This window comes from Acanthopagrus latus, chromosome 4 (genome assembly GCF_904848185.1).
Source record: "Acanthopagrus latus isolate v.2019 chromosome 4, fAcaLat1.1, whole genome shotgun sequence".
Lineage (NCBI taxonomy): Eukaryota > Metazoa > Chordata > Actinopteri > Spariformes > Sparidae > Acanthopagrus > Acanthopagrus latus.
The window spans coordinates 18,757,662-18,818,609 of record NC_051042.1 but is presented as its reverse complement, the minus strand read 5'-3'; the positions used below and the strand labels follow the sequence as shown (position 1 = coordinate 18,818,609).

Genomic DNA, 60,948 nt, shown 5'->3' with positions numbered 1-60,948 from the left:
CGAGGTTCAGCTTATGCTGCCTGTTCATTGTGGGACTACATTTGCAATTGATGGAGGACCAGAAAACCATGCTGCTTTCCTTTTGTATGCCCACAAAGTCTACTGGGTGTAGACAATGGAAAGGAACAGTGGTATGATTTGAACAGTGCAGGGCGAAGGGGGTGGGGAATGAAAATCAGTTAAAAGGTTGCAAGTTTGTTACATGTTTGGGCCAGAAATTATCGACAAAGCAAATGCCATCTTAGACAGCTGTTTACTATTGATGGGCTGAATTAATTGTAGCAAAAGCCGTCTGATAAACTGGTCTCATTAGGATTCATATTGTGTAAATTAAAATGCCATATCTGAGCTTTTTGGAGTCTCTCGATTGTCAGTGTAAAATATTCCATGGGAAGTCCCTGAAAAAGTATGAGGCAGTGGATACATTACACATTTTTATCCTCTGATAAGAACTGGGGTCTAAAACGTAAAGTTAGCTTGTGGAGTTTTCTTGTAAACAAACAAAATTTTGTTTAAATCGTATCCTTGAAGCCAAACAAACATGCACTTTCTGAAAAAGAAAGAGAAGCTTGTAATCCTATCTCGTTTATGTCCATAATTTCGAGCTTGCAAATTTTTTTTCTACAACTGTTTTGGTGCACTGCTATATTTATTGGGGTGTCAGTGTCGATCTGAGTAACAGTTGATTGTATTCAATTGTGTCGCCACAAACTTCTGCACAACTTGGGGAAAAAAAATCCAAATTTATTGGTCTAGTGGGAACAAAAACTCCACATCACCTACTTTATAATAATGTGGCAAAGCAGCAATCTCCAGGAACTGAGAGATGAAGTCGATGCAGAGGTACCGAAAGCTGCAGTTCCTCGAATGGCCACTTGAGGCTTGAAGTCAATACCCATTAAACCCCATGTTAAATAATCTTGGACCTATAACTAGTGGACACAGCCCTCAAGTCCGAGCCCTGTTTATTCCTATAAAAGCTGGTCAGTGGCGCATGAAGCCAAAAATGCTTAACTTCTTTCACAATGTTAGCTTATGGGAAAAAGTGATTTCAGAGGTGCTTTAGTTACACCGTCTGGCCACTATGAAAATTGGCTTCCTGGGGGCTTGGCTAAAATGCACAAAAAAACCAAAAGCACTTTCAGTTGTCAGACAGTTTTGGTTTGCTATACTACCAGACTGGAAGGGAAGGACAGACAGTGGTGCTTTGGATTAAAAAGCGACCCTGCTAACGTTGCAGTGATGTATTCAGGCTGAGGCAATTAAACCTGAGGTCAAATTGACACCAGTAACGTGAGGGGACATTTGCTTCTATTCATGCGTGAAACAGAAGCTTGAAGCTAGCTTAGCTTCTAGCTAGTTGAGCTAAACTCACATCACCTCTTAACCCCCTTAAGATTAGCAAAAATTGTCAGGGACTGCTAAGATGGTGAAGGCCAGTACCACCCACTTTGAGCTTCATTCTGGCTCATCAGAAATCTGAGGGATGTCACGATGGCTTTGTCCATTACTTTTACAGTAAATGGTGTAGACCAGTTTTAACAACCTGATAAAGTAAAATTATCCAATGTCTCAAAAAAATTAAAGCAAAGAGAAGATCTGCTGTTTCTGGTAATTTACTTATGATACCTACTTTCAGGGCCCTAGGTTGGGAATGAGCGGGGTAGACCAAGAAAATACCTCATTAATATTCTTCAACTAAGCTAAGGAAAAGTCAAACATTACATTCTAACATAATCTGATTAAATGCACTGAAAATGTGACATAACAAGAGTCTACAGCTTTGATAGCAGCCCTATGAGGCTGGAGCTACTTAGGCACAGTGGTGCATGCTAAAATGATCACAATGACAACATTAATATGCTAGTGTTACACATATATGGTGTGTTAGCATAATGAATGTCATCAGTTTTGCAGGTATTTGAACACAAACTGAAGTATTGAACAAACTGAAATTTTAGCCTGATGAGGGCAGTGAATAAAAAAAGATCATGTCACAACTGCTACTTCATTCCATAATTAGCAATAATAAATATTCCATGTCCAGTTACACTTAAAAACAAAGACACCAAAACTACTCAGTCATGTTTAGGAAAAGAAAATAGGTTGAGTTAAAATAATAACTCTCTTCAGAAAAAAATCCAGTGACCGACCCAACTGTCCTCCCCATCTTCCTCCAGGCGCAGATCCTCTGGCTCATCAACATGTTCCTCCTGTGCTGTTGCCATTGTCGAACCCTACTTGTGTTGCATCTTTTACACGCCTAGGCGAGGCAAACATCCGACATCCTCTAGTGGGTTGGCCAGTCTATTACACATTCTATCCTAAGACCTGGCTGGAACACGAATGTCTGTACCAAATTGCACAGCGATCCATCTGATCATTGCTGAGACATTTAATTCAAAACCACAAATTAACCTCATAGTAGTGCTGAAGAAAAGGTCAGAGGATCATCTAAGTCAATTAATGTCCGTTCTGAATTTTATTGCAATCCATTCCGTAAATGTAGAGATATTCCAGTCTGGAATAAAATAGTGGAACAATCAGCTGCCCGACAGATCGACATTGCCATCCGTAGACTAGTGGAGCTTGCATGCATATCTAAATTTGTATTGTCTGCCCTCTAAATGGCACAATCAGGGTTCATTCTGGTGGTAAAATCTGTTGCAGTGTTGACACACTGCTGTGCTGCGATGACACATTTGAGCAGTAAAAGCCCTGCCTCTCAGAACCTCACCTGACCTACCGCAAGTGCATTTAATGGTGCACTTGGTGAACCACATCCTAATGTCACTCTGCAGTGACCCTGACATGCATTGCATAACACAACTCCATCTTGTTTCTCAAATCACCCTATTTCCTTTTTTGTCCTTGCAGAGTTAACCCACTCCCTAGTGAGAAGAAAACAAATGATTTTCTATTAGTTCTCAAGATTCAAATGGTGAGTGTGACTCACTGTGGGCTTATACAACACAAACCTTCATAGTTCTCTAAGCTCTTCTCTCCTATCCTCGCTCCTTCTGTCACTCCTCTCATTCTGTCTTTCTCTCTCCATTTTATTCACCATCGTGCAAAGTCTCAAGGGTAGACTGAATGTCCTCTTCCATTTGGCTGCTATTTTGGTCTCCATGTCAACAAGATATGAGTCACCACACCCTCCAAAAACGTGGACACAATCACTAAAACATGTTACTATTAATACAGCAATCAAGTAAATCGTGTCCTGCGCACGCGTTACCATGCGTCAGTCAGGCTCAATTTGAACATCTGGCCTAATGATGTGAAGATGAATAAAAGTACATGAACATTTGAACAAAACATCGCACTGTAAGCACTTTCTTGTAAAGGAGCTGTTTAAAGATTCTGACTCCTCTGAGCCTATTTTTACATGCTGCTGTTAAAGCACTTTTAGCAAACAAAATATAGGATCACAGACTCCATATGTGTGTGTGTGTGTATGTGTGTGTGTGTCTGCGTGTACGTGTGTGAATTCCTGGCACCATAAATATATTGATTGCGTATGCATTACGTATACAGCATTTGCCTAAAAATATCTATCCATCCATCTATCTATCTATCTATCTATCGGTCTGTCTGTATATTTAAGATGATGCTGAATTTCTACTGGCAAGGAAGAGAGGTAATACAGTCCAGCAAATCCAATTTAGTATAATTAAGAGCATTAAAATGTGTTTGAAGTGGCTAATTTGATATTATTCATCTGCTAATAAGGACCCTGTCACTGTATAATAATATTTCTGGGGACTGAAATGGAGTCTGGAATGTCACTTGATTTGCAAATTGTTCTGACTATGCACAATGTGTCAGCTTGGCCACTTAATGCGATTTAACCTTTATGATAAATATGTTAAGTTAATGATGGCATGGTCTCTCAGCAGTTATCCCTGTCGCCCTGCAGAAGGAAGATGGTTCTGTGGGCAGGGTGGGGCCTTTCTGTGTGGCTTTGCCATGTGTGGGCGACATACAGATAATGCCACATGACAACAGTATAGGGCAGATCTACTATGAATAAGGTCAGGAATGCTCATTGCTGATTTTACACCATGTTTTTATATTTTGAGGCAGCGACTACAAAGTCATTAACTCTTCAATTCAAGATTCAAATTGAAGATTCAAGATTCAGTGTTTATTGTCATATGCACAGTAAAGAAACATGTTCTCAGTTATGCAATGAAATTCTTCTTTTGCTGTCGACAGAATGCCAACAATGAAATAAAGAAATTTATACCATGGTCAGGGGGACTACTCGATTCTGATTGGCTGCAGGGTGTCCATTATCCCTGATATATGGACACCTACTAAGTAGTTCCAGTCAAATTGTCTGTTCACCGATCTAAATTAATGCACTAGTTGGCGTATCAAATCTGAATATTTTATTTCCAACACTGAGTGCAGTCCATCAGTCCATTATCCTCTGAACACCACAGGGTGGCGACTGTACACACAAGCTTCAGAAAGTACACTTCTCCTCTAAACCCACTGATACACGAATAATCTCACATCCTGTTTGCTGTTCAACTCTCTACTTCATGCTGCGGCCACAGTCACGTTACACACGGCCGATCATTTGTTTGTGAAAATCTTGATTATTGATTTGGGGGCAATGACACGACTGGTTAGCTAGCTAGTCTTGTTAGCTAGCATACTGTCAAATTATATTTACTGTTTGTCAACCATATGCTGTGTTGACTTTGAATCTTGCTAACATAACATTAGCTTTCTGGCTGACCACTGAGCGGACTAGAATATCCCCCGTTGCCAAGTCGTATCTATGGTCCATATTATTTACTGGCGGAGTGAACGACGTTTCCGTAGCATAAGAACCTTACAGGAGGGGGAGGGCAATGATGGTTCCAGGTATTAGTCAAGCCCTCAGGCGTTACCAGGGAAAATAAGTTATGGCTTGGGAAAAACTTTATATTTTGATTGCATGAAAATATAAATTAATGGTCTGAATTTCTTTTCTTTGGCAAGTGACCATGGTATAAACTGGATAATGCCCTTCGAGGTGTCCATAATCAGGAGCTGCGCGTCGGCTGGATCTTAGGCCTCTGCGTCATCCATTAACTCCTGATTATGGACACCTCGTCGGGCATTATCCCTTACATATACAACCACATTATACAATATACAAAGCAAAGCACTTTTAAAGCACTATTACACATGGCACATGAGATAAATTAGAAAAAGCAGCAACAACAGTAATAATCATAAAACAATGCAAATCAGAAATCTGTACAATTATGTATGTACAAAAATGTAAACAGTCAGGACAGTTCTGAGGTAGATTAAACTTTTATCTACTGTTTAGGAGTCTGATGGCAGTGAGAAAGAAAGGAAAGAAACGGCTGATAAGGACTCCTCTTCCTCCTCATGTCCACCATCATCTCCTTCGTCCTGTCCGCGTTCAGGGTGAGGTTGCTGTCATCACACAGACTGATACGGAACACAGCGACAGACTGGGGACAAGGTACAGAGGTGATTTACAGCAGTGCAGATGAGGACTATGAATTTGGGGACAGGAAGGCATCCCAGAGGGATGAACAAACCAGAAGTGGTTGTGGAAAGACAAATCAAGACTGCTTTGGTGAGTTTTACTGAATTTTGTTCTGAGCTAAACAGGCAGTTACATCTTAGTTTGGTTAGAGAGAAACTAGAATTCAGAAGACGTATATTTATATTTTTCTGTTTAGAAATGAATATATTTGTAAAAATATTTTACTTTCATGACATTTTGTAAGTTTACTTGTTTACTTACTAGACTAAGTAGAATTGTGGGACAGGAGGACGGGCTAGGGCTTGCTGTTTAGCATGCTAACCTCATGGGACAACTTTGTAATATGTGCAAATTCACTCCAGTAACGTGAGGTGAAATTTGCTTGAACCAGAAGCTTGAAGCTTGAAGTGTTTGACTTATCATTAACACTGACTGAAAAACTTCAGCCATCAGTCATCAGTTTGGTTCAGGGAAAGTTTTGGACAAGTTTTGGAAAGTGAAACTTATTTTATTAGCCAGTCAGATACCTCTCTTGACTGTCCTCCCTTGTCTCCTGTCTATCCCTAACGTTAAAAATGAATAACTGCAACTGGTGACAAGATGGGAGACAAGTCAGAGGCAGAGAAGCTACTTGCATTGTAAAATACCCCAATTATTTCACAATCAGTGGCATGTTTTTCATTCTTTAAATGAAACCAAATGCAAAAATCTTAATTAATTCTTTGTGTGTCAGAGCAGGACACCCACACAAAAGCTGTGGATAGAAAACCCTTGTGTATAACCATTGATACATTTGAAAACAACCATTTTATATGTCTATAGGTGATCTTCATCTTGTACTGTATTCAATTTGCAACACAGAAAACTGGGTTGATTTACTTTTCTGTAGGTTTTATTATCTCTCTTCTACCAAATGAATAACATTACTGGAAGCCATCACAGTAATAAAACAGACAGGAATATACAGTTTAAATATAAACACTGCTGTCCACTGAGATAAAAACCAACAGTCTATAGGAGCCAAAGTTTATAGCCTTGAGTATAGCTGATAGTATTTCCAACCTACCACTCTTGTGCAAAACTAATTAATAATTTCTCAGCCAATGTCCTCCATGAGAGACATCAGAGGGTTGAATCACGTCACTGGATCTCTCTTGCGCACACATTTCTGCCAACACAGTTAAGCAAGGCTTTTCCAAAGACCTCTAGGCATTTGTGTGTTTGATGAGACGCTGTTAATAAAGGAATCATGAAGCAAAGAAATGCAGAAGGACTGACAGGGAATAAATGTGCACGGGCCTTGTAAAATAAGGCATGAGGAGGCAAACATTTAGTTGTTTTTGCAACAGTGTGGCATTTATTAGACTTAGACATATGCTTAATTAACTGCACATTTACAATAAGAGAGCGCATTACATGTCTTAGCCGATATTTCATCACTGCAGCTGTGACCCACAAGGACTGCTCCTCTGTTTTCTTTTCACAAGAGTGCTGGAAGCAGCCTCTCGCAATTCATGACCTGCCTCATGCAACACAAATGTATACACCCACATTTACGCAGTGCCTTACTGTAAGCACGGTTATAAAGTGCTGTTTTTGCCAGATGTGTGTTATTTCTCTTAAGCAGTTTTGGATTTTGACAAAGGCAATGATAAACCTTAATAACACACATATGAGTGAACAAATTAATGAATATTACATAGAATATAGAATATATATGTATATTCCTTTGTTATCACTATACACATGTACAACAAAATTGTGAATGGCTTTCTCTTCAGGTCCGTAAAAAAAATAGTGCAAAGTAAGAAAGGGGAAGTATACCAAATAAGATAAACGATATTGCCAAAAGTATTCACTCACCTGCCTTGACTAGCATATGAACGATTCTTAATCCATAGGGTTTAATATGACGTCGGTCCACCCTTTGCAGCTGTAACAGCTTCAACTCTTCTGGGAAGGATTTCCACAAGGTTGAGGAGTATGTTTATGGGAATTTTTGACCATTCTTCCAGAAGTGAATTTGTGAGATCACACACTGATGTTGGACAGGAAGGCCTGGCTCTCAGTCTCCGCTCTAATTCACCCCAAAGGTATTCTATTGGGTTGAGGTCAGGACTCTGTGCAGGCCAGTCAAGTTCATCCACGCCAAACTCTCTCATCCATGTCTTTATGGACCTTGCTCTGTGCACTGGTGCAGAGTCATGTTGGAACAGGAGGGGCCATCCCCAAACTGTTCCCATAACATTGGGAGCACGGAATTGTCCAACATCTCTTGGTATGCTGAAGCATTCAGAGTTCCTTTCACTGGAACTAAGGGGCCAAGCCCTGAAAAACAACCCCACACCATAATCCCCCATCCACTAAACGTTACACTTGGCACAATGCAGTCAGACAAGTACCTTCCTTCTGGCAACCGCCAAACCCAGACTCGTCCATCAGATTGCCAGATGGAGAAGCGCGATTCGTCGCTCCAGAGAATGCATCTCTAGAGTCCAGTGCCGGCGAGCTTTACACCACTGCATCCAACACTTTGCATTGCATTTGCTGATGTATGGCTTGGATGCAGCTGCTTGGCCATGGAACCCTGTTCCATGAAGTTCTCTATGCACTGTTCTTGAGCTAATCTAAAGGCCACATGAAGTTTGGAGGTCTGTAGCATTGATGACCTCTGAGCACTATGAGCCTCAGCGTCCACTGACCCCATTCCTTCATTTTACGTGACCTACCACTTCCTGGCTGAGTTGCTGTCGTACCCAGTTGCTTCCACTTTGTTATAATACCGCTGACAGTTGACTATGGAATATTTAGGAGAGATAGATAAATTTCACGACTTGACTTGTTGCACAGGTGGCATCCTATCACAGCACCACGCTGGAATTCACTGAGCTCCTGAGAGTGACCCGTTCTTTCACAAATGTTTGTAGAAACAGTCTGCATGCCTAGGTGCTTGCTTTTATACACCTGTGGCCATGGAAATGATTGGAACACCTGATTTCAATAATTTGGATGGGTGAGTGAATATTTTTGGCAGTATAGTGTATATGGTAAAACTATACACATGTATACAGTAAAAAACACTGTAATTGTGCACAACAGAGGTAGTGCAGCTCATGGGTAGAGTCAGCGTTTTGTTATCTGAAGGTCACTGGTTTGATTCCCCTGGTTTGCATGTCAAAGTTTTATTGGACAAGATACTGAAGCCCAAACTGCTCCTGATGTGCTAGCCGGCACCTTGCATGGCAGCCACCGCCATCAGTGTATGAATTACTGGAAGTCACTGTGGACAAAAGTGTCGGCCAAGTGCCGTAAATGTAATGTAAGTGCTGCAAGATAGTGCAAGTATGTCAACCGCTCCTGCAGTTTGTGGATGGTATTGTTTCTTATGTGGGGGTAGATGGAGGTGACAGTTCTGGGGTAGAAGCTGTTTTTCAGTCTGTTGGTGGTGGATCTGATTGTCCTGACCCGTCTGCCTGAAGGCAACGCTTTGAGTAGGGAGTGTCTGGGGTGTGTACGGTCCTTACAAATGCTGCTTGATTGTTTTTTTCAGCCTGGCAGCATAAACAGTGTCCAGTGTAGGAAGCTCTGTCCCAGTGATGTGCTGGGCTGCTTTCACCACATGGTGCAGGTCTTTGTGATGCTCTTGATTGTACTCCTGTGAAAGTTGACAGTTCTGTGGGAGCTGACCCGTTTCAGCTTCCTGAGGAAAAACAGTCTCTGCTGGGTCTTTTGGACAAGATGAGATGTGTTAGAGCTCCATGTCAGCTGCCTTGACAGGGTGACACCAAGGAACTTGAGGTCATTGACACATTCCACCTCATTACCATGTATGTAGAGGGGGAGGTAGTCTCTTCCTTTAGTTCTCCTGAAGTCGATAATCAGCTCCTTTGCCTTGGAAGTGTTAAGGACCAGGTTGTTGTCCTCACACCACTTAGCAAGACGGGTCACCTCAAGCCTGTGCACTGTCTCCTCATTGTCTATAATCAGGCCCACCACAGTTTTGTCGTCAGCAAATTTTGATGGAGTTGGAGGTGTAAATGGGGAAGTCAAGTATGAAGAGTGTGAAGAGCATTGGTCTCAGTACACAGCCTTGTGGGGTGCCTGTGTTTAGGATCAGGGTGGCGGAGATGTGTTTCAAATTCTCACTCGCTGTGGATGATGTGAGAGAAAGTCCATGATCCATGAGCACAGGTGTGAACCAAAGCCCAGGGTCTCGAGCTTTATTGACCAGCTTGTGAGGGATGATGGCAGTAAAAGTAGAGCTGAAGTCCACAAATAGCACCCTCACATAGCAGTTCAGTTCTTCAGATGTGTCAGGGTGCTTTGCAGAGCTGTGTTGATAGCGTCTTCAGTGGAGCGGTTTTCCTGGTAGGCAAACTGATGTGGGTCCAGGTCCGGTGGAATGATGCTCCTGATGTGTAAGAGCACCAGGCTCTCGAAGTACTCCATGATTACAGGTGTTAGAGCAACTGGGCGGTAGTCATTCAAGCACTTTGGAGGTGATTTCCTAGGCACAGGAATGATGGTGGAAGATTTCGGGCAGGATGGAACACTGGCATTTTGTAGGGAGAGGTTGAATATTTTTGTAAACACCACTGTCAGCTGCTAAGCGCATGTCCTCAGTACCTGGCCTTGTACACAGTCCAAGCCTGCTGCCTTATTCCCATTTACCTTCTAAAACATTGCACTCACCTGGTGGCGTTGGAGAACCAGGTTAGACTCTCCAGCTGGTGGGCTGCTGAGTGGGACAGTCACCTCTCTCTGCATGTATAAATGAGCAAAGAATTGGTTGAGGATGTGAGACGGGTTGAAGTCTTCAGTGGGCAGCAAAGTGTTCCCTCTGTAGTCCTTCAGTGCCTTGATACCATCCCACATGCTACGGGGGTTGTTGTCATTGGACCATTCTTTGATGTGCTGTTTGTATTTGTGCTTGGCATCCATAATGCCTCTTTTTAACTTTTTAACTGTGCATCACTGTAGGTCTGTCTGTCATGAGACCTGAATGCTGCATCTGTCTACTTGAACAGTGCCCGCACCGTGCTGTTTATCCAGGGCTTCTGGTTGGGGAACACCTTAACTGTCCCCTCTGCAGAAGTTTATGTGCCCCAGCACAGATGCAGTGTGTTCCTCAAGGTTAGCTTCCTGTGCAAACATGTCCCATTCGGTGCTCTCAAAACAGTCCTGCAGCATTGAGGTGGTTTCCTCAGACCTTCTTCAGGGTCTATCAGCTTGGATGGGAGTGAGGAAAATATGGTCAGACTGTCCGAGAAGTGGAGACGGAGCTGCTTTGAATGCTCCTTGGATATCTGTGTAAACCTGGTCTAGGACATTGTTTCCTCTGGTGGGGAAAATTCACATTTTGCGGGATTTGGGCATGATACGTTTTAAATTTGCATTTGGATTGAAGTCCCCTGCTATTATGATCATGCCATCTGGATGAGCCGTCAGCTGCTTATTAATGATGTCATGTAGCATTTTCAGGACTAGCGTGGCCTTAGCTTGTGGGGGGGATGTATACTGACAGGATAGTTATTATTGTAAATTCCCATCAGGAATCTGAACCTCACTGTTAGCAGCTCCAGGTCCACGCAGCAGAGCTTGTAAACCATGTCCACGTGTGTACCAGCTATAAACAGAGCAGCCGGCTACTTCAATCACCGCATGCGCGACGTTGTGATTCAGCCATGTCTCTGTGATGATGGTCATGCACTTTAGAGCAGTTCTCATTCTTAGCTCATCCACTGTTTGTTAGAGACCTGCAGTTTGTGAGGAACTGGCTGGAGAGAGCTGGTCTAGAGGGGTTAGCCAATAGTCGAGCACGAAATCCGGCTCGCTTTGCCCTCTTCTGTTTCCTCTCCCTCCGTCGTCATTTGCAGGGCCAGTGTTTATTCCGGTGGTTGCTGGGGTGCGTAGGATCTCCGGCAGGATAGAAAAAGTGAAGTCAAAATGAACTCCGACATGGTTATAGCCAATGAGAAGTAACTATGCTCCGTCAAATAAATCTGGTCCACTGCAAGACCAAAAGAAATGATGAAGAGACAAACAAAAACTACGACGTAAAGAGAGAGCTGAGACGCTGCATCTGCACGTGCCGCCATCTGAACTTAACAAGTTAAAGCACAAAACACATGAACATATAGTAATACATTAATGAACACATTGTACACCTACAAACAGAGCGTTAGTTAAGTCGGTTTGAATGCGCAATATGTAATTTCTGCCACTAGGAGTCTCTCTATCAAAACAATTAAAAGTTCAACTATTCTACTATCTTGACCTGCTAGTTGTTTTGCTCATTTGGTGCGTAGAGTTTTAAATTTGTTTTTGCTAAGTGCAGCTGCCTCTGAGGCTTTGAGAACAGTGAAGGTAAACTAAAACAGTAAAGTTATGGGACAGACAGTGAATCTCTCTCCAGTATTGCACAGCCAAATCTTTACAGTAGCCCAGAGTGGACAAAAGAAATGGGAGAGTGGAATAAACAAAGGGGTAGGGTGAGGCTGGGCGAAGCAGATGTTTGCAATCTATAAGCTCACCTCTAGATGTCACTAAATACTACACACTGGACCTTTAGGGTAATATAGAAATATTGATCATTGTCTCTTTAAATTGCTTATCGACATGTTATTGCATGGAACAGTAATCAGTCAGGCCTGTGAGCAGATAGTAAGTGGTCATACATGAGCCCTCTTTATGTGGATTAATGTGAGGAGAAAAATACATTTCCTCGGCTGTTAAATTGAAACAGTGAACAGTGAATCTTACAGCAGATTGCTATACCAAAGAATGATCCCCATATGAGCCACTGAGGAAGAGCTGATAATGATTATGTCTGCCTCAGTGCCAGAAACAAACCCCTAAGACATAATCTGCGGCTCCATTGTTCCTTGTTTCTGTTATATCCCCTGCGGCTCCAATCATTTAGTTTTTTACAGCTGCTAATATTCGTTAATTTTATCTTTTTTTTTTTCTTTTAAGACTTTATCCAAATCAACTGGATTCAGTTGAAAATTAAATTAGTTTAAATCTTAAATCACCACATGGCTGACTTTAGAAAGAAAATATAGTGAAGATGAGGAAGATAAAAGTCTCAACACCCAGACAGCAGATGTAACAAGTTCCCTCGTCCCTAGAACAGGCATCAACAATAGACAGCTGGTGAGCTCGATCTGGCCTGCTAATATTTTTTTGTTACCCAAGCTTTACAGGGTTGTTTCAGGTCTTTGGAATGTGGAAAATTACTGTTCACACTTACAGAAGCTCCAGTAAAACATCTTTACAAATACAATCATAGCAGTCACTTAAAGGAAATTGAAAATATAATAAATTATGAATTACTTTTATTTGATTTAATTTCAGTAAACTACAGTGTTTTCTTACCATTTATTAATTTCATGTATTCTTGAGGACATTGATCACATGGTCACATCTAATGTGTGCATTCTCTGAGCTTCATGTGGCAAATTCAAGTGCTTGCTTTCCAATATGACAATCTTATGTAATAAGTATGTGAATGTACAGGCTTAAAGTCAACCTTCCAAGACCCTGCTACACCACTGGACATGTTTCTCAAAAATGGAGAAGTTGAGTTAGATTGATTCAACTGTTATGATGTAAAAGTGTTATCAGTGTTATCAGCCTTAAACGACTGGAAATGTAGTTAACTGGATCATAACTCATGCACTCCTATGCATTTTTAGAGATAAATTAAACATTTTTTTGAGTTATAATCAAACTGTTCAATGAAACAAGGAATAGTTTATAAGCTATTTTGTATAAACTCCTGTGATATTAATACCACACCCCCTTTATACTATATCTACTGAATTTGAAGCTGGAGCCGGGAGATCGTTAGTTTTATAACTTAGCTTAGCCTTGAAACTGGGAGTATAAGGAGCCTGGCTCCATGTAAACCAGGGAACCAGCGATTTCCACGAAAACAGGATGCTTCTCCTCTTTCTCAGAGCGATTGGTGTGGTGTATCATTCATTCATGAAGATCAAGATTGGTGACTTTTTACCAGAACTTGTATTATTGATTAGGCCACTTAGGTAACACTCCCACAGCCTTGAAAGTGCTGCCAGTGCATCAGTTATATGATGACAAGATCTAATATGTTAATTAGTATTCTTTTCAAACTTGTTTTTTTATGAATGGAGATTGTGCCTCAGTAATGAAGGGAAATAGAATCGGGTCCTAAAATGTTTTCTTAAACTCACAGGAAATTCATGCCGAAATTCTTGTCTCTAAGAATTAAGAAAGAGTCCAGCAGAAGTGCTTTGGATTAACTGTTGACAAAAGATTGCCTTCTGGCTGAGCCCTGAATCAAAACAGACATAAAGGACAAGACTGACGCATCTGTGATTTCATTTATTACTAAGGACATGTATTGTACGCTGGGAGGTCGACAGTGATTTATTTATCTATGGGCCAAGAAGAAGCTCCAACTTTGATATATTTGGAAACACTGGCTCTCTCAAAAAGCAAAGCAACATTGATATGATAAAGATATTTGATGTGTTGGATGGTTCATACAAATGAACATAAACTAAACGTATATGAGCAGTGTTCTGCACAGACTTTTTGAAGGGCAGGGGGCAAAAATACAGCATGTTCTTGCCACTGAAGAGTGCACTTTAGTGCGTATTTTTGGCACCCAAGATGGTATCATGTTTTAACCAGCCAAGGAGCAGTTTAGTGTGTTTTGTTAACCAAGAGGCCACTTTAGCACGCGTTTTGGCTCCCAAGAGGGCACTTTAGTGCACGTTTTTCAACAATTGGGCCACGAGGGGGGAGGGGTGACCGCCCCCCCCGGCAGATGTTAAATCCAGGCAGCGACTTCCGATGTGAACCCGACCTGGACATCAATTCTGAATTTCTGTCTGACCCTGGCCTGGCCTATTGGAAGCCAATGTGTCCCAACCATTGACTATACAAAATAGTGGACAGAGCCAACTGTGACGTCAAGTGGATGGCTGTCGCCATCTTGGCAGTGCTTGACTTTGCCAAACTCCTGGCTAATCAAAAATGGGCAGAGACTGAGCATGGGTGGAGTTGAAGCAAACTGAGTTAGTTAAACAAGCTCTCAATGATGGAAGCTACCAAGCCAGTTAACACTAACAAGCCATCTGTGCTCACACATAAGGATTAGCAAATTTCTCCTCTAGCTGCTGTCTGACTGTTAATGTTAACAGAGTAGCTCATTAGTCCGAAACACCGGCCTCTGTCCCTCCAAACTGGTTTTAGTCCATTGAACCACACAGAAAGACACATTATATGTCCCATATTTGAATTAAAACTATTATTATTGACTAAAACCATTAAAGGAACTGTAGTTCCACCTCTCTGTTAGCTTCAATTTTAAGAGATTGCTGCTTTTGTCCAGGCGCTCAGTTTCCCACCTGTGGTCAAAAGATATGTAGGCCCAGTTGGCATCATACAACTCAACTGGTATGAATGAAGAACGACTTCTGGAAGCTCCAATTTTCAATTTTTGTTTTTCGTTCCGCCATAATCCAATACAAAGAGGTGTGTCTCATTCTATGACCATAGAGAATATTCATCTGATGGTATCACTCTTGCAGAGGGGGTGAGGCACTCAGGCATCATCAAGCAGCTTTCAGTCAAGCTGCTGCTTCTTCACATTGAGAAAAGCTACTTGAGGTGATTCTGGCACCTGATCAGAAAGCCTCCTGGACACTTCACTGCATACAATTTGGAGGAATTCCTGAAAGGATTATATGTTCATCTGGCTTGGGAATGCCTCATGATTACCCAGAAAGAACTGGAAGACCTGATGGTGGAGACGGACGTCTGGACTACCTCATTTAGCCTGCAGCCTCAACAATCTCCAACATCTCCAGAAACTAAGCGGATGGAAGTTCACCAGTAAAAGAACTTCTTGAGGCAGACTAAACATGAAAAAAAGAATTGTTTAGTACAAAAAAAAAAGAATTGTTTAGAAATGAAATCTGTATGTTACTTTTATGAATTCAGAATAAAAAGTACAAGTACAAATAAATTATACATTTACGGATACTTCTGTATATGGTGTATACTAGGGGTTGACCAGTTATCAGCTTGGCCATATGTTGAAGTCAGTATTTAAAAAATGTGCTACTTTGGCTCTGACAAGATGCAGTTACGCAACATGCAAAGTTACCAGTAACTAAATGATCAAATGGAGGTAGTGGTGTAAGGAACAGTATTTACCTCCAAGATGTATTGGAGAGGAAGTGTAAAGTAGCAGTAAATGGAGAGCTCAGGTGAAGTACAAACACCTTAAAACTGGATGGTGACAGCACTCGAGTAAATGAACTTCACTCTATCTAACTTACACTCTATCAGTGCAAAAAGCATAGTAAAAGCGAGGTGTTTTTTCTGCAGCCATTACGCTGCGCATTAAGTATTTACTTCAGAATGTTAAGATAAACAAACGTTGTCTTCTGCCAGTTTAAGTTAATTATCTTCACTACAGTTCCCATGTCATAAAAGCTTGGCTGTGCTTGCTGCTGGTTGTGTGTTGACACACTGTGGAGATGAACCTTGACTTCACAAGGTGAGATGAGCTGCCCAAACACACCTGTTCAGCCTCGCCTGCCACTCCTCTCAAGGACACATCTTTGTGGGTCTCCTCCTTCAACATATCAAGGATTTGAAAGCCGTGCACTTGTGTTAGTACGCTGCGCATAAAGTAAATCTCACAATTTTACATGTGTAGATGGGTGCTGTTTTCAGTGATGTGTTTGTTTAAATGAGGGTTAGAAATTAAACAGAATAAACAATTTCTCTCCATCTCCACCTCCTAATTTGTCAGATATTTTCGAACTCCCTCTCTCACACGCACCTACAGAACCTTTCCTCTCACCCTTATTTCTTGGTACCGTCATTCAACACCTTAGCTCATGCGTCATCCACCTGTTTCTTGGGAAGTCAGCTCACAGACAGTCCATGTCACGATGACATTCCATCCACATCTTGAGGCATAATTAAAAATTAACATATTTTCACACTGTTTTCACACCTTAATATATCAGCAACATTTTATCAATGGACAATCTTCACTTGTGTGTGTGCCATTCAGCTTCAAGTTTCTTACTGATTGCAGCCAGATCTCATGTGATTCACAATCAATCGACAAACAGCTGCTACAGCTGCTACATTCAGGTGCCTGTGAACACCGAGGACAGCATGGACGCTGCAGACACCGTAGATACTGTGGACCCTGTGGACCTACTTCAGGGATGAAGTATAGAAAAACCCTACCTGGCTGCTTTGAAATGACTGAGAAACGCCTTTGAGTCTGTGCTTATAACGAGTGAAAGAAATCTAACATCACCTATGGGGGTGGCGATAAGGTGGCCGCTGAGAAGACACCAGGACGAAATGTGCAGGCTGAGTATGAAACAGACTCTCACCTGAACTGTGAACACCAAAAAAAAAGGTTGGAGACTTCATTAAGACAACAACTTTATGTTGTACTTACTTCCATAAGTTGATTATTGTTACTGGAATCCCTCTTTGCTTCAAAGGAAAGACAAGAACAGATTCAATTTAACAGATGTCGAGAGTCAATAATGTTTCCGATTCAGTGGAAAGCATCCGCCTCACACTGAATAGTTGAACCTTATCGGAAATACTGTATGCTTCTGCACTTTCTTGCTAAGAGATAGATGAGAGGATGACAATGATGTCTGCATGCTAAAGACAAAGCTAAAGCCAGCAGCTTCTTAGTTTCACAAAGGGAAACAGCCAACACTGGTCAGAATAAACACTTCACAGCTTGTTTGTTTAATCGATACAAACCTGGACAGGAAAAGATAAGTCACTACACCCGCCAAGAAATTATTGGAAATTGTAATGTTTGTGTATAGATTAAACAGATCAGATACAACTCACAACCGAACCAATACTGGTACCCAGTGGTACCTTTTTTTGGTACTTTAATGTCTCTGTAATAATAAAAATGTCATTTCAGCATATCATTATATAACAAAATACACAAATACATTTTAAAAAAGCAACAGAGGGCAGCAATTCACTGTTGCAGTTTTCAGTCTGTCTGATCCAACGAAGAAGAAACACCGGCATTTTTGTTATGTTGTCACTACAGCAGTGTTTGGATGCTGTACTATTTTCCCATAAACATTATGCGACTATGAATGACTGGATTCATACTAAGGTTTCAGATATACTAAATTACCTCACAAAGGACTTTTGGATGCAGCCAGAGGTTGTGTTTTGGCTAATGCCATTAAAAATGCTAAGATGACATCGACAGTGAAAAAAGCTCAGTTATCTCCATTAACAACTAAGTGATGATTTACATGAAGATGTCAGTGAAAGTGATGGTTGTTCATGTAAGTCTCCTGTAGCTGCTGCTTCATGGGATCTAGCTTTAAGGCTATTTAAAATGACACACTAGTTGGCTTTTTCTATATATTTTATGTTGCCGTGTTCAGCTTTCAGTTTGCATTAGAAATGTTGCAGCGATTGTTGCCCTGACTCACTGTGACTTGTTGCAGGGGTGACATCTCACTGTCTCTCTTTCTTTTCGTAAGTTTAGTCTAAAGATGCACTCTCAAGATTTTTTATTTTAATTGAACTTGAATCGGCATCTCAGCATCCAGACCTACCTGGTTTGCAGAGTCTTTAATCTTTATACAGAGCCTAACACAATGTTTCCCACCATTTCAGGTCTTAATGCTGAGATACGCTTATCGCCTCCTTGTATGAACCCCAAACTCAACTATAATCTTGTCTTCTCAATCTTAGAAGCGCAAGCAGAAAAAGGGCATTCAGAAAAATATCTAATTATTCCTTTAAACCAAAGCCTAGTGTTCCCACCAGGCTCTGAAATACCAGGATTGAATGTGCAGTTACGGAAAAATAACCTTCAGCAATTACTCTGTTACTCAGGTTTTAACTCGTCATTGGCAGGAAGTGCACAGGTAAAACTATTTTCCCATGAAGAGCCCCCTGGACCGTGAGCCAGTGTGAGCAATACCAGGACCTAATTTATGAGAGAGCCGCAAAGTGCACGTATGGAGTAAGTTATTGTGACTGAGTGAGTTTAGTATAGGACTGTCACTCAAGAGACTGAGGTTTGCATCCTCTTTGGAACATTATTGTAGTGTTCAGTTATCATGTTCCATTTATTTTCAGTTTTCTGCCACTGTGTGGTTAGGTTTAGGGAACAAAAATACTGTTTTGGGTTTGGGTTCAAATAGAACATAACATAAGACAACTTTGCATGAGGAGGTTTTTCCATTTCTTTTTCTTCGAGCAGACATTACAAAAACACGATGGTCCTCCTGGAGCAACATAGATTATGATGTTAAAGGAGCAATGCCAACAAAGCGATGTCAGTCGTGCATCGGATCAATGCTTCACAAATACAGACATCACTTTCTAAAAAAGTGTATATAAAAGTTAACATTCTCTATTTTCATGTACCACATCATCATTGTGTATTAAACAAAGTTAACATTTAATTGGCTGATTAATTACACAAACTGTATTCAAGTGTTCCACTTAATGAGGGTTTGTTTTCATTATTTGACAGGGACAATACATGCGGGCAATTGCTACATCTAAATAATATGCAGTTGGAGTTCTAGCTATTGCTATGTTGTGGTAGCAATGGCTACAGCACTTAAGAGCAATGATGAAAATAACAATTAGGAACAGACTGAAAGGGCAGAATTGAATATCTTTTATATGAGATTGAAATATAGAAATAAACCCAAACAGCTTAAGGTTGTCCTCTAACATGTTTTGTTTCTTTGGCTCAATAGCAGGCACAGGAATAGCTTCAGTGTTATAAATGAAAATACCACACTGTCTAAACTGCAGCGTGTCATACCCAAACAATGTCACTAGACGCCTCTGGCAGTGAAAACACAGTCAACTATTAAATGGGTCCATAATTAACATTAGATTTACTGTAATGTTTGAAAACAAAGACCTTAGGCAGCGGACTAAACGCAGGCATGGAAAGCTCTCCTGTCAGAATGGTATTTGGTGGGATATGGAAGGAATGCTACAAGCCTGGCTCATCAATCATGTTGATAGGAGGTATATATGTGTGTTATGAAACATGTCCGACAACATTTACGTCCACGTTCACCTAACCTAAGTGGAGCGCCTCGATAACGCTCAGCAAACATGAGGGCAGGTCCAACCCAGACACCTGATTAAGGACAGGCGTCCTGGGACTGGGATGTGATCTATGCATGGAACAAATCTGCTTGTTTCAAAGGCTAGTAGTCATCCTGATGTCAAACATTTCAAAGTAGACAATTAATACGGTGTTTGGAGAAGTCCTTCTGCATTCCAAAAATTCTTAAGCTCTTCGGCAACATGAGAAAAAAAATGATTCTCTTTCAGAATTCAGTGTTATTAACAATGGTATCCCTCATTCCTTGTCTTCCTTTCTGCTTGTGTTTTCTCTCCGTCCCTGCCTTCCTCCTCCCCTCAGTGTTATTCTCACCTCCAGCTCCCAAAACTGCAGCCTGGCTGACTCATCACTGGCCTTGCCATTAGGCTCCTGCCAACACTCACTGATTAAATCATAAAGGAAGAGAAAAATGAGAGTTATTGAATATACTGTGGCCCAATGTATGTGTCAGTGATAAATAATGTGTATACAGTAAACAGGGTGATAGATCCTGCACAGGCAGCAGCAGTCAACGGTATATTTAAAGCATATTTGAAAAGTTAAATTCTCCCACGTCTGGCTCATATATAACATGAATAATAGATGTATACAGAGTGGACAGCAGAGCACAAATCGTGAGCATGCGGACGTGAGTTTCAGCAATGTTGTTTTAACAGTGACCATGGAGATTATGACCTCTACACTTAAAGCTGCAATAATTGATTTTTTTTGCCACTAGGGGGCAGACGAATTCCAAACATGCTGATTGACACACAGCCCTAAAATATTACCATCTTACAGAGTACTGCAGGGATGCTGTATTGGGCTAACTAAAAAGTTGCACAGAACAACATAATCTTATTGAGGTCAATTCCTGGCAATAAGTTCTTAATATAATCACAATGTGTTTTCTGATTTGATACCAAATATCTGCTTGCTGTTTCCAAAAAAAAGAAAAAAAAAATCAAAAAGTCTGTTTATGTGTCACATTCCTAACTCGTCAAATACAGATGCTTTTGGATTGTAAATTTGTTCGGTTGCCATCCCAAGGTGTCAGTTTTTGACCAGTTGGGAATGAGACACAAAAATCAACTTGTGTTGTTGGTTCAGTTGGTAGAGTGGGTGTCCCATGTACAGAGGCTTTGTCCTCGCTGCAGCAGCCCTGTCGGCCCTTTGCTGCATGTCACTCCCCCTTTCTCTCATCCTGTTTCCAGTCGTCTTGTCCGCTCTTCTATCAATAAAGGCCATATAAAGGCCAAAAAAATACTTAAAAAAACATCAACTTTTCTAACAAATTGAACCGTCAGTGAAAGTGTATCGAGGACAAACATGAAATCCTCATGCTGATGAACCTTTACCCCCAGATTCCACCTGGCACATCTTCGCCACAACATGGCTGTTGTAGACGATGGTCGTAGTTCCACCAGCCACACCAAGGTGCAGTTCAGCAGCATCTCGGAGGCAGCTCTCCAGTCTGCTCTTCTGAGGATACACGGCGAGTCTCTTTCTGATGCAAGTGGACAGAAGCAACATCAAGATCAGATCAGGCCAGACAGGAAGTCAGACACAGGAACAGCATAGAGCAAAATAAAACATTGTGTGCAGTCTCAGGATGTACAGGAGGGTGGAACAACACCATCTTGCACACACTATGTCACAGGGACATGCCCGGTGGAATAAAGTTGTTAGAGAAATATCACCCAACTCTGCAGCTTCCTTCAGTTTCTTTGTTTATCTGTCTCGTCCCAAACGTTACAGTTCTGGTACCCATTCACTTCTCTCAAAACACTGTCTTCAGGCCACTGTTTTCTGTGACAATGCACTAAAATATTACTATACATTAATTGTCAAACAAGCAAGCAGAGACAGTTAGCAACTAGCTAATGAGCACGGTGGAGCGTGTAGTGGATAATGATGGAGATTTTTTTCTCAGAAGCTGTTGATAACCAAAAACAGAAGAAAAAGATTGAACTTAAATTTAACTCCAACTGAAACTTTTTAATCAAACTTCAAGAAATTGTATTTCAACTTTCACACAAAATGCATGTCAGTGTTTAGTCTCAAGTTTTTAGTTGTCATGGTTAAACAAAGGGGACCCAAAACACAGACACACAGACAGGCAGGTAGCCTAACAAGAGGCAAGCTTTGTTAACATCCAAGTGCAATAAATCCACAAAAATGTGGCAACAAAAGGCAGAAAAAAAACAGGATAAAACCAAGAAAAAAAGCAAACAAAGCACAATCCTAAACAGGAAAGTACAAACCAGAAATAACAAGAGGAATCAGGAACTAAAAGCTGTAAACACATGACAGGAAGGTGAGACAGGGAGACAGAGCAGATGAACTGACAAAGAGAAAGCAGAAGATGAGAATTTAAATATACAGGGGCGATCAACCAGCAGCACACAGGTGAGGAGTGAAAATAGCAGAAAAACAGACAAAGGGAGGAAATGAAAATCAAACCATGACACATGATGACAGTACTTCAAAATAAAACAGGAAATAACTGAACCACAAACTCAAACCATGACATTAATTTGAAGCGAAATGGTAAACAGATTCTACAGCATTCATTCAGTCTCTCCAGAACATTTCAAAATAAGACAAAATAAATTACAAGACAAGTAATAACATTTGACATAAAGTTATTACATATTGTGATACACTGTGATGTTAATAGAGGTTGTGTCTCATGTGAGGTTGTGCTTTTATTCTGGGTATTCCTCTGGTGTTGATGTTATTGTATCTTGGTTATCAAACAAATCATACATTTTTTAGGTCATCTGGAACTTTGATTCTACCTCCTGCTTTAGAAACATCATTATTTCTCCCATTATATGATCTACTAAGCATATAGCTGCAGGGATTTTTTTTTTTTTTACATTTTCGGTACATTTCAGTAAATGTACCTCATCATGACATCTGAATCCCTCAGTCGTGTAAATAGACATTCAGAAACAGTTTACAATCAATTTGTCGACCCTCTCTACTTTTTCCATCGGCCTATCCATTTCATTACGAGGTGTGTGCTGTAAACTAATCCTGTCGTCCGACGATAGAGAGTGAGTGCTGCTCCCTGTAATAAGGCAGGGGAGATGAGTCATCAGCAGAAGTGAGGCTTGGAAATAAGGAATGTGGAGACTGTGGCCTCTGGCTGAGATGAAAAACCTTTGGTTCTGAGGAACAGACACACTCCTGCACAACTAAGGTGACCCACAAAGATCGCTGGATCCCTTGTTGTATCAGTGAGACTCCACTCAGTTACCATAAATCAATACTGTTATAATTCTTCCCAGCTCCAGCGGAGTGATTCACTTTACTAATAAATAAAGCTGCAGACACTTCAGTTTTGAACGCAGCCCTTTGAATTTTAACACACGATTGCTAAAATTCACAGTGCACTCATTTCCTTGAATCCAGTGTTATTACATCTTTTTGATTGTACAGCCATATGTCCAGTACGCTGTGCTAACAACAAGCTACCAGCAGGGTTTGCCACTTGCTGAGCATATGTATGGACACTTAAGGAGGAGATTATGCAACAGGGTTGGTATAAAAGGTTTTGGTGAATGTTTTAATTGTTTCTGCTGTAAAGATTTGTCATCACTGCAACATATTTTTAACTGAGCTCAAGCTGATCATAGCCTCTGTCCTCCATCATTACTCAAACCACAACATTTTCACAGCTAACGCAACAGGACATCTGTGTCATGGTCCTCAACACAGTATCACTTTAGTAAAGTTACTTGATTCTGGTGGCCACAAACAAAGCCAAACAAAGTCAACTTCCTTGACTCAAAGTTTGAAAGCAAAAACATTAAATGATAAGTTCACCCCAACATTAAAATGCAGTCATTATCTCCATGACTTCAAGCTGATGGAAAGTCAGGTGAAGTTTCATTCTCCACATAACCTTTCTGGAGCTTCACAGCAAAACAGTGTTGTGACATTCTCCAAAACAACTGAAAGAGACAGGGACTTAATAAAATAAAAATAAAAACCATGAAAAGATGTCATTTACTGCCTTTTTAAAGCACTAATCTTCACTGTAGCTGCTAAAATAAAAGTATGAACAGGAAGTCTGAAGTATCAAACTTCTTCTGTACTGGAGAATGCTGCAACGTGGTTTTACTGTGAAGAGAAAGGGCTGAGTTGATAATGACTGAATTTTTAATTTCATCCTCTCAGAGAACTTAACTTTGCCCTCAAGTGGGATTAATAGGTACAGTATGAACAATGTCATTAAAATCTAACACGAGAGGCTTATTTTATGCTCCATGGTTCATGTAATTCTTAGACCTTATTTCATCAGCTAAACCAGCTTTACGAGTCATACTTGATAAAACACCATGTACTCTTGAAACCGGTGCACAAATTCAACTTTTATCCTGTTATCATTCTTCTCCTCATTTTGTCTTGTTGAAATGTATAAAATATTCAAGAAACCAATAAGGCCTTTCTTTGTAATAAGCACATCAGAGAAAATTCAGGTAAATTGATCTCTAAGGAGACAGATTTTTTTTTTACATTTACACGCACAAATATACCCCAGAATCTCACGTAGCCTAGCTATTTTCTTTGCACAAGCTGTGAATGAGCGTCCCTGTCATCAACACTATACCTGAATAATTACATGTTCCTGTCCAGTTTCAGTGTTTCACCCATAATTTACAAAAGTCCACCCAAATAAAGAGATTTCTGATATCAGTGCAAGCTGCCAATATCCCATTTGACTAATAAGGAAGAAAAAACATCATTGTGATAGGAGTAAAAAAGCCGTAGGTGGAGTTGTAGGCGAGAAGGTGAGCCACCGATGGCTGTCGAGACAAGGTTTAAAAATTTGTAAGTGTGACTTCACCAGATATTTGGAAACCACAGGGCAATTTCCATGGTGTCTTATCTTATTGCATCCAAAACATGCATTTTAAGCCAAAACAAAACGTTCTTCTCACCAAGACCAAGTGGTTTCTGTGTCTAAACCTAAGCAGATCACAAGCACAGCGAAGTTGCAACATACAATTGAAAATTTAACCAAAACATTTAAATATCTATATCTGATGATATCTGTGGCTTGCAGAAATGTAAGTGGCCAACAAGCGACTGGTTCGCCTAATTTAATAGTTCACACCTAAATGACAATATAATTTATGTTGGTTACAGCTTCACTGACGTCAAAGGAATAGGGCCTAATTGCTCACTCCAAGGACATGAGTGTATTTAAGTAATCTATCATCCTTAAATTGATTATTTGTTAGCTGTTTTTTTTGTCAGGGGCCTCGCCAACTGTAGGTCAAGATACTCATTGATGAAAGAGAACATTCACGTTTACACCACCTGAAACAATTGATGATACATGACTGAGCAGAGACATACCAGTTCACTGACAAAGTCACTCCATTGACTATCTCAATGGAGTGACGTCAGTCCTCGAGCAGCTCTGTGCTCTGTCACACAGCCGCGGCAGCGAACACCGCAGCCAGACCGGCGAATCTAAATAAAAGTGAACTGTTTCTTTTTGTACGCCATGCTGGAAGAATTCATAGCATGTGCGGCATTTTTGACGAATGGACACAATTCAAGTCGTGCGTACGTCGTTTATGAGAATAGGGTGAAATGATAAATGATGAGGAGCCGGGGGTTTGCCCTCCAACCTTCCAACATGATGCTTGACGATTAAGGTAATGTAATAAAGGTTTACTATGAGGATAGACGGGCTGGTGAGTCATAGGTCAGTAGTGGGTGTAAGGTGAGAACATCGGAAAGCCTGAAGCGTTTAGGGAGATAATGAGGCCTTGTGCATCTCCCAAGTGTCCAACATTAAGAGTTATTACTTCCTCTCCTGCTGTAGCTACAAGCACCTTGTTTCATCCACAGCCGCAGTGCTACGGCTCTAATTGCATACACATACGAACATACATACGAGCGAGCAGCGTCTCAAACTGCATTTAGTACTCATTTCCTCTAATTTGAGAACAGGATGATAATCTGTACCGTTTCAGTTAATCACTTACATCTCAGATTTACCCCTCAGAGCTTTTCTAAATCCAGCTCGAAGCAAAGCGTGTCCACGTATTTCACAAATGTTAAATTTTACATATATTTCTCAAGGTTTAGGAAGCTGTCGGTCAGCATGATAAATTTTCTACCGCAACTGTTCAATGTGATGTGATCAAAAGAGAGGCAAAACTTTAACCTTTAAACAGATGAGAGTCAAAACAACCTTCTATGATTTTGATATAATTTCAGCAGTGCAGGCAGGAGTTATACAGCTCAGTCATTAGTCTTGTAGTCATTTTTTCTGTGGCACACAGAAAAGGTCTGTCCGAAAGAAGTAAGGAGAGCACCTTGTTGCAGGTGACCAGACATCCCGTACAGTTTGGGACGCTCCTGATTTATGAGCAGTTGTCCTGAATTACGCAGCGGAGACGTGACTTGGTGACACAGTACTAATGGAAGCGCTAAATAAGTATGTTGAGTGATGCCAAATTGTCATGAATATTAAAAAGGAAGAACCCTCTTCATCATGAAATGATCAATAGGTCCAAATAAATTGGTAAATTAGAATTGTATTTTTACTATTTGAATCCATGAAAATGTTGTGATCAAATCACACATGTCAGCTACAATTCCTGCTTTTAGTGAAAGTGACTTGACTGACGATGAAATGATTAATAGCTTACGTTCTGTTCCATGAAGCGCAGTCATCGTGTTTCTGCCTGTGGTCTACATTCGAGTTCAGTGATCTTAATACATTTAGTTTTTATGCAAACATCCATAACAACTCAAGTAGAAGTAAACTCTTGCACTGTGCCCTACATGAACAGGAAAACGTATTCCCTCTATATCAAGTAGTGCATGCCACCAAAATCCAGTCTCGCTTTGCTTTAAGTGAATGCTTTCATGTGAGGGTTTGGATCCCCCCACCCACCGCCACAAAAAAAGGGGCCCTAAAAACATTTAACACAGGGCTGCAGCCAACTATTATTTATCATTGCCATGCAAACTGTTACTTTTACTGATTATTTTCTTGATTAATTGATTAGTTGTTTAGTTAAAAAATGGGTTAAATCAGTGTTTCCCAAAGCCATCCACGATGTCCTGTAGATGTCTGGTTTTGTCAACAACCTGAGATATTCCGCTTACTGTGATCATGGAGTAAAGCAACAAGAAAATATACAATTTAAGAGGCTGGAATTAGAGAATTGTGCTGTGACTGTTTGTTCTGTTAATGTGATGTTTTTATTTTAAAGACATGTTTGTGTTTCATATTGTCATGAGTGAGATCAATTACAATTTTCCTGCTTCGTAGTGATGTTTTAGTAAATGAGTCAGTTCTATGAGTCTGCTCTTTAATTGGTTGTCTGGGAGCTGTTTAAAAAAATAAATGAATACAAATATAAATACAATAATGATGACAATAATAACATGCACCATCATAAAAACATAGATCAATGTAAATAACATGTACATAACACACAATAGTGTTTTTTTTTGTTTTTTTTTACATCATTTAAAATCTTATACCAAATATAAATTATGTCCATAGGTCAAATTATTGCTAAATTTGGCTGAATTGTAAAAGCCAGAGGTGGCACTAAATGAAGAGCCATTTGGGAGCCAAAGGAGCCAGTGCTTGAGGCCGAGCAGAGCCAAATGAGCTGGCTCACTACAAAGAGCCACAATTCCCATTGCTATTGCAACGGCTGGAAAATAAAGTTTCAATTAAACTCCATTTTATCAACTGTTGCAGCTCTAATCTACATCACTGTTCACATTTGCCCGTTCAGTTTCTGCTGCTCCTACAGCATTTCATTAACCCCACCTTCACGCATTTGTTTAATCTCATTCAGAAAACTTTGCTTGGTCATTTGTTGTTACGCAGCCGTTTATGGTGTCGTTGAAAGCTGCTTCTCCTCTTTTTGATTACTTTTTTTGCTGAATCTCTCTGATAAATATTTAGCAGCATTTTCAACTTGTTTAACCATGAATGGCAGATTCTTACTGTTAAAAAAAGAAAAGAATTTGTCAACATTAAATTTGCATGGTTAGGTTAATTGTGGCATTAAAGGAAGGTGAACAAATGTCGATAAGCCTCACAAATGTAATAATTATACATTTGATTGCTTGCATAGTTGCAGTCAGCTTGAATGGTTCGCCATGAACGGAAAGGTTCCCCGAATCAGCTTCACAGCATGTCATACAAATGCAGCAGAACAAATTAAGAGCAGCTGACAAAAACATCACAGAAAATAAGAGCAGCATTGAATATGAAGGAGGGAAATGTTCCAGGTCTTACAGGATGTTTTGAACTTGTAGGACGAGCTTACAGTACCAGGAGGGATGTGCGTAAACCTGCCATTCATCCTGGCTTTCTTGTAAAACAAGCTTGCAGGAAAAGTTAACAAGACTTACTGAAACAAGTCAGGCTCACTGCTTTATTGTAGTCAGTTCGATATTTTATTGAAGATGCATCCTTTGGCCAAGCTGATGTGCAATATTTATGCAAGACTCATTCAGAAATGTTGCTCACAACTAAAATATGTAAACTGCCATTTGCTTCGACTCTCGCTCCCACTGCGGTTCCTGACAACTTTCAATATTTACATTTTTCTGTGGCATCAAAATGCAGCAGACTTAACAAAAGAAGAATGAATATGGAGAAGAGATGGTGCTTTGGTCTTCAAAAGGAAACAGTTCCTCATCCTTAAAATATCTTAAGTGCTGTCACTTGGAGTCCCTCCATGGAATCTGAACCATTTACAGGCTCTGGCTTGTAATCGTCAAAATGCTACGTGTTGAGGTCAGTGCTGTTTCACAGGTTTGGAATACCTGTCGTGCCATCACTATTTCTTTTTATTGTGTTTTGTGGAGTTACTGTATACGTTACTGTCAGGCTAAAACTAATTTTCAGATGTTCAGTTCATAAAATGTCAGAAAAAAGGAGATTAATTTCCCAGAGCCATCTTGTTATAACCACTCTGCTATTCTGAGTTACCCTTTTTTAACAGAAATAATTCTTTCATAGTCTTTCCATATCCCTCCAGTTGTTTCTTCTTTCCCATGATCCTGATTAATTAATAGTTGCCCTCAATAACACTCAACACCACCAGATGTTTTATCACATGAAAAGCCTACTTTTAAAGGTAAGGGAGCAGGACTTTACGTGTGAAAATTCTGAAGGAAGTGCTATGATTCACTCACGATAGATTAACACGGTGGAAAATACCAAGTAGAATGTCTGACATGACTATCGCTGTATTGATAGACATTATTCTAAATTTAGAACAGGAAGTTAAGAGTTTGTTTTGACTAGGGAACAGGGTAATTATTTGCTCTACTCTGTCTCTGAAAGGCTTGCGTCTGTCATTTGTCCATACAAAAACTGTTCATAATTCTGCATGACGAAAGCCTTGACGGCTTCGCAGTCCTGCCACTCCATGTTAAATTAATCTATCACAGTTATCCAGGAAAGAAGGCAAAAAGAGCTGTAAAGTTCAACTGACAAACAAGAAAAATCTTCCAGATTTTCTTGGCTCTGATAGTCTGTTGGACAAAAAGGGGATGAGGGAGGACAGTGGGCCACAATGAATCAACTTTTTGTTCGGACCACATAAGAATTAACTAGCTAGAGAGCTATTTTTTAACTGTGTATTAAGTGGGTGTCTGGTAATGGGTTGTGTCCTGTTTGTATGTGGTTGGTTTGTTAAACACAAGCCATCAGTGGAGTTAATACAAAAGATTGTGAACTTGGGAAAGTGGCAGCCCGCCCCAGCAGCAGACCAGACAGGAGGCCAAAGAGGTTGGTGTGTTTACTGAGGAGACTACAACTCAATGGCCCATCCGCTATGTGCAACTCAAGCTTTTTTGATCATAGTTGTGCCAAAGGCGACCAGGAGTGGGGCAGGTTGTGCAAGAGACGCAGTTTGATCCGTTATAACGCATAATAGTAATGAACACTTTTTACAGGTACAGGTACAAGGACAGAGTTGTGTTAATGTACTCAAACTTAAAGGAGGTCCAATCTATCGTGCTGCAGCATGAGCTCTCATTGGCAAGTTCATGAGAAGGATTACTGAGTATTTTATATTTCTTTAAAGGTAAGACCAACTTTTATAAGATAATTTATAGTCTTCACTTGTGTTTCTTTCCATCAAACAAAGGTGTCTTTATAAATGTGGACAAAATAAAAATATAGATATTACAATTTAGGTACATTTAACATAAATTATTTAAGAACTAAGTGTTGATGATTTAAAATATAACAAAAAGAGAATTTTGAATCTGAACATTTAGTGATTATGTTTAATGCACTATTAACTTGCCACTAAAAGACGTTTGTAAATATCAGATTGTCAGATTTTGTCCTCTGTAGGAAAACTAAATTTCATGTCAAAATGATGAATGAGTTACTGAGTGGATTTCTGTCTGCACATATGTGACATGAATCACATGTGTCATTGATCCGAGGCATCTTTCAAATCAAGTCCAGCCACTTTTCCTGTGCGCATGGTTTAATATTTTATACCATGTACCACATGTGTAGACACACCCTAATATTGCTTTAATTAGTCAGTTCCTAATCATTGCTCCATCGTCATTCATCCAGTCATTGAAGACATTTGTTTTCGGCTGAGTGGTAATAAAAAGTCAGTCTGTTAATGTGCCCTCCTACCATTCTAGACTATGACTCATATCTAAGCCTCACTGCAGAGAGTTATATGTGATGTGAATACTTATCAAGGCAACAATCCTAAACTTGTTTCCACACGTCAGCCTGGTAGCAACATATCTGTCCTCTATGAGTAAATCAGTGGGACAGGAGCATGTAAACGTTTGCCTCTGATATGTATATTAATAGTTTGTATGATGCTGCGTCACACCACAGCAGCAGAGAGGATGAAGGTTGAGGAAACCTATGTTTTCCTGAATCGCTCTGTGATTTTCCACCTTACTTTTGACAGTCCTGCGAATGTACATGAAGATAACTAGCTGCATTATAGGATCATTAACACAAAGCACACATTCATCCTATGTGGTACTTGTTTACAAAGCAACATTTTCATACTTTTGTGTTTTTGAAACCTGAAAGTTGCTCCGTTATTGAGTGGGTTCTAAGAGGGGAGGGGTGAACGCTAGCTGACCAACTGAAATAACTGTTGTTTGACGTCATGACTTTATTTTTAGAAGGTAATATATGGGTGTGGAAGTGCCTTTTCATGTTAGAATCAAAATACAAACAGATAACATACACACACTGATGCATCCATGTGCACATGGGCAGACAATCACGTGTGCGTGCGTGTGCGAGAGCGAGCAAGAGTGTGTGCGTGCGTGTGTGTGTGTATGCGCTTTTCCTCCAAATACCAGGAAAATGTATATTCACACCTACTGATGAGCTATATTTGTTTGCACGTGTGCTGCAGTGACTCAGAGGGGTTACTATGTTCCTGTGCGCTAGCCGTATAGGAACACATATAAGAGTTAAAATCCGGGCACATTTCGAGTTGCATCAGATGCTGAAAGACTTCTGTCTCTCACCTGTAATATCCTCACAGTGGGTGAGAGTATTAACTGGGATTATCCTGTTGACTGCTGGTTTGTCACTGACATCTAGATCTTCACCAGAGCTCACATGGACATGTGCAATCCAACATGGCAAGAAAAAAACAATGTAATGTCATACACATCATATATCGATATGTTTAACTTCTTTTGTTTAAAAAAATATTACTAAGAATTGCAAGTGGGAGGTTTTATAAATGTTGAAGTAAAAAATGTCATTATTCCATTCTAAATGTATTTCTTTGTGTTCTGCATGCGAGTATCAGTGTTGAGCACCAGTTTTGTAGCAAACATTAAATTTATGATGGTAAAGTCCTTTCTCTTTGGTTATCATGTTTTTATTGCTCAATTAAAATGTGAAATAATGTAAGAATTTTTCAGAACACCAGAATGCACATTTAACAGAGATAACCTAAGATTTTTTCTTGTTTGTGATTACAACAGATTCAATATTGGGTAAAACGGTTTGACATGCACTCTGTTAACATATGCTTCCGATATTAAGCACCATTAATAATTGTGAATCTTTGTTCATTCTTGTGGACTTGTTTGATCAAATAAGACATATGAATGTTTTTATACATTTATTGAAACCAAGTAATTTAATTCTTAGCCCATATGTGAGCCGACATGTAGATTTGATTAAATGTTATTAATGTTATTTTATTTCAGAGGAAGTGTTTTATCGACAAGTTTTTGTGGTCTATGGAAGCCCAGAATACCAATATCAATGAAATTGGAAATGTAATTTGTGTTTTGAATGATGTGTAATAATAACTTCACCTTTTAACATCATATCCATTTTAAAATTATCTATAACATATATTTATATCTTATCTAATCTGAAGCCAATAACAAATTTATTATGGATTTTATAATCCTTTTTGATTACTTTATCAAATCCAACATGTCACTATGTAGGTCACAAAGTAAATCAAATTCAGACATTTAGCTGAGATCTGTAGTCACGCTGTAGTCAGCTCCGGGCTCTGGACAGTTATAAGTGCTCAAATTTGCCAAGCTGCGACGCTAACAAATCTTTAGCACTTTCTTATTTTTCATAAGGCAAAAGATAAACTTGGTGAAAATTCTCTGGTAAGTATTCTCTCCACATGCCTTGTCTGTCCTTGGGCCAAGATCCTTGTTAGAGAAGCAAGCCCTGCTCTCTGACACACCACATCGCAGGTTGACTGTGAAGAGCGACAGAAGAGTGATGAGTCTTCTCTGGTCAAACAGCCTCGCAGATCTTGTCATGTCAGTATGTCCATATTCAATTAGACACCTGCATGCAGAGAGAGTGTTGTCATTACACTGCAATTGATCATGTGGATGTAACTGAATGATAAAAAATACTAAATCAGACTTTTAGAGCTCTTTTCTAGGTTCTCAAAGAGACGTTACAAAGGAAACAACACAACAGAAAAAGAACAGTCATCCATTAGTAAAATGAACAGAAACGCACCAGTCACATATTCCCAGGCGTGAGAGGACGCTGACGTTGTCTGTTCGGCACTTCTCTGAAGACTGAGACTGAAAATAAATCCGTTTGAATTCAATCATCAAATTACTTTTGACCGAGTTCTTAAAATTGTGTATCTGGACATCCCACACAATATCAGTCGCCAGTTTAACAACTTTTCTAAATGGCTTGTGTAATATAATGTCTAATGTATAATGAACTTAAAGACAGAAATGGCAAAATGTTCATGCCTCATGTTATATTAGTAGTCGACTCATTGGTGAGACTAACAAAGGCATTAGGGTTGCTTAGTTTTCTGTTTTGTTGGTTCTTTTGTGAGTTAGGTAAATGTAAATAAATAATAATACTGATCCACAATGTAGTTTCTATATTGACGCAGCAGGACAACAAGTTGGACATTTTTACTAACTTAATGACTCTTTTTGGTATAATTTTCACATTTGTGCTTGTACATTTCTTTGTTTCGCCTGTGGTTATTCTTTGTCTCTCTTTTCTTTACATTAAACACTACAAAAAAATGTATTAAAGCTGCACTTTGCAGATTTGGGGAACACATAAGAAAAGACTGTCTTTGTTTTCATGTCTGAATTGCTATGGAAAAAAAAAAACAATTGTCTGAGTTCATATTGTTACCTAACAGAGTCTGATTATTTTTTCTCCAAAAGTACATAGTGCCCTTTTGATGTCAAATAAACGTCAAGGCTTTATACTGCCGTTAAAACCACTACATGCTTTGGAAAGGCAAGAACACAATTTTTCCATAGACATTTGAGGGTAGATTAATCTTGAAATAAAGCTTCAACATGAAAAAAACAAACAAACAAACAAAAAAACCCCAAAGGATAGATATGAATCAACAAATGAATGAATGAATGAATGAATAAATGAATGAATGAATGGTGGTCTGCGTCTACACATGCATCCGTGTAAAATTTCCACTGAAAATACCAGACAGCGTTTCAGTCAGTAGGGGGAGAAAACACTTCATCCCACTCTCTGTGTCAGAGCTCTCGGTCTTCTCTCTCTGCCTCCTGAGTTTCCCTCCCCCACTGTAGGCAACACCATGAGTCAGAGAATGGCACATTGACATGAGTGGCATGGCCAGCCTAACACAGAGTCAAAGATACAGCCTGGACTTCATTTTCACTGTCCACATTTTTGTGAATATATATTCTTCCTGAGGAGCCTAAATCATCGATTGAACAAACCTTCCAAGCACAACGTAAACTCAGCAACAGATTTACTCTGTGCAGGTACAACCTGGAAACTGCCACTGTCTTCAATCAGAGCCTTGGGGAGTTGGTCAAGGGCACACAATTGAAAGATTTGGAGGACAGGTGAGTGATGTTAGTGGTGATTCTTCCAGTCAGTTCTGAGAATCAAACCAGCATCCGTCTCGGTCACAGAGCTAACACATTAATCATTCAGTCTGCTTCCTGTCTGCCGTCTCTGTGCGTCTGTCAGGAATTAGGGAAGTTGTCAAAGTGCACACATTATTGATTAACGCTAACATTGTAAGAGCAGGTAAACATCTCCTTTAATGAGTGGAATCAAAGTGGACTTGTCAGATACATTTTATAGTACAGAGATATTAATCGAAGGCAAAGTGAGTCAAAAAGTGTAAGTGAATTTAATTCAGTTACAGTATATGTGCCAAATGCCAATCAAAATACAACTCCATCTCCTATAATTATATTTCTATACTACTAATTTGAGAGGGCAAACATATTTTGAGTAACTGGCTGAAACATCTACTATAATCATATCAGAACAAGTTGCATGAATACTGTTAAGGTGCTTAATATACTGTATAAACATTGACATGCTTTTGCACAGTACCATTCCACACCATCCTCCATTTCGTTATTTCTCTTGTCTTATTCATTTTGTGCGCTTGTCACATTTTTGCTGTCCTCATTTCGAGCTGTATGTCTGTTTCTGTGTATGAGCAACGTAAAACTGGAGCCAAATTCCTTGTGCGTGTAAACACACCTGGCTAATGAAGCTTAATCTGATTCTTATCTGCGCAGTTGTAAAAAAGGCAATGCAGAACATACCAGCCGCTTGTGCGATACAACATCCACACAAAGTCTTTTGACTTCAAATCATGAGTTGTATCAATATAGTGTGTGGAGTTCAGTCAACTCGTTAAAATACATTTCTAGACAAACATGGTCACCACGCATTGTTTGAAGGTTTGAAAAGTAAAGCAACATTATGTCATTTTTTTCTCTTCAAATAGCTTCAGAATCATGATGATGGTACGGTGTCTTGTAAAATGGTGAATGGTGTCACTGTCACTTGTCTCTGCACTATGTAACTTGAAACAGAGAGAGGGTCGGATCACAGCGTTATGTTTCCTGCAACATACATGCAAGTTTTCAACACATAACACTGTCATGACGTAGTGAGTAAAGTACTAAAGTAAGATGTGTTTTTATGGTTATGGTTTTTATGGTATTGGTTTTAGATGTTCAAAGTGCTCGGCTAAGTTTGTTTACTTAAACACATGATCTCAACTTACTTAACTTCAACCAGGCACTGTGCCAGGATTTCAGTTTTCGACAGTCTATTTGTCCTCAAGGCAACGTAAAGACAATCATTTTGGCAATAGAAATTAATAGTACATAAACATAAATCTTGGCAGTCTGTAGTACAGTCATCACGTATTTGTAATGCTTGCATGAAATGTGTTTTAAGAGCCATGAAGAGGATGGATGTGCTGAAAAACAGCCAAAAGTAGCCAAAGTTCAACAGTAGTCAGAGTACTCAGATGGTACATATTTCAGATATAAACATCGTATTAATCACCTTATAGAGTTGGCATGCTGGTTGTGTTCACATAGAACCCGTCACTCAACTCTTTGTACCTTACAGTAGTTTCTTTGATGTGTACTCTTGTCTTTAACTTTTGACTCAGCTCAGAGGTGACAGTGATAGTGTTCTCTCCTAAACATAGCTTACCACCAGATTCTGACTATAATAACAACATGCTCTTAACCCCAAGAAAGTGCATCCCAGAGTGTCTCAGGAGTAACAGAGGGCAATGGCCTGGATGCAGCAACTGGAAAAGACAGAGCGTAGGTCAGGTTAGGTCAGGGGCAGGCCGGCATTTAGGCCAAAGACGGTCAGAAAGGGAAAACTGCGGACACCCTCAGCAAGTTAATGCATTCTACATCCATATTTGTTTTGCACTTTTTAGAGAAGTCAAACATCTATGAAATCTTGAATCCTTTATCAACTTAAATGAGACTGGCCGGAGTTCCAAGCAGTAAAAGGTTGAAGACAAAGAAAATGTTTGTAGCATTTAAAGCAATGCAACTTACTTAAAGCTGTATGAAAGGAATAGTTTGTCAATTTGCTAAATACACACATTTGCTTTCTTACCAAGAACCGGTTAAGCTTAGCTTTCACGAAGACCAGAAAGAGCTAGCCTGGCTAACAATCCTCCTACTCCAAGGCTCTCTAATGCATACATTGTACATATGTATGTATGTATATTTGACAAATTTGTACAAGAACCATAGTGTCTTTTGTCAAAAGTCACCGCATGATGGGATCTGACCTGCTGCGACAACCATGAACATGTCCACGGTCTGACCCATGGCTACTCAGTGGTCATTCTGTCATGACTACATAAATGCTCAACAATCATATAATAATTTTTTATCTCAACTACACACCTGTGCAGGCTTTGGACCGTATTTTGCGCAGTTGTGATGCTATCACAGACAGACAAATAAACACCTGGAAATGTATCCAAAATGATTCCATATTAATTCACGTTGCAGTAGGTGTTCCACAAATATGTGCCAGGGGTGTGAAGTATTGATACCAACCCCCAATTTCAATCAACCTCGCTCATACCGGGACCAAGTTCTATGAATAAAAACCAACTGGTGTTTGAGCTCCTCAATGTTTCCCCATGTCCACAGCTAGTTGCTAACATCACCTGTTTGCCATTTAGCGATGAGCAGGTAGTGCACAGCAGGTGCAGATGGTCTTCACTGAAAACAGCTGCCTCCCACAGCTGAAGTCGTTGATTAGAGTGGAGAAAGTGAACCAAAACAGTGAGCTGAAAGATTGTAAAGTGCTCTATAGAGCTGCAAAGGGGATCTATCTCTACAACCAAACCCTTTCATGTAAATCATTTGGTCCATTGTTACCATTATTTATTGATTATCATTCACTCTTGATGTACAAATTTGTTAGCATCTTTTCTAATCATATGGTTACGCTAAAATGTTTCCTCATATTGTCTAATTCTTTTTATTATATAATTTTTATCTATTATTTATTTTTCATGTTTCTCCAAAACATATCAATATAAACAATAAGTGAGCCGAACAAGATGCTGCTGTAAACCAGGTTTCATGTCAGTGAACCACATTTGCTCAAATCTGCCAATATAATGTGGGATAGTCGCAGAGAACGTGCATACCAGTACATGAAATCCAAATGAGGAAGTTGCCATGCCGAAGCATGATAGATGGGATGAATACAACGCCCGGATGCATCCTGAAACCAATCAGAGAGCAAGGGCAGACAAGTAGGGGGAAAAAAAAGTGAGTCACGGTTTCCTATGTCTGCCGTTGCCATATATTAGGGAGTGCATCCTAAATAACGCATGGGCTATAAATAGAAAAATGTGTAAATAGCATCAAACACAAACAAACACAGCCAACATAGACATGTTATGCATTTTAATTGTCCCACCGTTTGAAGTAACTCAAAGTGAATATGTGATTTGTCAATTGATTCTTTTTCTCCCAGGCTATGAATAAAATGCTTTAATTATTGATGCTCTGACGTCAGATGTCCGCTTGAATGTTGTATGTGGTGCAGACCTCTTTCTCCGGGCAAGCTACTTCCCCCACCCCGCTCTCAACCAAACAGCACCCCTCCACCACCACCAGCAGTGCCGCCACCACCCCTTAACCCAGCAGACACCCTCGTGCTCCCCCCCACCCCAGCTGAACATGCTCTACCTGGCATGAGCACGTTGCAGGCAGCCAGCAGACGGGCGACAACCCACTGGAAGGCGTTTAATACACAGATTAAGTCTGTTTCTCTATATTTGCCCCACCTCCCCTCCATCTGCTGCAGTCCTCCCCACCAGAGGCTCGTCTGTGTCATGCCACCGGAGCACTGCTGCGGCGTAGAGCAACTGGTTTCTCTACTAAATTGCATCTCAGCAGCGGAAAGCCTGTGTGGAAACGTCGACCACAGGGTTTTACAGCCAGAACATGTTGTGAAAGTTATTGTTTCTCGCTCTGTTTTTAACAGAAAATTGTGACAGTTGCTGATTTCACCAAGATTAAAACCTCTGGCCCATTCCAGAGTTTCTCTTCCGGCAAAGCAAGCAAAAGTGCTTTAACTTGTCAGAAAAAGAAGGGCTGCAGGATTGATGTTCTTTTCTGTTCGGCTCAATACTGTTCAAGGTTGAGGAAGCCGTAAAGGGAAGAGTACAGGCAAAATTACTCTTGAATTGAATTCAATTTTGCAGATTGAAACCCAGCATACTTTAGATTTAGTTAGCTGATGATTTTCTGTCAAATCAACCCATGTTCTTCTAATAGGGAGACCAATATCAAGAAAAAGGTTTATTTCTGTACATTTTGACTATGATAAACATTCATTAAAAAAAACAAAACACATATATAATTAGGATTAGCGTTGCAAGATCTTGTCTGACCAACAGCCCCAAATCCAAAGATTTTTTTTATTTTATTTTATGTAATATATGACAAGTTCTATATGGTAAAGGCAGTAAATTAAAATCTGCTGGTCACAGAAAATAAATCACATTTATGGTTACCAATTTATTTTCTGTCCTAATCTGTCCAACTAATCTATTAATTGACTAAACATTTAAGCTCTACTGGAACCAGGAACCTGTCTGTGTTCAATATGTTGTTGTTGTAGAGGACTGCATGGTCGCACTGCAACACTAACAGGCCATCACAATCAAGGTAACTCATCCCAAAACGTTTTTGTCCAAATGTCCTTACAATGTCTTGTCCTCTGTCATATAATAAAGGGTGATGACAAACATTAACAATCAACAGGTCTATTGTTGTCACGATTATTGTTGTCACGATTATTATGAGTTGTGAAATGACGTCTGTGGCTGAGATGTATACACTTTGAAATTGTGACTGTTTATGATATATATATAGACACAAGGGTTTTCTATCCATAGGTTATTGTAAATAAACATTGTGATTGGTTCTATAGCAGCACAATTGTAAACATGACAAAAACTGAATGATGCTGTGGGGTGAGGGGGAACTGTGAAACCAGCCCCATTTAATTATTTTTTAGGTTGTTCCAAACATGACATGGCCTGTTTCATGAACACCACCACATGTATTTCCTTCAAGGTGACATCAGGCACATTATGAAAGACGGCAAGGGATGATTCGTTGAGAAGTAACGTGTAGTTTGTCGTGTCTTTCAGCAAAAATATATAATTATAATGGTATAGTCTGACAGCGTCCACCATAGTAGACAAAAATACTGTGAAGTCTGAACCATGATTAAACAAATTTGATGCTATTCAAAAAAACTAAGTATTTTTATTTGTACTCATTGCTGTTACTCTCATCATTAAAAGAATACATAAATCGGACAGCTTATACCAAAATGCCTTTTGTCAGAGAGTTAAAAGCTTGTGTAACTGGTGTCGATCTGTTAGTCTAGAGACGCTCGTGAATGTGATGATAAAAGTCCGTAACTCTCATGTTGAGGATCCATTTATCCTAATTTTATTTGAAATATTCCCAATCAGAGCTGGCAAACTGTCAGCAGAGGCCCTGCGGTGGGTTAAGTTATGAAGCTTTACAGGGTGCTTTGTGTCTGTGCGGTTGCTCAAAAATATTGAAAGTGTTGTTCTGCTTGTGATGGGTGAATCATCGCAGCTCAGATCTGCCAGCCCCGATCCATCACAACAGTATATCCTGCATTAATGAGCTCCTTATCAGCATAAACCTACACTGCTGAGATACAGAGGCATTTGCTCTCTTAACCTGTACATGGTTAGGTCTGCAAGATATTAGAGGATGTTGGTCGGTTGCGCTGCTCTTTGTCTAACTACCAGTATCGAGCAGAGGTGTGACTCACTGCGCTTGCACCATCAAACTGTGCAACTGTTTGTACATTATCAATACAAAACTATCCAAAGGTATCCAAAAAAAAAACCCCTGTTTCACTTAACATGTAATCACAAACCTCCAGACTTAACTTGTACGTTACCCTTTTTTCCAGCACTCTATAAAATGAAAGCTCGTTTTCACTGTTATTATACATAAAGCATTTCATGCTTGATGAGTACCCACCCTAAAGAGTGGAGAGAGACAAATACAGACAGGCATAGCTAGTACTGGCGTATGCCATGGATGTGAAGAGATCCTCTTGAGGAGGCGGAGGAATGGAGGGAGGCAGAGGCACATTGAAGCAGATGCAGCGAAATGTGAGAGGGTGTCAGTGAGACTGGTGATGACGCGCTCATGGCTGCGGAGAGCTGGCGAGGCCGCGGCCCTGCCTCTGACTCACCTCATCCCCACGGGGCCTCCTGGTTGACGTCACTCAGCGTGCACTGTGGCATTTCTCTGCTTCAACTTCTTTGTGAGCAGCAGCCACACTTGAGCCTTTCCCACATCTGAGACACTCTGTGCTTTCGTCTATCTATCTATCTATCTATCTATCTATCTATCTATCTATCTATCTATCTATCTATCTATCTATCTATCTATCTATTGTTCTTTATCTCGATCTATATTTCTGTCTCTTCCTACCTATCTATCTACCTCTCCCTCTGAACTCCCTCCCAGAGATCTATCTGTTGTGCAGTTCTTTGTCTAAGTGCCAGTGTCAAGCGATGGTATGACTCATTGCGCCTCAACCAACAAACACTTAACATTACCAACACAATGTTTCCATGTTAATGCATCTCAAATTTCTTTAATGAGATGGTTTTTTTTTTCAACATTTATTTCCCCCCTAACCAAAGCTTAGCGGGGTGGGGCAGGTGAAAATATAACAACTAACAACATTTATCAAGACTGTTTCTCTTTACAGACAATGGGAAATGATTTAAAAACAAAAATCTTTATCCAGAATGGTGTGATTAATGGAGTGCTTACTTCAGGAGAGCAGTACAAAGAAATACACCGAAGAAACAATACATACTTACATTTTTGTCACAACCTGAAATTGAAAAACTGGCAGAGCAAGAAAAAAGAAAAAACACTGGGGTTTCGACATGAGGGGTGGTTTCAGCAAATGGCATATAGCTCTGCTCACACCTCTTGGTTGGACATGAAGTCTCATTGTCATTTAAAGCGTTAAAGTGGTCTTTATTTCTGATGGCTGTAGTAAAGCATAAACCCTGCAGTGAGAAATCATGGTCACAGGGGCAGCTCGAGTAACAGTTGAGTTTTAATCTGTTTTCAGCCTTTTTATTGTGGGAGGGAACTGTCTGGAACTTTGTGTTATTCATTTAATGTTGCACAAATGAAATTACAGCTTGTCTGAAAATGAATCACTACCGAAACGATGAAGCAGTTAAGCAGAGATTCAGATACTGAAAATCTGCTCTGCACACTGATAGTTCACTGATCAACCACTATGTTAAGTTCTGTATTATGCGTTTAACGACGTGAAGGGCAAAGTCATCTGCATATAAACAAATACGTAAGAGGAGACAAACTACTTAGGGGCCAACCCAGACAGAATCTGGTTTTGCGGAGAAAATGCTACTCCTCCAATTCAACTGAGGTGAGTGTGTTTAGGAGACCCGACTTTCCATCAGCATAAGGGTTAGCAGTAATAATTGATCATTTTTGGGTGATATATCCTCTAATATGTAAAAAGGGGTGGTGACACTCTAAAAATGTGTAAAAAAAAAAATAGAGAAAGAAAGAAAGAAAGAAAGAAAGAAAGAAAGAAAGAAAGAAAGAAAGAAAGAAAGAAAGAAAGAAAGAAAGAAAACAATTTTTATATCTTGTTGCTCTTCTGTTATGATTTATTGAAATAAGATGTGATGTCCAGGAACCAGTCTTCATATATCTACCTACTTGTTATGTGAGTGTGTCTCATATCAAATGTAATGACATATTTAGAATAGAAATTACATCAATTCTCTTCGTAAGATTTTAGTTTTCTGCAGTGTAGTTTGGAAAACAAAAAAAAAGGATCGCTGCATGTGAACATGACTTACTGGTCCAATTTTGGACAACACAAAGTTCTTTGTGGCGCTTACAAGGCATATAAAACCCAGCAGCACTGAGCCAAGATCTCATTGATGTGTCTGGCATGTGACTGACATGAATACTGCAATGAGCTGCTCTCATCTGTTGCTGCCCGGAAGCTATAGCCCTGAACAACACTGACCAAGAGGCGAATGCATCGCTTCCCCCCCCGCTTTGCTGCTGAGGAGAGAGAGAGAGAGGGTGGGGGTGAGGGGAGAGATAGCCAACACAACACTGGCCTCAGTGTAAAGCAGGCATACACCCACAGGTCTATTCCTAGTGCCAAGCAACCATCTAGAGGAATCCAAAAGTGCGTCACCTGTCAAGAATTAACCAGTACACCCTAACTGTCACATGGTCATCTGACACGCCCTCTCACATGCACTCGTTGGTTCTTGTTGCTAAGCACAGACCTGGGGCCAGATTTACAAATGAAAACAAAACCAGGCATAGACCATTTCTCCCACATCAGCTCGTATTTATCAAAGAAGAATATGCGTCATGAATGTCTTTAACTAATGCATACCTCTGACCACAGTTTTATAGAGCCAGTTGCTGGTGGTATACGAAGAATATATATAAGGTTGGAGATGATGCCTCAGAGAGAAACATTGTTCCGATGTTTGCCAGTTTCAGATTGTGTTATCTCTTCAGTCTACACAGTGTTCTCCAAAAATATCACTCAAATTATTTTATGTGATGAATTTGATCACTTTCTACGCTTCAGCTGTTTTATCCTGAATTGTGATAAAGTTGGTAAAGTCTGTTTCTACATGAATTCTTTATCTTTTGGCAAAACATTTATGATGCTGTAGATTCCACATTAGCATGGTAGAATAAAGAGCAACAGAAGTCCACATCAGAAGGTGGCTGGGGTCACTGGATGGGTCAAACACAGTACTTCAACCCAGAAGTTTGAGTTTGAGTCTTGGGTGTGACAAAAATTCAAAGTTAAAATGCATTATGTGACTGAACCGAACTTGGTTAAACTTGTGTATTCTAACCATGACCTTTAGACCATGATCTTTTCCTAAACCTGTTCCATATTTTGGGGACCTAAACCCAACCAGACTGCAACCATTTCATAAAATTACAGTTGAACAAAGGACCTACACACAAGACATTAAGGCAGGAAGGAAAACGTAACGCAAATTGAGCTTTAATTATATGAAACTGTAGTCCATATAACAAGAGCAAGTGCAAAACTCAACAAAGTAAAAACCAGGATAGAAAAAAAGAGGGAAAAAGACTAAGATAGGAAGTGGAAAGTCTCACATGACATATGAGGATAGAATCTACAAGATAAAACAGGAAATGAGTAGGCTGTGACACAGAAACAGGACAAATATGCAAAATGTTTGTCATCAAGCTTCATTTATTAAACAGAATCATGCATATGCACACCTTTGGAAATCAAATGAAAAGATTGCTTATGCATATTTCTGTCTTTTTGCGTACACACATTTATAGCTGTGAATCTAAATGGAGGCTTACGCATCTGCCCCCTTTGTCACAGATAGTAAATACACTCTAACCCATCTTCTCACACAGTACCTAAGTGTTGAGAGCTGCAGGAGGATTACGATGCCACAGGTCCCTGAGGACCCAACACAAATTTTGCAGGAACAGGATGTATTTACTCTAATGCAAGTAAAAGTGGGCAGTCAGCATCATAACCGCAGGATGGAATTTCACGTAAAGTATAAATATAAGAGCACATTGTGCAAGTAAATGTGTCTTCTTCCAGTTAACTATGTGCACCTGAACGTGGTCACTGTGCTGTTTTATATTTTGTCTGACAGTGATAGTAACACTGCAGCTCTCAAGTCTGATCGCTAACATCTGGTTTAATAATCATAATAATAATAATACATTGTATTTGTATAGCGCTTTTCAAGAGACTGAGACACTGCACATGTGAACATAAAAGCAATACACCGGAAAAAACTCATAAAAGCAACACACTACAAACACATCTAAAAACATATATCACATAACATTAACATTAATCACAAGCAGTTCTGAAAAATCTGAGTTTTGATTAAAGGTCCACAAAGCAAAATCCTTGACGATGGTGTGGTTTCAAAACAGAAGGACACTGCTGTTCACATGCAAACATTGTTGAATGCTCATCGCAAATCCAACCTGCACTCAGGTCCTGGATCATGCAATCCATTCATCATGAGAAGACCCAATAAACTAAAGTTCAAACAGCAATATGAGACCTGCAGAATGTCTGATTTGAAAGATGAGCAGAAGCATTTTCTACCTATGAGGAAATCAGGCCTCAGGCTGAATCAACTAAAAAATGCAGTGATGTAGTCCAGATGCGACAACATAAAAAACAAGAAGAGGGTTGAATTTTTTGCCAAAACTGGTGTACAAAATTATAAGTTATGCCCAGCTACCTTTATCATTGTTCTGGGTGACTGACACATTCTCTGACGGTCGGCTGCTTATCACTTTTCACAAACAGAAGGAAGGCCTTTATTCTGAATTGCTTCTCTATTTCATAGTAGGTGTACACGTGCCAGTGGATGTTTTCTTCACTCCACAAGTGTTCATTTTTATCGAATGCCCTAACAAAAACAAGAGATCTGAGACAGTTCTTTTTATTGAACGCTAGTTGTATAGTTTCATAAATGCAATAACATAATATGACTGCAATGGAAAAGCAAAGTTCACCACATGTGAAAACATTAATGAATGCTTTCGAAAGGTTTTTTGATAGGCTAATGTAGACTGTTACCTTTGTTATAAAGCCCAACAAAGTTTGACGTCTATTCAAGTTTAGAGGGGCTGATTGTTGGTTAACAGGGTACAGTTGAAACAATTTAAGTAAGTCAACGGAAAATATTTGAATTCTGTGCGATTTCTCCGCCACTGCTAATCATTTTTGCAGTTATCCTGAACCTATGCCACTGTCTGAACCTTGCAAACAATTTGCTACATTTTGAATCATTTGAACTACCTGATTCTAAGATTAACTGTACTTATGTGTTAACTTTCACACTCATGTTGATAAATGTCTCGTAACATTTTCTTGAATATTTGAGCAGCTGCTGATGCTCATATGGCCTGAAACATGGAACAGAGCCAAATCCAGTAACCCCACACATCATTTTTTAACATTACATTCCGTTTAGCTGCTCGGCCAGAAAATGACCAAAACGCTGAATGGATCACAGCGTCTGACGTACAGATTGAGCATTGACACGGTTCTGTGTTTATACTGTCACGGCAAAATCCACAAGCCAACAGGGCTCCCACTGATAACCGTAACACAAGACTAGGAAGTTATCCATTAAAGACTGGAGTGAACGTGTCTTGTGCTATAGAGTAATTGACACTCAGACAAACTCTATCATTTTAACCCCAGGGTGACTGTTCGGCGTGTGACCTCAGTTTCATTGTCATTCTGCAGAGTGGTGCTTCTGTAAGAGCCAAATGGACGACTGCTAGGAATATTGAAGGCTTGTAACCAGACAGGCAATTTTCTCCACGGTGGGATAATGGCAGTAAGTGGGGGGGTGGAAAGATTTAGTCATATACTGTACACTTACTTGGAGGGTGGTGATTTTATTCTGCTGCCACCATCCAATATATCGCCTCATTGGTGTTGATTACAGGAAGCTCCTGGTTTTTTTCTAGGTGTCGCCGCCTCACCTCCTACAACCTGATTTGAAGGTAGTTTTTTCATCCCTCCAGTGTAATTTTATCTCTCCCTGATTTTTGTTATGTTACCACCATAGCGGAAACATGGAGGTTACTATTCAGGTAAAGCATTTGCAGAACTGCTTTAAAATGAAACACATTTTGATGCCATGGCTTGAACTGAAAGCAACAGATCATCAGCTTCCATTTCTTTTTCCCACTGGAGCAGAAAGAACATTACATTTCAAGTCTTTACCATGGTTCAAAGCTTTTTGGAGTCATTTCTAAGAATCAGTCAATCAAGTGTGTTTACAGGTATTGGGGAGCACTACTGCATATGTGAAAAATGAAAAAGTAAAAAGTATTTAGTGGCTCCAAAAGAAGCTGCAAATAATCTGCTAAATTACCTCCAGTGAAGTCCCCCTGTGGCTAGATTGCATTTTGGGCAATGTAGGCACCAGATTTTTGGTCAGGCCTTGCACTTCTATAACACTCATTATGGACTCATTATGGACAGTTTAAAAACAAATAATCAAAATCGGTGACAGAACGATTGATATCACTCTTGATTTCTCCGTCCTTTTCAAAACCTGGTCCCTACATTACCCACAATGCAGGTGGGCTACTGAGTGATGTCACCAAAGTCAACTCATACGATTAAATGCAGTTTCCTCTGGAGCCACAAAACATTTACTGCAGCAATCCCCAAAACCTGTAAGTACACTTTAATGTACAAAATTAGTGGTTTAAAACATCGAACAATGATCAACTGAATGTGAGGAAATAACAGTGTTGACATTGTCTAGGGCGGCTGTAGCTCAGTGGGTAGAGCAGGTCAACTAGTGATCGAAAGGTCAAATCCCGGCTCCGGGCAAGGCTGAGCTGCATGTCGAAGTGTCCTTGAGCTGAACCCCACATCACCCTCAGTGAGGGCCCTGCGATGAGCTCGCCCTGAGACAAAGCTGGGATTGGCATCCAGCAGCAACACCCCGCGACCCCATGGAAAGGGATAAGCGGTTACGGACAATGACATGACATGACATTGTCTATGACATCTGTGGATTGTATAACAGGGTTTTCTATTGAAGCACAAAAGAACAGCTAAGCCTTGGTCAGTTTGTCCTTGGAGAGGTGACAGAGCCTACGTAATACGCTGACCCCTACTTTTTTAGAGTGGCCAGTTCTTACATATTGCATCTTTAACGATCGGATCAAAACTGCGACTAAAACCCTCCCTGCACATTATGTGTGACGTGAAAATATGTCATGTTAGTGACATTTAAAATGTCTGAAGTGTAAATGTGGACCATGTTTCAACCACAATTGAAGATTTTTGGAAATCATATAAAAGGCTCAGCCGAGCTGAGACTCTTGTGGTAGAAGATGGTATTTTTGTACATTTCCAGGACTTCCTCTTGTCCTGGAGGCTGGCTGTAGTTTGTTATCCTGCCAGATAGAAATAAACAGGTGCAAAAATCCAATTGGCTGTTATAGCAGGCAGGAAAGCCAGTGTGTTGTGTCTCCTTCAGTTCGAGACTCTCGAGTAAGTGAGCTGACATCAGGTCACCCTGTTCACCACCTGACACAGCAAGCGGTGCTGTGATGTTGGGTCAGACATAACGAAGAGGCTGCCATCAGCTTAAGCTCCAGGAGATGCTGAACACCTCCGGTTTATTTCTGGCAGCTAAAAGGTGATGAATTTGGGCTGACTCTAAAGAGGTAATTAATGTTTTCAATGTCATATTTTAATCATTTGAACTGAGTTTCAAGTTGAAAGTCAGCAAAACACAGCCGTAGCCCCTGGCTGTGCTATTACCCAACATGGCTGTCTTCTTTCACAGTTGGACCTTCTTCCCATGAGACCTGCAGGCCCTGCGTCAATCACAAAAATTATTCAAAAAGCTTTGACCTCAGAGTTTTTCAGTGAGGAATCTTTTTATAGCAGGCGGAGCAGCAGAGATGGGCGGGGAGTGAGAGTAGGAGGGAGGGAGTAGAGATGTGTCTGTTCTCAGTCTGTTCTCTAACACTGTGAAACTCATACATTCTTCAGTCTGTCGGAGGGGGAGCCACAGGCTGACGCATGACTCTCTCCTCACACCGAGAGTTAATGGTCACAGCGCCTGGCTCGCTTCTCTCCACCAGAGATGGAGAAAAAAAACAAAACGCTTCAGTCGGGTAGATGAATATCCAGAGGTAGTGCATAGTCATTCATTGTTTGGGGGGGGGGGGGGGACAATTGAGTTATTGCTTAATGCTTTAGCCCACAGCGGATTTCTCTTCTCCTTTCAGCTGTCACATTTTTTGCCTTGTCGTTTCTTCTGCATCAGGTTTTTTTTTTTCTTTTTGTTAGTTTAACATGCGACTGCTCTTAAAGATTGCAGAATTTACCGTCACACATGAATTGTTTTTGAAAACCCAGCATTTACAGAATGTTCTGAAACTACAGAGAATCACATCAACAATCAAATGAAACTACACACATTTTTAGACCGACAAACATTATTTTCATTATTTATTAATTAGAATCAAGATTATTATTTTTTTTTTAGCAATGCAATTGTTCAGTCCATTAAATGTCAAGCTAGAATTACCTGCCTGTGTTACATGCACCAGTCAAAGAGCTGTTCCTGACCTATGGCATTGAAAAATGGCCAGAACAAACACAAATTATCATATGAATTGATGTATAATGGCCGAAAATGGGTTTTCAGAGGTCACAGTGACCTTAACTTTTGACCTACAAAATATAATTATAATATAATCAGTTCATCCTTGAGTCCAAGTGGATGTTGGTGCCAAATTTGAAGAAATTCCCTCGAGGTGCTCTTGAGTCATGCTGTTCATAAAATGTGATGGAAAGATGGACAATCAGAAGCCATAATACCACTGGCCACAGCTATCACTGGCATGGAAGCGAAAAAAAGGGGGAAAAAAAGACCCATCTAAGCTTCTCAGGGACCACAATAAGGTCTAGAAATTCATGAGATATTCAGTTTACAGTGATTTATGTGTATGGACACATCTGCACCATGCTCAAGTGCTTGGCCACGGCATATTTGGAAGAGGTCTCCTTCGGCACGGTACAGTTGCTCATGGATGAGAACAAGCACGGGTGTGCAACGTGGACATGAAATATAATCACGGGTACTACGCCGCCTGGCACAGTCAAGAAATCCAGGAATGTGAGAGGGTCGTCTACGACCAAAACGATACAAAATAAGCCACAAAAAAGTCAGTAAAGTCATGATCTCAATCTCTTGATCTCTTGATTCACAGAGAATGTAATGTAATACATTTACTCAATTACTTCACCATGTTGAGCTACATATTCCTGAGTATTTCCATTTTCTGCCACTGTATATTCCACTACATTTTGCGGTCAGTTATTGTATTTTTTACTTGTTACATTAGGTTACTTGTTACTACAGATTGCAAGCTGCACCAGAGCCAAAGTAGTGCAGTTTAAAGTCATTTATTTAATCAGAAATCACTAAAAAATAATAAAACACTGATTCTGATAATTTAAAAAAAAAGTGAATATTGGATCAGATAATCAATAACCAACAACCAAAGAAATTATAAGATAGTATAAGGTATATACATACATTTACATGTACCTTTACTTTTGATGGAGGACATTTGTTGCTGGAAAATGACTTTAGATACTGAAGAAGTCCTTCGACATAGGTTGAATATTTGTGTTTCTGTATTTTCACAACATTCATTGCCAAGCTGTTTTCATTGTGTGCTGTACACTCTTTTAGTATCCCTGCAAGTCAAGGCCTTGCTTTCTAACAGCCTACACTGCCCACATACAGCAGGAAAAATGTAGCGATGCACAACAGACCAACATCCCTCATGTGACCTCTTACATAAAGATCGCTAATGAGGGCAAGATATTAAAACCTCATTAATTACTTCTAATGATGACTTCTGAGGAGACTCGAGTTTAATTTTCTCCACCAAGTTTTACGGTTTGCAAGGGCAGTGCTGATGTTTTCACATGTCTTTAATGATATGAACAGCCAGGAAATCCTTAAATTATTGACATTGTTTTGTTCAACCCAGGTTAAAAAGAATATATGAGATGGAGGACAGGGAAGAGAGGTCTGAGGGGCATTGTCCTTTTTTCCTGGTTGTTAAAACAAAATAAGTCCCGTCTCCAATGACCAGAAGTGAGGTTATGAAATGTCTTATCAAAAGGTATTTAGTTTGACATGATTCATATTTGAGCTGTGACCAGAATCTTTTTTTTTTTTTTTTTCTTTGATATGCTGGCTAGATTACTTACCTTTTTGGTTGACTATGTAATTTGTGTACTGATTATTTTTTGTTTAAGTGTTTAAGCACTACTAAAACCTTATTTGTATCCATTAGTGATATCATAATTCTTCTCACCTGGTGTTGTCTACTTCAAGTTGTTCACAACAAGCTTTTGCCATTAAAATCAAGTCTTGTTGTTGTGGTGTTTTGTTTTCGTTAGCGAGCAGCCAGAAAGAATCTCATAGACTGATAAAAGAGACTAGACATTCCAGATGGATTAAAAAGACAATTTGGGTAATTTGGTGCGATAATCATCTGTTTCCCTGAGATATAAAATTAATCACCTAATTTTATTCATTTGCCATAAAATGGTGAAAAATGGCTGTTGAAATCTCCTGAAGACTGGTTAATGATTTCACATCGCTCGACACGAGGGGAGTCTTGGTCATCTGGCCTGAAAAATGACTCAAGTTATTAATCGACTGTCAAATTAGTTGCTGAACATTCAATTGCTTCAGCTATGTCAACGCACACTACTGACTGATTAACATCACGTGGGTCCAACCGGTCGGACCCAGATGCAAAAGATCATCACACGAGCACACCAGCGCAAAACACACCAAATTCCAGTAAGATTCAATGTCAGCACCTTATTTTCATCAGTATTTTTGCTGACCTTGAGTGAAACTACTCAGCTTGACCTATACATTGAATTTCCCTCACGTCTGGTTCAAGGCCACACTTCTCTTGGCTTTCTCAACACGAATCCAATTAAATTCCAAAAATAACAAGATTAGAATACAACTGTGATTCACTAATTTAATGTACAAAATTCTGGGTTCAGTCACGTGTTGAAGGTCTTCCGAGACTGTCATTTAATGGAGAGAGGATGGTGTCAACACCGCTGATGCACCTTTACGGGTTTTTCATTATTGCACAGCTTTTAACCATGTGCAGTGTTTGATGCCAGCTAATATTATAACAATTAAAATAAGACCGTAATTGATCCCTCAGTGAGGAAATTCACTTGTTACAGCAGCTCAAGGGTCATGAGCAGGCAGAAAGGTGATGGAATGATGGATATTAAAAAAAAAAAAAAAATGAAACGAGACGAAGCACGACCAAAATAGACTGGCGGAAAAATAAAGTTCAGGTAATAACAGTAAGACTTTATACACCGTATTCAGCTTTCACACCTTTATATATGTCCAACAACGCCAATCAAGAATAATAGTCATAGTTGTATCACACATGTTGCGTACCAATATACCGGAAAAGAATAAGAGTGTAATTATAAGTTGTACTATAATTACATATGGATTGTCCATGATACAAACATGAATAGTACAGGATAGTTGCACAGTATAAATCTGAAGGATAGTGTGTATATTCTTCATGTACAGATTATACAAATTATACATTAGCTCAATATGTGTAACATGATTGAAATTTGATGTTTAAAAATATAATGATATACAGTATGTGCATGAGTTTTATGACACAGTGTCAATATAAATGTGTAATGTGCACACTTGAAATAAAAGCACAAATGGACACTGTCAGAGTAATCCATTACAATGAGGATCTTGCATTGAGAAAGCAAACAAGTGAGTTTTAGCTAAATTTACTTTACAAAAATAATCATTATGCACAAAGTCACTGTGATGCTATTATCGTATATTTACTGTTAGGTCATTATTCATTATTCTTCCATCCATAACAAACCATCATATCGTGTAAATATTGCATAAATCAAAGATATGTAAAATCTTACCTCCTAAAATAATTAAAGCTTGCAAATGTAGTGAAGTAAAAATCTGAACGTTTCCCTCTGAATGATGTTAATTAAACGTTGTTGAAGAGAGACTTTAAACCCATTTTGGAAAACTGGCTGAAATTTTGGCAGGTTGGTTTTTTACTTCTGGTGAATAAGTCTGTCGTTTGCAAAATACTTTATAATTCATTTACCTTACAAATCTATCTGTCATCGCCATGCAATTGTTCAACTGTACTTAACACTGCAACACATTTGGATTTTGACTGACATTTTACAAATATAACAGCTTTAATTGCAACAGTCACATCTGTCATAAAAAAAAAGCAAGAAGCCGTATGCGAGTCACAGGTTGGCCACCCCTCGTTATACCCATTCATAAAGCAATTAGTAAAAATGTGAATGATAGCGTCTTTCACACGCTGCGAACTGAGCATACACCAGCAAGCTGGATTTATCCATCCATCCATCCATCCATTTTCCAAGGAGCCAACAAGACCACATCCACCACCCGCGAAAAGCAGAGATGAAATCCTGTGGCTCCCGAACCAGATCCCCTCTGGCCCCTGGCTGCGCCTAGAAATTCTGTCCATAAAAATAATGAACAGAATCGGTGACAAAGGGCAGCCCTGCCGGAGTTCAACATGCACCGGGAACAGGTCTGACTTACTGCTGGCAATGCGAACCATGCTCCTGCTCCAGTCGTACAGGGACCGTACGGCCCTCAAAAGAGGGCCTCCGACCCCGTACTCCCGGAGCACCTCCCACAGAATGCCACGAGGGACATGGTTGAATGCTTTTCCCCCTTTTCAAATAGGGGGACCACCACCCCGGTCTGCCAGTCCAGAGGCACTGTCCCCGACTGCCATGCAATGTTGCAGAGACGTGTCAACCAAGACAGCCCCACAACATCCAGAGACTTGAGGTACTCAGGGCGGATCTCATCCACCCCCGGTGCTTTGCCACTGAGGAGCTTCCTGACTACCTCAGTGACTTCGGCTTGGGTGATGAATGAGTCAACTTCTGAGTCCTCAGCCTCTGCTTCCTCTATGGAAGACATGTCAGTGGGATTGAGGAGATCCTCGAAGTATTCCTTCCACCGCCCGACAATGTTCCCAGTGGAGGTCAACAGCTCCCCACCTCCACTGTAAACAGTGTTGGTGGAGGACTGCTTTCCCCTCCTGAGGCGCTGGATGGTTTGCCAGAATTTCCTCGAGGCCGACCGATAGTCCTCCTCCATGGCCTCCCGACCTTTTCCCAGACCCGAGTTTTTGCTTCCGCGACTGCCCGTGCTGCCACTCACTTGGCCTGCCGGTACCCATCAGCTGCTTCAGGAGTCCCCCGGGCCAACCAGGCTCGATAGGACTCCTTCTTCAGCTTGACAGCATCCCTTACTTCCAGAGTCCACCACCGGGTTCGGGGATTGCCGCCACGACAGGCACCGGAGACCTTACGGCCACAGCTCCAGAAGTGGAGAACATGGTCCATTCGGACTCAATGTCCCCAGCCTCTCTTGGGATCAGGTCCAAGCTCTCCCGGAGGTGGGAGTTGAAGACCTCCCTGACAGAGGGTTCTGCCAGAAGTTCCCAGCAGACCCTCGCAATACGTTTTGGTCTGCCAGGTTTGTCCAGCTTCCTCCCCTGCCAGCGGATCCGACTCACCACCAGGTGGTGATCAGTTGACAGCTCAGCCCCTCTCTTTACATGCGGCCGGAGGTCATGTAAAGAGAGGGGCCGGAGGTCAGATGACACGACCACAAAGTCGATCATTGACCTCCGGCCTAGGGTGTCCTGGTGCCACGTGCACATATGGACACCCTTATGCTTGAACATGGTGTTTGTTATGGACAAACTGTGACTGGCACAGAAGTCCAGTAACAAAACACCACTCTGGTTCAGATCAGGGAGGCCGTTCCTCCCAGTCACACTCCTCCAGGTAACACTGTCACTGCCCAAGTGAGCGTTGAACTCCCCCAGTAGAATGACGGAGTCCCCGGTTGGAGCACTCTCCAGTACCCCTCCCAGGGACTCCAAGAAGGCCGGGTACTCTACACTGCTGCGGTACCGCTCAACCTCTCGCACCAGCTCAGGCTCTTTCCCCCCCAGTGACGTGACATTCCATGTCCCCATGGCTAGAGTCACCCTCCGGGGATTGGGTCGCCAGGGCCCCTGCCCACAACCACCACCCAAATCACACCGCACCTGCCCCTTCTGGACCCTCCTGCAAGTGGTGAGCTCACTGGAGGGCGGGCCCACGTCGCTCCTTCGGGCTGCGTCCGGCCGGGTCCCGTGGGCAAAAACCCGGCCACCAGGCACTCGCCTGCGAGCCCCAGCCCCACGTCTGGCTCCAGGGTGGGGCCCCGGTAACGCCAATCCGGGTGACGTACGCATCCTTGATATTATCTCTGTTATTAGGGGTTTTTGAACCGATCTTAGTCTGACCTGTCACCTAGGACCTGTTTGCCTTGTGAGACCCTACCAGGGGAATTAAGCCCAGACAACATAGCTCCTAGGATCAATCAGGTGCTCAAACCCCTCCACCACGATAAGGTGCCGGTTCAACGAGGAGAGCTGGATTCAATGACAAGACGTTGTTACGAATTAAAACAAGGGAAGCTAATATTGAAATGGAAGCCTGACTTCTGTATTTTCGCCCCTGTGTCAAGTGAAGATGTTCATCCTGTGCCTGCAGCTTCGTTAGTAGCACGTTAGATGCTGCCTGCGGTTTCAGAGACATAATTCAACTCCAGTAGCTGTTAGAAACGTACCTGGTTGTCTATGGATTGATCCAAGCCTACAATAATAGCATCGTCTAACAGTATATTTATTGTTATCTGAGGTGACTGTTTCCATGGTGATTGAGAAATTGCCATCAGATAATGTCCGATAACAATAATTTCAAATTACTGATGTTCCTGTCTTATTATCTTCTATTGCGCTGAGCAACAAAGATCACTTGTGTTTTATGTTTTGAGAATTTTAGACCTAAGTGAACATAAGGGAGACAACTTTGAACAAATTTACATGCCATCGCCCACTCAGACACTGGTTACACCGTTAAAAATACATCCTTGTCTGCACAGTGGCTGAGAAAAGAGTGTTACCACATTCAATATGATCCTTTAACCTGATACCTGAGACACTATTTTAAGGTAAAAAAAAAAAAAAAAGAAAAATATCCCAGCCACACATTCCATTTAAATAGCTCTGTATTCCAATAGCAATCACTGTTACAGGGTTTGGTCGGTATCCCATGTCTGTTCTCCTACTGCTCATGCAGTAAACAAAGATGGAAACTCTCTGGTATCCCTGCCCACTTTCTCTAACCAGGACAGAGAACCCCATAAAGAGAGTGTCCTGTGTGCTCATGAACATGCAAAGAGCAGGATCCTCCTGTTATGGCACCTAGACTGGCAATGGCAAAACAGGAAAAGCTACCAATTCCAGTGCTCCCCGTGCCGGCGTTTACTACCAAACAGGCCAAACAATGAAAAACACATGAAGAAAAGAAAGTGGCACAAAGAGCTGCCTCGGGGAAAAAAAAGAGAGAGGAGTCATGCAAGTGTGGTGACATAGAGAGGAGGGAGGGGAATGCTAACTGCAAACGGGAACAGGAACTGAACTAAAATGACAACAAAGCTTACAGCAGGTGTGAGCCACTGGCCTCAAGTAGAAACGAGGAAGTAAGATCACTTCTCTCTCACTCCACCACCCCCAATGCTGTCTTAAGTGACTTCACTTGAGTAAATGTAATATAGTGAGTATCACACTTCTGTTATCAGTAGATGCTGAATAGTGGTCAAGAGATTGTAACAAAACACACACAGTATATATTAATATCACATTACATCCTGTGTGATGGGGTAAAATGGTGCCAGTACAAAAGCCAAATTAAAAATGTCAAGAAGAAAAAAAAAAAAGGAATATCTTCACTTCAAAAAGTTGGGCATCTCTTGGTGTTTACTCTTCTTTATTTATATGAAAATTGTCACGCATCAGTGGTGAAATGAAGTCGTGAGTAACATTTTCTTACCCGTGCTCACCTTCTGATGTCAACACTGTGATTCAGTAAAGATCATGTGGCAATAAAATAGAAACGCAGTAAAATGTCACGGCATACTCCATCAACAGGAACAGTGATTTGCATCAACTCACATCCACTGATGTCAACAGGGAGAGACATTCAATCTCACGATATGGCATCATTTCATATTAGATTAAAACAGCACATAATTTTAGACACAGTTAAATGTTACTTGCGCCATTTAGTTTCCAAGGTAACAAGAAGGGTATATTTAGAGAGCACTAAACTGAGACAGAAGAAAAAAAAAGTGTTAATAATCTTGATGGAGCAATTACAATTAATCAAAGTCAAATAGTAAAGATGAAAACACCTCATCTGCTTACAGCTGAAGGTGAGAGGATGCTCAAGAACAACCACCCAGCTCATTCAGCACCACTCCTGACACTTGCGTCACTCAGTATTTAGCGCCGTCGCTGATTCACTTGGTACAGTAGAGGTTTCACTTCAGCTTGTCATCAAGGGACCTTCAGGGGAAATACAGACGTCAATGGGAAAAGGTGTTTCATTGTTAAACATGTTCAGCGATTGAGCCACGATAACCTCTGCATGATGTTGAACACTTAACGTTGTCGCTTAAAACAGTATTATAAGGGATCATTACAGGACTCTAGCAAACAAGAGGTGTTTGTAACATAAAACTGTGGTGAGCTTAGATGAATGCACCAAATTGTGAGGCACTTTACAGTCATTTCAAGTACACTATAAAAGACAAAAAGGCAGACAAGACAGAGGTCATTTTTTTTATTTATTTTGGTATAAAAAGCTTTCAATACAATTATTTTGTACGTTACCCCTCAAACTTAACCAGCTTTCATACAACTCTGTGTTGCTCTCACTTAAAAGAACGTAATTACGTAATGCACGTAAATACAAATCCCGGGTTTGTAACAGTTTGTCAGACGTAATGTGTGCGCTAACTACAAATACAACTTATTATGTCAAAACAGTGTTATGTGTTGACAACTTGTATGTTGAAGTAAACATGTATGTAACGCTGTGATCTACCCTCTCACTGAAGTTAGCGGAGTGGCCAAGATAGAGACACCATTCAACCCATTACAAGTCACCGTACCATCAAAAAAGAAGCTGTTATTGTTAGCTATGAAGTGTTTTAATAATGTTGCCTTAACTCTCTTCAGTTTTAGTTGTAAAAAGTTTCTCTTTGTAAAAAAAAACTCCTACGTTTATGAAAAAAGAGAATATAGATGTGTTCTCAACGTCTGAGCACCGCACGTAGTTTAGCAGAGCGTCCTCGAGGATTTTCTTTTACGTCATCCTTTTCAGGGGTGATCACTTTTCTTCGCAGCGGGAGCCAATAATCACTTCCACCATCTTTCTTTTCCTTCCTGGTGGTGTGATTCCTCGAGCTGAAGTGATCTACATTAGACAAGTCGTCCCCCTGGAGGAAATGTTTGACTAGTCTGTCTTCCAGTGAATGGAAAGTGATAACGCAGAGACGTCCTCCAGGTCTCAGTGCTGCCTGGGCAGCATGCAGGCCTGCGATTAGTTCGTTCAGCTCGTCATTCACAAAGACACGCAGAGCTTGGAAAGTCTTTGTGGCGACATGCGTCGGCCGGTTGAGTCGATCTTTCCTTGCGTAGATGACAGCAGCAGGAAATGATCCTAGAGCAAAAGAAATGGTCTGAGAGAGGGGAACTGAAGTATAATGCACTAGAACATTTTTTATTTTTTTTACTGACAACAATATAAAAAAGTCTTGTGGGAAAATGTTGGCTAAGTAGAGGCTAAAAACAAGGCTAGCTTTTAAGTACGCAAGTAGTGGTGCTCATATTTTTTAATGTCAGGAACCCCTAAAATGACACATTTAGACCACAGCTGTATTTCTGTAAGTCATAAAGTTAATAACCAGTTTAAGATTATGTTAAATTAATGTTGTCAATGAATTAAGAAACCACGACAACATACATTTCTTTTCAAAGGGCAAAGTAATATACAGTGCAACACTGTTGGGGGCTGTCAATTCAGCTCGAGAAAGCACGGCACCAGGAAGAGCTGAATTAAAGGGCAACTCCACCAAGTTTGTGTTTACAGTACTTAGGGAGTACTCCTTCTTATGTGAAAATATAGTTTAAAGCCTGTTGTGGCTCCAGAGGAAACTGCATGTCATCTAATTAACTGCCTCCAGTAATGTCACTGTGGCTAAGTTGCATTGTGGGCAATGTAGACACCAGGTTTAAAAGAAGAAGAATTTGTGGTTCTGCTGTATTTGTTTGGATCATTTGTATCTAAACTGTCATTTTCAACATTGTTATGCTGTAATGCTAGACCAGTGGACTGCGTTTAAAATATAGTGCCCACATTACCCATAATGCAACGTAGTAATTGAGTGACATAAATTCAGGAAATGTACCAGATTCCATACAGCTTCCTCTGAAGCTACAAAAATCGTTAAACTATGTTTTCACGCATGCAGAAATACCCTGCGAATACATTTTAATGAGTTACCTTTTAAGTTAAAAGAAAACAAGCACAATAAACATGCAAGTCTCTGAGAACTTTAGCAGGACTAAGTGGCAGGTCCATCAGAGGATCTGTGCGGGCTGGATGGAGATGGCTTATGTGTCACAACATTCCTCTTAAACACTCCTGAACATTTTGTTCCTCCTTTTTTAAAAATGGAGAGTTCTACATGCATGTTCCACGTGCCAGGAAAATCACAGTTATTGTACACCTGCTTGATAGATAACCTGCAGGGTGCAGAATGTATTTGGCTTCAGGTACAAAAAGGTCTGATAAATGAAAAGTATATAAAGTATAGTAAAATGTAAATTTGTGGCACATTACAGCTAAACATTAAATGTATGTATGATGAGTTTGTAAGATCCACCTGATTACCACCACACATCAGGTTAAAGAACAATTAGGAAGTTATATAGACCTAAAGAGAAACTGCAATAAATAGAGTGAGTGATGTGGCATTTCTCTCCTCCCGCACTAAACAGCCCAAGGTGTGACTCACACTGCAATCAATACAATGCCTGCACAGCAAGGACCAGCCCTGGTCTGGCCTCACCAAGCCATATGCTCTCTCTCTAATTCATCTTTCAAAGGTCCTGCAGACAGAACCATGGAGAGAAGAAGAGATTAAGATGTGCACATACGGAGAAAATCAGGTAGTTAAGAAGGAACCACAACATAGGGAATGTATGACACGGAACGTGTGGAGCTAACAACACAAAACACTCCCTGTGCTCTCAATTGTAGACTGCCATATTTGATGTTTGAAGCGTGGATCAACAAAGGCCAGAGCACAGCCACATTTCACAGCAACAGTGTTTAATGCTTTGGTGTGACCGGCCAAACGCAGGTGTTTGTTAAGATCAACAGAATAAATGGAACAGGACAACATGGACACAACTTTGTTTGAGGTAACACAACAGATGTGATCTTAAGAGCCAGAAATCAACAGAAACGTGTGACTGTTGAGGATGATGTGGCAGAGACACAAATCAGAAATTGTTTTGGCTCAGTGCTTCGTCAAACAAGAAAGCTGCACAGTTGGTGCCGGAGCCTTGGTGATGCAGTATGCATGTGGTGAGCAAAGTGGTAGCATGCCAGTTAGCTGCCAGCGAGCAAGCTAGTTAGTTTAGCCGTTCAGCATGCAATAATTACAGTTTATTCAAAATAAGTATTTATACGTTCGATTCCTGTGTCATAACTGACTGCAGATTACGCCTCTTTGTTGAAGCACTTTATACCCTTGCAGGGAAGGTTTATAGAAGACCGGATGTTGCGGGAAAGCTAATAGGCTAAAAGGCGTCCTCCATTTTGGACTTTCTGGCTTTAAGTGCCCTTGAAGGTCAGCACTGTCACTGCCAGGATAGTTTGGAGTTGGTCAACAATGCTAGGTCCAGTGTCAAAAGTCACCAAAGCTTTTATCTGCTCCAGCTCCAGCTGAGTGTATTCTGTATTCTGGTGTTTGGCTGTTGTATGCAGGTGCAATACAGCCATAAGTCCATGTATGAAAGACACAGTTCAGAATGGAATATGTGCATTACACATCCTCTACATCATCCACACTCACACACTAACAGAGTTAAAAACAAGGTGATTATGAATGGTGGTGTAACGTTGCTAAAGCTGACAGGTTTCCTCACTTGAATCCTGCTCCAAGTGTTCAGCAAACAAACTTGGACGGGTTGATTTGGCGAAGCTGCTATTTTTATTTCAATAACGATTAACACAACAAATAGCTCTGCTGCCTTTGCATCTGTTTTTTTATGTCATAACTTCAGATCACTTAAATGCTTTTCATGCCCTTCTTGACCATATTAGCATATAAAAGGACAACACCCACTAAAAAGTCAAAGTCAGAAACATGCTCATGAACTCTTTTGTCAGATTTCTAAAGCACTGCCATGGCTTTTAAGAATCTCAGACCACATTTATAAATGTGATAAACACCCATACTCTACCCTAACCTTCACACCCTATCCTCTAACAATACAACATGAACGTCACACTGCCTCCCATGCTGGCAATAAAGATCGGCACTGGAACATATCGCGTCAGAATTGTCCAATATCAACAGGCCTCTTGGGCTACTGCAATGGTGTTTACAACATACTGGATCATGAATAAAGCTGTGTATGTGCATGGTTCTGTGTGTTTCACTGCTCACTAGAACTGTCAATGAAAAGAGTTAGTGCAATTTACATTTGCGCTGTGTCAGTTGTTCAAGTGATTTTGTTTGTAGCGCTCAAATCAACTGACATAAACATAATCAGTGAAGGTGCCCAACAACCTAAACTAATTATTTTTATTTTCTGATTCTGACTTCACCCTCATTTCCCATGTTAACATCAACAACCCATCATCCACATGTATGCCTGAAGTGAACTGGGTTTTTTCCAGTGTATGTGTGTGAAATGGTGTACCTATGGTTTTTGTGGGTACGAATCTTTTATATTTGGCCTCAGGTATGTGTAGAACTCTAAACCCCTGCTCATTCACACAGCCAAACTAATGCAGTACTTTTATAAAAATGCACAATTCAATTTAAATACAGACTAAATTAAAAGGTTACCCTGTGGATGCACGTAAGTTTAAGTCATAACAAGTCACTCCATTTGCTCCAGTATTTCTCATTTTCATCCAGGAAATTCAACATTTTGGAAAACTACCCACTGCCCTGTAATGTGTCACATATCCCGCATATAAGCGTGACTAAAAGACATTTCTTATATG

The 60,948-nt window shown here is 40.4% G+C and overlaps 1 protein-coding gene and 1 long non-coding RNA gene across 8 annotated transcripts in view; both read right to left on the bottom strand.

The window, feature by feature from the left end:
• Nucleotides 1-5,366: 5,366 nt before the first annotated feature.
• LOC119017521 lies at nucleotides 5,367-33,006 on the bottom strand. 2 transcript variants are annotated; one of them, XR_005074457.1, is made up of 4 exons: nucleotides 32,698-33,006; nucleotides 31,212-32,517; nucleotides 20,007-21,180; nucleotides 5,367-5,480 (listed from the first exon to the last, which is right to left on the bottom strand). It is a non-coding gene; the product is annotated as an uncharacterized LOC119017521 (long non-coding RNA). The 2 variants fall into 2 exon arrangements; XR_005074456.1 differs by lacking the exon at nucleotides 5,367-5,480 and having other exon boundaries at nucleotides 19,215-20,076; nucleotides 21,032-21,180.
• Nucleotides 33,007-56,466: 23,460 nt separating this feature from the next.
• Nucleotides 56,467-60,948, bottom strand: part of mettl15 (methyltransferase like 15) — a 46,523-nt gene continuing 42,041 nt past the window's right edge. For all 6 annotated transcript variants that reach the window (XM_037095203.1, XM_037095205.1, XM_037095204.1 and 3 more), the window contains one exon: nucleotides 56,467-57,363. In XM_037095203.1, coding sequence (XP_036951098.1) covers nucleotides 56,954-57,363 — 410 coding nt within the window. In that variant the 3' untranslated portion in view covers nucleotides 56,467-56,953. The remainder of the gene's footprint in view (nucleotides 57,364-60,948) is intronic.